At 38.9% G+C, this 72,089-nt stretch overlaps 1 protein-coding gene and 1 pseudogene across 1 annotated transcript; one reads left to right on the top strand and one right to left on the bottom strand.

Annotated features, from left to right (window-relative positions):
* Positions 1 to 2,161: 2,161 nt before the first annotated feature.
* LOC129357632 (meiosis inhibitor protein 1-like) lies at positions 2,162 to 44,839 on the bottom strand (the record flags this gene model as incomplete). Its single annotated transcript, XM_055026724.1, is given in 23 exon segments — positions 2,162 to 2,350; positions 2,511 to 2,645; positions 3,468 to 3,650; positions 5,525 to 5,675; positions 8,083 to 8,236; positions 12,898 to 12,992; positions 13,558 to 13,576; positions 13,579 to 13,614; positions 14,993 to 15,104; positions 16,100 to 16,247; positions 16,587 to 16,678; positions 18,335 to 18,449; positions 19,603 to 19,737; positions 29,023 to 29,122; positions 31,471 to 31,590; positions 32,583 to 32,697; positions 33,792 to 33,970; positions 35,918 to 36,127; positions 41,147 to 41,252; positions 42,046 to 42,119; positions 42,833 to 42,883; positions 43,701 to 43,824; positions 44,454 to 44,839. Coding segments are annotated over 23 exon segments (2,787 nt in total), but the record flags the coding sequence as incomplete, so codon positions are not given.
* Positions 44,840 to 55,716: 10,877 nt separating this feature from the next.
* Positions 55,717 to 72,089, top strand: part of LOC129357634 (ankyrin repeat and fibronectin type-III domain-containing protein 1-like) — a 19,205-nt pseudogene continuing 2,832 nt past the window's right edge.

The following is a 72,089-nucleotide window of genomic DNA, read 5'->3' on the forward strand; positions in this document are numbered from 1 at the left end:
ATTTGAAAATAATTAAACTAAGTGCTTTCCATTAAGCTTCGCAAAAACACGCCGTGCCAAACTAACCTATTAAACCTTCGAGATTACTTTACGGCTCTGCTGCTGTCTCGGCAGGGCTCAGTTGTGTGTGTGTGTGTGTGTGTGTGTGTGTTGTGTGTGTGTGTGCATGTGTGTGTGTGTGTTGTGTTTTTCTCTCCAGCAGCCGCCATTCAACTTTTCATCACACAGCTGCCATAATTTTAAAACTGCAGCTCAAGTTCATAGAATATCTGATAAGTCAAAGCTCAGTGGTGTCCTGAAGTCTGTGATCAGGAGTCGATGTTTTAGGTCTCTTTCTGACTCACCACCTGAATCCACTGATGGTTCATTAGCATTACTCTGCAGAGCTTGGACGTTTGACGTCACACCATTTGAGTCAGCTGTGTCGGAGCTGGAGTAAAGTTTTTATTTTCATTTCTGACCTTGCAGACACCTTTCCAGTTTTTATTCTCACATGAACTTCACGCCACCCTTATAATTATTTCAGAAAGTCTTCTGACCTTTGTGTCTTTGGTGTCACATTCCTGTATGGCAACCAGAATTCTGGTGTTGGGATGAAGTGTTTTTTTTTTTAGCAGTATTGAAATTATATTATTTCGTAAAGCTGCAATGGAGACACTTTTTTTTCCCCTTCACACGAGTCTCACGATCAACGACCTGGACTGAAAACGGCAAGAAAAAGACAGGAAGTGGTAGGAGGACGATGGTGCAGCATGTTCTTTTGAATCGCTTCTCACGTGTGATTTTAATTGCATTAAAAAAGAAATAAATATTAAAACACAAACATTGTTTTTTTTTTTCTTATTATCGGCCCACTTTTATATGTGGGGAAAAAAAAATGAACACAGATTTTAGTGTCGTCATGTATATTTCAAGATAAAATCGTAGCATGATTACTCAAGTTTACTACAGTGTGACAAAGCCTATGCTAATCCTAAGAGTTAGGACGGTTTAATGTCAAAATATGAAGTGGATTCAAAAAGTTTAACACTTCCCAATTAACCATTTTCATTATTACACATTTCTTTAAAATGTAATAGAGACACGAGGTAGAGTGTCATTAAGAACAAGATGTTTGAGACAAAAACGTACAATTCATCCAACAAATTAACTAAAGAAATCAATGTAAACAAACAACATACAAGACGCAAGACCTGACAAGGACCTGACGAGGAACTAGGAACACAGGCGAGTATAAATACATAAGGAGACATCAGGAGAAACAAGAGACAAACGTCACTAATCGAGGGGTACAACATAGAAACTCCACAAAACACAGAAACCAAAATAAACACGCAGAAAACCTCAAATTACTACAAGATGTCAGCTTTTTGTGACTTAAAATCAAGAACGAAACATTTCCAGAACTATTTCTACATGAAAATGTCACATTATATAAACATTGACTGGAAACCCAACAATCTGGTTGCATCAGTGCACAAACACTTAACCTAATAATTTGTCGTGTGTTATGCATGCTGCATAATCAGACCACAGTGAAAAAAAAAGCAAATCATTCAAGTCAATATTTAATATGACATTCTCGCTTACGAAGAGTGGATTTAAACCTCCCCCTGAAGCAATGAGTGAAATCCTTTAGTGTTTGTTGAGTGGTGCAGCGAAGAATACATTTTATCTACAGCAATAAATATCCCCTGTAGGAAGAAACACACTAATTAAACCTGACAGTGTGAGTATTACGCGTGTCAGTCCAGTCAGGAGCTGTTTATCTGATGCATATATGGAGATGAATTGCAGTTTGTCTGACTAAATATGAAATTATCTTGCAAACTTGAATCAGTGATGAAATTTAACCAAGATGTGTTCGTTCTAAAAGAAACATAAAAGACAGAATCTACAACTGAGGCGGATAAATTTTAAATGAACTAATCTATTGGTTTTATCAGTGCCCTACAAGGAAGGACAACTTTATTTCTGCAGGTATAATACAATTTCATTTGACGGCTGTGTTTTATAGATTTAATCTGATATATTTTACAATATTTTCTTCAATACGCTGAAGCAAGTAAATGGTCTTTTATTATGATGTAGCAGCTATCTTTCCATTTCTATAATGGCTGTGTAAATCTTTATGCTTGTGATTTTGGATTACATTTTGTACCTGCTGCAGCGTGACGTTGTCCCGGTCCATTAGCCACGTTGTCCACGCTGATCCACTGCAAAGCCTGCAGCAGGGCTGGCCTAAGACTTGTGCACAATCTGTTGCAAACTCTCTTTGTCCAAGCAAAACAACCTTTAGCACATGCAGGACATGTTCTGCAACAGGAGCTTCTCCGCGAACAACCATGTCCTGTACGAACACAGGCGAAACAGTAGAAGCATCACCTTTAAAAAATAACTACAGTAAAAAAAGAAGTTACAATAGAACCTCGGGAAAACAGGATAGATTTTAAATGCTAATTTTAAGGTTTACAAATTTCTAAATTGTAGCAATAATTTGTTGATCTCACCAAAAGGGTCAGCATCACATTTGGGTATTTCTCCATCAGAGCCAGCAGCTCTGAGGTTTCCCAGTCTGGTTCCTCATTCTGCTCCTGCTGATGTGTTTGGCTTCCTGTGTTTACATTACTCTCCTGCACACCTGCCTGCAGGCAGGAGTAACAGACAATAAAACTTTTCATTATTCTGATCGCAAGATCTGGAAAGAAATTAAGGTTAATAACTGTTAAGGTTATTTTATTATTAGTTACAATGCAGAGTATGACTGAAACGATTAATTGGATTAATCGTGATTAATCAGTAATTCAAAATAATCGTAAACTAATTTTACGATTAAACGTTAACTGAAGTATACATACTTAAAAACCCCCAACACTCTCAGACCAGTAATTCAGCCAAAACTGTACCAAAAATAAGTCACATTTTTCAATTCAAGGTGAAAATAAAACCTCTGTCTGTAAATACATTGTACCCAAAATTCAAAGTGGATGCAGTTTTAGCTTCACCCGGTACACATTCAGCAAAAATAAACACAAAACAGTTCTTTAAATGTCATGTGAGTTAATATATATTTTCCCATTTATCCATAACAAATAGAACTTTCAATATCTAACAAGTTATTTTCACAATTTACCATCTATTAAAAAAGTGCCTCTCAGATTAATTTCACTCCCTGCTAAGGCGGGAGTGAAATTACCGTAATTACCTGAAATTGGCTATAAAGTGCAAAGTCTCCCCTTTCAGAAACCGGTGAAATTTTTCAGAGTGTGAAATGTGTGACGGAGTTACGGTACTGAAAATTTGGCTGGACTGCCGTAGTACTTAAAGGTTTAAAAGCTTAAATGACAAATCTGCAGAATGTACAGATTTTTTTTTTCTAATTAATAAAAAAGCCATCGATAGATCAATCGCTAACTAAACAATCACTAATTAAATCGTGAGTTGCAGGTGTAAGATTGTGTATGTACCAGGTCCTGCCTTGCTCCTGTCTGCGATTTCTTGGCCAACCAGAGCTCTAAGACCAGGGCTCCAAACTTCTGCGCTAGCTCTGGATAGCGCCAGATGAAGTGGAGCAGTGCAGGGTGGTGGCTGTAGAGGGAGGCGAAGCTCTGGCAGGACGACAGCGCTTTGCTAACGCAGTTCAGATGAGCCTAAAAAAGACCAGCAAAAAGAAGCACGATGAAAGCGAAGGGCTTTCTTCTAGATAAATATACAAAGCAGGGAGATTGCTTTTAAACCGAGCTGAGTCAGAGCAACCTAATTTAATATCTACCCTGTTGATATGACATAATCTAATCTTTCAGAAAATATTTACCTCTGAGCACTTTCAGAAAAGCTGTTTAATGCTCTTTGAAATAAAGCAGCACACATTTCCAGATAATGTTATTTGTTCTGCTTAGCATTAGATAAAATATATTAAAGATTAAGACGGGTGCCGGATCATGGAAAGCACGAGGAGATTTTTGTGCATAAAGACGGATAACGCCCGTTAATCTTGGATTATAAGCGTCCCGTGACTTCCACTTTAATGATTTTTACATTAAATCTCAGAGAGAGAGAGAGAGAGAGAGAGAGAGAGCTTCTGCTGATCTTTGCCTCTGTGCGCAGAAAATCCATCAGTCTGGGTACTGTCGTACTGATAAAACCCGGACACAATAAGACAGCGCTGGCTGCCATTAAAGCTTTCACGAAGAAAGCAGAGTGATTAAATATTTTCCTTAGAATGTGAAAGCTGAGTCAGTGAAGAAAAAAAAAAAAAAAAAAGGAGTCTATTTATAGCTCAGACTATTTGACATGGCTAGAAAATGCAATTGTTAGGGTGGAATAAGTAGTATTCTGGAAATAATTGCTTTAGAGTCTGTAGTGCCTTAAAGAGAGCGCGTTATGAAATCTCTACTGCTTTGGTTGATATCACACATTTGAACGTCTGAATCAATTCAAGTTGACAGCTCTATCGTTCTACGTTTGAATGAACTGTTCATCATCTCTGGAGAAAAATCAATCATTCTCAAATTCACAACGAAGAAATCCAGCCTCTTCAGAAAATTTGCATTTACAGTGCCTTTAAAAAGTATTTACACCCTTGGGTGTTTTATCGTCGGATTTTAGCGGTGCTAGGATTTTTCTTTTTGGTAAAAAACCACAAGTTGGTGGTCAGAGGAGACGTGGCATCTTTTCAGTTATTGTAGTGACAAGTCTCTTGTACTTGGGAGCGAAGCATATAAACACAGAAATAGTGGTCAGTGATTTTAGAGAAGACTTTTGGATTCAATTCGAAGGACAAACTTAAATTTTTATTATCCGAGCAATACCGGTGAGGGCTCTGATACATGCAAACAAGCTCGTTAGTGCTGTTTGCAAACCGCCGCGTTGCCAGAGACGTGTTTTCCGTTTTGCGAAACACACAAATTTAAAAATGGCTGAAAAACAACCTCATCCTGACGCAAAAACCTTTTATCAAAAATATAACTTTGCTTTCTTTTTTTTAATTTGATTGTGTTTTGGGGCGCAGCAGTGGCAAATTTATTTTTACGATTCCAATTTGCGCAATTGTATCGTCACTGGCAACAAAAGTAGTGAGATATTTTTGACCCTCTGCACTCCGACTTCAGCTCAAGGACACAAATAAATTACTGTAACAAAAATTAAATAAAACAAAAAATCTTACCAGAACAGCTGAATTTGGTTTAATGCTATGCTGCTGATAGAAGGTGAGGACTGGAGATAAACGCTCAACTCAAAACTCAAACTTTGCATCTAAAAATCAGTAAAAATACATGCAATGTTTTCTTCTGAACACATTAAATGTATAAACATTAAATAATTCAGCAAATATAAATGTTTTTTCACATCTGAGGACCCGCACATTTGCGTTCGAGAGCCTGAAGCCTCGTTTCCTCAACATTGAGGGCATTATTAAACAGGGTGCAACAAAGCCAAACAGTAAAGTTGATGAAGTTGTGCATTGCAGCTGACACAGAGCAACGGTGTGTCCTTCTCTGTTTGGTGAGCTGATCAGAGTTACCCCGTCGAGACTCGGGCTCCTGTCTTGGGTCACTGCCAGCAAGTAGAGGGCAGAGCGGAGAACAGAGCGGGGAAGGACGCAGTCGCCTTGCTCCTGCACCGACTGCAGCAGCACCACCACACTGGAGAACACGGCCTGGTCTGGGAGCAGCCTGGGGGTCACAAACAAAGCAATGTCACGACCTACCAACTCACAGGATCACAAATACATCCTCTATTTGGACTTTTAGAAGATTACAGGTGTGTGAAAAGGCTACAAAAGTTCTTCTCTACTGGTTTCTATAAGACAGAAACACACAAAGACACATCCAGGTAGGAAGACTTTAGACACTCTAATCTGTAAGCAGAGACAGAATCAACTTTCAGCCTCCCGATAAAATGTAGATCTACTTGTAAATCTTGGTGAGATCACAAAAAAGGCAAGGAGAGGCTTTTATTGCTCTACCCTGGAGGGAAAGCTTACCCACGGATCAACAGAAAGGCAGATAAAACTTTTAAGTAGACAAACAAACATTTCTGAGAGCCATAAAATATCTATTTGAAAACACAGTGAGTGCGCCGTAGGAGCCTGGCAGAAATATAAACCTGAACAGACACATCGTGACGGACGGTTTTATTTCTCACCGTGCTCTGTTAAAACTCCACCTTGAGAATGTCAACCATGCAAATGACTTTTAAGAGAGTGCAGCCTGAAATACAGCAACACTGAATTACAATTGAAGCAAAGCTGATAAACAACATTTACGCTTTTTACACTGCCTTACAAACCTATGTCCACTCTGTGCCTTTTTAAAAATTTCATCACGTTAAGACAAATATTGTAAAGAAACCTGAGGTGACAAACCAACATGAAGCTGTTTACATATCTAATGTCATGCAAAACTTTGATACATCGCTCATGTTAAAAAAAATAAATTGCAATTTGTGGTGTTTCCATGAAATAAGAAACACAATTAAAATCATATGTGATTAAGTTTGTTCACGTGATAAGACATGCCGCGGCACGATAATCCAACAACTTCCTGTTGTCTTCTGCATAGTTTGGCAACATTCGGTTGTTGATCATGACTTGTGTGATGTGAATAAACTGTTTCCTTTGCACTTTTGTGAAATAAATCAATTTTGATTTAGCCAAAAAAAAAACAAAACAAAAAAATCACCTCATCCCAGCGCCAGAACCAAAAAAATAGTTTTTTTTTTTCAAAATTGGTTTTTCTCCATGAAGCGAATATGAAATCTCAATCTATGCAAATTTATGGTCATTTTGAAACGCAGCTTGTGAGGAAAATTAAAGTTTCTTGTTTTTTTCTTTAATAATTAAAATGTCTGAGATGTTCAGTGTCCAGTTGAACTCACCTCTCTTTTACTCTGGTACCTCAAAATTATTCATAGAATCAGTCAGGGCATAATTTAACTTCAATTTCCAAATATCTGCTCTGTGAAGCTATTTGCTAATGAATATTAGTCAACAAATAGCATCATGAAGATCAAAGAAACGCAGCAGACAGGTCGAGGAGAACGTGTTAAAGAAGTTAGGTAGGTTATAAAACATCATCCCAGACTTTGAACATCGCTCAATAGTGCGTTATCTCACAAACTGAGAAAAACATCTTGAACCAGAAGCAGCAGAGTTCCATGAAAAAATAAATAAATACACAGAAAAACTTGTAAAATAAAAACCATATCGAAGCTTCCCAAAAGGTATTCGTGGAGATAAATATTAAAGGCCTAAGTTTGAATTTATGGGGCACATTCAGCAACATTAAAGTTTCTGTAACTTAAAAGTTCTGACAATAAACTACAGCAAAGATGAATGTTTTTCCACTGGCACCGAGCAGAACAAAGTTTGGTGACACTGTACTTTTCCAATTGATTCCCGCAGCACAGTTAATATAGTTCTCCCCAGAGAAACTTGGCAGCCAGTAAATGACTTTCCTGATCAAAGACTCCTTTTGTAGCAGTGCAGATACACTGCATGCAGCTACAGGCGTCCAGTCCGGACTTCCATTGCGTTTCTTATTAAAGTACTCTCCACAAGCGACTCGATAAGAATGGCGGTTTTCACTGTACACTGAAATAATTATTTCTTCGTGACATTTAAATAAAACACAAGGCGCTTTGCGCTGCAGATTGTGTGTGGATTACGTTCTGGAGTGGAAACTGTATAGCAACCTGAAGAAACAGCTTGCAACATGTGGTAAGAATGTCTCAATCTTCTCCTTGGAGACAATTTTCAAGGAGAGAAAAGCTTTGTGACGCAAGAAGAAAGATTTTCTATTGAGAAAAAAAAAAACAACCTCTCCCACCATGTAAAAGAAGATATAGCTCAATAGATTCAAAAACAATGTGTTACAGCTTCAGTTTACAAGAAAACTTAATTTGTTTCTTTTATTCTGCACTCCGCAAGGACGGGGAAGAAGAAAGCGCTCCTGAATAAAATGCTATCACACATCCCCAAAGTGTTTCCAAAACACGATTAAAGCCATAAATGATTTAGTTTGTTTTACGGTTTCATTGCTTGCAGGTATTTGCTGTAGTCGATACCATAAATAATTTTACCTGTCTCCTTGCTTCAGAGCCAGGTAGAGCATCATCACCAGGCAGTACTGGGCGGCCGGTTCTTGATATTCACACAGCAGAGACGGCCAGTCTGACAGGTGACAGCACAGAGAGGAAAGGTTGCACTGCAGAAGAGTTTCCACCTCCTCAAAATCTGGGGATGAGGAATAAAAAAACCACAACAAATTCTCATGACCAAATAAAAACAAACAAAAAACTTTTTGTGAGTGTAAATAGAGGCCTATTCACTACAGATTCAGTGTCTTATTGCCACGACTGGCACTGCTAAAGTCCTGGGTAGGAAAACCTTGAGGGGTTGTGCTGATTTGTCACTTTTCCAATACCTTCTGGCAAAACCATAAATGAGGTCAATATCTGTCTCTTTAGAGAACAATGCTGTCATGGATGTGTGAAATCAATATCTGTATCGCAGAGGAACCGTAACGTGAGCCGTCAGCGTTGGTACCTGGAGAGACGGTTTGGCGAGAGCTGAAAGAGCAGTAAACAATAGGTGCTTTAATGAAGGCAACATACGGCGGAAAGAGGAAAATTTGGACATTTTAAAGCTTTTAAACTCTTTTAAACACTTTCACCCAGTGTTTGTTGTCAATCAAAATGGATTTCTGCAAGATTTGCTACGTTCAATTAAGATCATTAAGATTTAGGTCTTAAAGTGATTTAAAAAAATAAAGACATCAACTTCTGAGTAATGAGATGATCTGACATTTGATTCCAGTCACCCTACCCAACTTTTTGTTAGGCTTCAGTCAACTACTAAAGACAAAGGTGTAAATATTTGCTTTTTGTGACGAGTGAACATGTTTTGGGACGCTGACAGAAATGTTTTGAGTTTAATTCCTTAAATAAACTATAAAAAGATAGTTTTGCAACCAAAATTTCTCCAAGTTTTGCACTTTTCAACAAGCAGCAGAAGTCAGGTAGGCAGGTAGCAGCTTTTGACCAATACTTTACTAAAACAACCTTTGATTAAGAGTCTTACATCTTAACTCAACAATATTAATCTAGAATTTCTTCAACTCAGATTATGAGGACACTTCATAATCTGATCTGAAGCTGCCTTCAGATGACTTCAAAGATTTTCTGTCAGATTTAATCTCTGGCCATGTCATCCCAAAACATTCATTTTCTTCTGGTGATGTCAAAATGTTACTGGTTTTGACACGAGCTCAAATGATGATGAACATAAAAATCCCTCTTCATCTTCAGGAAGCGCCGATGAATTAAGTAAAATTGAATCGTTGCTGCTGTTTTTGTGCCAAACATATATTTTTTGGAAATATAGTAAAAGGCTCGAGGTCAGTTTCATCAGATTCTAGCCGGAGGTTTTTGCAAAGATTTCAGGCAGTCCTGGATCTTTTCTGCTGATGAAAATGCTTGGTGCACATTAAAGGAGAATGCAGGAGGATGTGGTCACATGTAAAACAGGATAGTTGGTAATCAGAAATTCCTGCTGCTACTTCTGCGCTTCTGCCGGTCTCTTAGCAGTCTCCCTTACCAGTTTCAGCCTTCTAGTTTTATTAGTTATGGAGAACGGTACTTCCATGCAGGCGAGGTAAAGGAGATGAATCTGAAGTGGCTCTTACAAGATATTACAATGCTGCATCTCTCTCACGCTCCATAAAATAGGAAAAATACATTACGCTTTGCACGGTGTTGCATTTTTAGATGTATCCTGCACACTGCTCAAACCAAATAGCTGCAAAACACGCAGGATTCACACAGTCTGTGGAAACCTCTATTTTCAGAGAAAACCGAGCTTCAACTCTAATAAATCAACAAAAGCAAAAACAGATCAGATGTGATAAACTTAAATACTGCAGCTTTAGCAAAATGATCTAAATGAGGGAATGTCATGAAAGTTAAACTAATAAAACTGTCACATGTGAGACCAAAAAGACAGAATTAAAGGGTGTGAACATCGATGCCACCAGTTTTGTGTTTGTGCTTTTTGTTTACTTTCACACTTTGAGCATAATAATTTCAGTCAGACTCAGAAATAGTTACCTCTAAGCCAAGTTTAATATCTTTACTGAACATCTTAATAGTTTGATATTGTTTTTGTTATTGCCTCTTGTATATACATAGCAAAATGTTACTTATGTATTTATAAAAGATTTTCCGTACCTACACCAGTAAAACTTGAACGTCCGTATACGTACATGCAGCCACACTTATGATCTTCTGTATTCTTTCTGTTTATGTGCAACGACTTTTCACTGCCAAAACAAATGTCACATTTCGTGTGAAAAAAGTGTTGAAAAGATTTACCAAGATCCACGATTATAATATTAATAAAAAGGAACTTTAATAATCCCGCTTGAATAAGATCCTTTTAGGTGATTATCGGGTATTTGCTACTTTAAAATAGAGACCAAATCCACACATATGACCATATTGTTATATTTAAAATATATTTATTATTCCTTCCTTGAAACATCTAAGAAGTGGAGGTTTTAAGGGACGGTAATAGAAGGGCTTTTTGTTATTTATAAACCAGGTTTGAAAAAAGAAACAAATCTAGAAAAAAAGATTTTGCTAACATATGTCTTCTGGAAACCTACTTTAAACTGTGGTCATGTGTAATGATTTAGGTTATTCATAGCAACAAATATTTTCCCTACAGGGGTTCAAGCTTTCATAACCAGAAGGATGCAGAACAAACCTGCAGAAATATATGAGTGAATAAACTGACTGGAACAGCCAGAGTTTAACAAAAAAGAAAATTCATGATTTAGGATCTTGAGAAAAAGCCAAGGACTAAAAGTGCTTCATAAAAAATAAGGTGAAAAAAAGACAGATTGAACTTTTTTTTTTTTAGCAGAAAACGAGTTTCAGATAAAGGAACACAGAAAACCGAAGAGTTTTGATAATTGCAGAGAGAATGGAGTGAGACAAGTGCAGGAAAGGACAGAAGAAGAACAAGAGGAAGACTAAAAATAATGACAAACATGAATGAATGGATTCTAAAACAAAGGCAAGGAGGAAAAAGAAATCTGAATCATGGAGACTGAAGATGGTGCAGATAGCAGTGATAAAAATGTGGCAAGGCAGAAAATGGAGCAAACAAAACTCCAGTTCTCACTGCTTACACACACATACACACACACACACACACACACACACACACAACTCCAGACGTACATAACAGTGATGCATGCTTACTGATACACATCTTACATCTTATTGCTTGGAAGAAATAATATTTTACTGAACAGCGTAACACGTCCCCTGGGAGCTGCTGCAGTCACTGAGATGCTTTTGTACATTTTACTTTTCATTTGGCAGCAATGTGGAAAGTGTGAGAGCAGAAACAGTGATGACTTTGATTCTGTTTTGGTTCTCATTCTTATAGTTTGGACTTATGCTGTACAAAAGTATACAGATGTTTCAGAGCATGCTCACACATTCAATACATCCGCAGTTTCTGAATGTGACCTTGCTAACTTTAGCTGAGAGCAGCACCGACAGTTGGTTTGTGTTGGGGTTTTTTGACCATGATGCTCTTAACACACTTTCACTTCTTTTATGTTATGTACAGTGCCTTGCAAAAGTATGCAAACCTTTTAACCTTCTCCACATTTTGTCACAGAAGGAAATGGATACATTGTTTTCAAAACAGAAAATAAATAACTCTGAAAAGTGTGGCATGGATTCAACTTTAATGTTCTGGGGCCAATTGTCTCAGTAAGCAACACATCATCTAATCGCATGATAAATTAAAGCAAGCTCAATCTCCATTTGCATGATTTGTTGTTCTTCTCTTTCTACCCAAAAAAATGGATGACCAAGGACGTTGGTCTTTTTTGAAGGACAAATTTCTTTACAGAGACTTTGTAATTAATTTTATTTGATGTTTAATTTATTTATTTGGGATATTTAAAATGTCTTCCAGTGCCAGTGTTAAATGTTTATTAGGATTGAAAGTTTATTTATCTTTGACAATGTGTTCTGGCATCATTATGTCAGGTTGTGTAACCCCAGTGTGTCTTTAGCTTGTCCATATCTCCTGCAGTAAACTTTAATAAAGAAAAAACATGCTTTTTTCAGCAGTGGAGTTTTGCGCAGTGAGCTTACATAGAGGTAACTGTGTTTGAGGCCATCACTTGTCATGTCATTGGAGAAACTGACCCAGTTCCACGTCTTTCAGAAGCGTCTCTTCATGAAACTGTCTGTGAAAGTGTCTTCAGTCAGAGGCTTCTTCTAAGTAGTTGTAATACAGACCGCTACAGGAGATTTTTCCTGCCCACAGCCATCACTAACTCTTTAATTAAACAAGATTTAATTTTCCTCTGAGATCAATAAAGTATGTTTTAATTTGAATATCAAAGTTCTGTTTCAAACTCAACACCACCAAAACTATTTGCAGCTGTATAGCAGTTAAAGATGGTTCTACAAACCACTGAACTGGTGGAGGTAAAATGCACACGTTTTAAAAAAATTTTATTTGTAAGAAAAAAAAAAGTTCTTTTCCTTTCACCTCAAAGTTAGGCCCCATTTTGGTTTGGTCTACCACAGAAAATCTCAATGAAACAGTTAAATTTGTGGTTGCAGGCTGGCACATCATGGCAAAGTTCAAACGGTGTGAATATTTTTGCAAGGCGTTGCACCCGATCAGCCGCTACATTAGTGACAGCATCTACATTTACTTCACACTTTTCTTAAAATCTAAAAAAAAAAAACTCTTGCCCAACAAGCTGTAACTCTAGGCAACACACAGTAAAATCACCTTATTCTCAGTGGTTCCTAATTGACTTTGTGCACTGTGGTGCAACCATGTATGCAAGCTGTGTATACCATGACTGGAGCCACAGGGAGGGTCTGACTGGAAGAGTAGACACATGCTTAGTTTCTGCAGAAAGCCACAGCAAGTTGCGTTCAGATTTGGGTTCCTGCAACAATTCACAAAAGGGAGAAACGTTGACAAAACTCAGAATATAACCATGAATGCGTAAGATCACAGCAGAAACATTATCTCCTCTTAGGGAAGCTAAGAAATACATGTGCTCCCCATGAAAGGCTGGTCTATGGACGACTGAACTGTCAAACACAGGACAGGATGTGCTTTCACAACATGAAAGACAGACCGAGTGCAGTTCACTTTCATTACAGCTCAGAGCAGGGGGGCCTGAAGCCTTCTTCAACCACAACCACCATCGCACACAGCAGCACAAACGTGCAGCCTCAAACACGTGCAAATAACAGTCAATATGCTTTCATATAAGACAGAGAATGTTACACCTGCAGGTGCAACACATTTCTGAAAAAGATATTTCAGAATCCTCAGTCATGTTTCACAGTCTTGGTTTTTTTTCTTTTCTTTTTTTTTTTTTTTGCAATTGTGTCACTGAGTTCTGAATGAAGACACAGAACATGAACACCTCCACGTCTAAACGGCGTCGTTTTGTTAATTGCTGTTTATGAGCGTCCTTGTCTTTGTGTATTCTGTAGGTGTACCTGTTTCCTGCACAGAGGCTTTGTGCTCCACTGCCAGCCGATAGAAACCAGAAGACACTGGAGGGGAGAGAAGGTGAGGAGGGGAGCAATTATCCGACACAACGGTAATTATTCCAGGGACTCCAGGATGTCTTCTAGGACAATCCACAGCTTGAGTCTTTATGTTTTACTTCCTGTGAGACAGAATGTCTTCTACCTCGTTGTGTTTAACTTGCAAGCAAGAAAACAAGTTCATCCACTAACGCTTGTTTTTAAAGTGGGATTTGAATAATTCCTTAATTCCAATAAACTCTCATGAGGGCTGTTGAGTTTTAGTCAATTGTAATTTGAAGCCAAACCTTGTTCAGTATATGTTTTTTCTGAAGTACTTAATCATAAATACCTTACAGGAATGTTTCAGTTTTATTTTCTTAACATAATTATTATTATAATTAAGGAATATAAGGAATTATTATTCCTTCTAATTAGGTTGTTTGCTGCCTGTAAGTGAAATAATGCGGCCAGCATACGGCATACGTAGATTTCAGAAATAAAAAAAAGCCAATGGAAGAAGCAATATTGAACTAAATTTGACATGTAATGAAATGTAATTTGAAAACTTGTGTGAGAAATCTGAGTTTATTTAAGATTAACTGATGCCTAAAATTGGGATGATTAAATTTGATGCTTTTGAAAGCCCAGAGGAGACCCGGAAGGATTTGGGTAAAACTGCTCTGGGTCTCATAATTGAAGTGCATCTTTATATTTATTGAGACATACCCAACAGACTCGCAATAACAAAATGAAAATGCTACAGAGTGGTTTCAACATGCTCTGTTAAGGGTTTTTTCCTTTTTCTTTCGTTTTATGGAAATGTTTTACATCAATCCTGCAGAACACGGTTGCTTTTTCTCTGCATTGTTTTATTCAAAGCTGGCTTTCTGGTGACCAACTTCTCCTTAATAATCAAGTCTGATTGTATTCATTGACAGCTTAGTTTGAATTTCTTTTTAGGTTTTGATGAAATCAGGTCAGCAGTAACTACTAAGGTTTCTGCCTTAACCTTAAAAACATACAGTAAGTATTCGCTTGATATTACGTTACTGTGTCTATTTTTATTTAATTACTATTTTGCAGAAATTAGTTTTCACCTTCAAATTATAGTGTTTTTGGTGTAATTTATTTTGTCAAAAAAGCCAAATTGAGTTTATCATGATTTGTTTGTAAAAGCAATAAAAAGAAAAAAATCCATGGTGGTGATTTTTTTTTAAAATAGGCACTAAATAAATCATGTTACATGTCAAAGGTCAGCACTACTTTAACATCCTTCACATTATAGTGATTTTTTTCTAACTTTTCATAAAGTTAAAACTACCTCAAAGCTACTTGAAAAGAAAATATTTGTCTGAAAAACAGCAACATTTCACATTTACTGCAGAGAGTTATTAAAGCTCACCCAGTTTTTTTGCAAACTGTGGCATCAGAGATGGAAGAAGGACAAACTGCGAGCAAAGGATGGAGTAGAGCGACTCCAGAATCTGGGCGCTCGGCGGACCATCGCATGTCCTCTGTGGGGTGAAACACAAAAAGGGTCCAAGAACACAATTAGTTACAACCCAGACATTGATAAACATTCACAAGCTTCCATGTTTTATAAATAAGGCTGAGATCTAGAAATGAACCAATTAGGCTGCTGCTGGTCAGCATGGATTTGCCGTGACCTTTAATATTTCACCTGCTGATTCCAATTCTGATTAGTTTTTATAAGAACTATAAAGCAGAAATGGAAGGCAGAGCAACACATTGCTTTGATTGTTTTTATTCAACAAAAAACAAGAGAGCTGCATTTAGACAGAAAGTAATGAGAGTAGCCCTGTCATAATGACAGACTGATAAATTGTCCAAGAAGTTACTGCAATAACCAATTGTCATTTTGAGACCATTTCAAAGTAATATAATGGTAATGAACTATAATGCAAATAAACTCTCTCAAAAATTAATATAAATTCTAATGAATATTTAACGCTGGAACAGGAAGACATTTTGAATATCAAAATAAACAAAACAGAAACAACTAATATAATGAGTTATGAAGTCTCCATAAACAAAATTCTTTTGACAAAAAAAAAAAAGGTTTTAGTTTAAATAAAAATAGAATATATTTTATTGTCTCTTAGAGGAAACCAATGCACCAGAGTGACGACTTTCGTCATCCAGTTTTTAGTAGAAAGAGAGAGAAAAACAATCATGCAAATGAAAATTAGAGCTCGTTTTAATTTATTATGCAATTAGCTGATTTATTGTTTATTGTGACAAGCCGGGATGAGAGTTTTTAGTGATGATGCATGGATGAACTGGGAAAAACCAGCTGATTATCAAACCCTAACAAGGGAAATCTCCTGCAGATAAACTGGTGCATGTGGTGTTGTGTTTTTGCCATGCCATTTTTCACAATTTCTGCACACATTTCCAAATCTATAATACTGCAAACATTTTTTTTACAAATTGTCACAAAGTTTGAGTTCCATCATTCAGACATCAGCTCTGTAACTTTGGGCCTTACCAGCACGGTTGGTATCCACACAGAGTCGCAGCAGCGCAGCAGACACTGGCAGACGGACTCCAGTGGATCCTGAGCGCCGCTGTGTTTATACGGGGCTGTGAACGGGTTCTTCGTCAGAGCCGGCTCTGACGCACACTCCTCTGCGAGCCTTCAATGTAAACAAGACTTTTGTTTAAACGAAGACACAAAGCACAGCTTGCACACAGGAACAAAGCAGAGGATGAGACTCAGAAAACGCAAATGATGCACAGAAAAATACCACATTGTTATATTTTCCTTTCCAATTTTACTAAAAAGAAAGAGACCTTTACGCTAAGAACTATTTGATCTAGTTCAATATAAACTCTAATAACACGTTTCACTCGTTATTTCTAAATTAGAAACATTCACTAGAGAGTTTCATTTGAACAAACTGATGCCTACTTGTTAAATTACTGGCAGAGATCTGCACTAATTATTTTACTGAGTTCATTGAGCCATTTGTTACCTGCAGGCTGCCTGGAAACAGATCAGAGCTTGGAGCAGAAATCCTTTGGACCGAAAGGTCTGGCTGCTGGAATCCGAACTTTGTTTGTTTCCCTGTAAGATAAAACAGAGCTGGGTTAAAACAAAAAATAGAGACTGTAAAACTCAAAAAGAAAGAGCTTTAACCAATATTAATTATTATTATGTCTGACCGTATTGCATAGAAAAAAGAAATATTGATATTCTGTGTTATTTAAGTCTGTATTAGTAAAAAAGAAAAACTTTTTTTTACAGAGTTCTGATTGAAAATCAGTTCATTTTTCACTTCCTAACCTGACACAAGCGTTCATCAGGTTTACGGAAAATGTTCTGGAGGAGAGAAAACACCTTGATGGCTCAGGGGTCAAAGGGCAAACTGGTTCAAGGTGGAGAGAAATGCAGCAGTAGCTTAAATATCCACTAATTACAACCAAAGAATGAAGAGTACAGTTTAATGAATACGCAGTAAGTCAAACCTCGAAGCAAAAGGGCTTATGCAGTTTGCACAAGTACAAACTGGAAAAACGTTGCTTTGTCCGCAGAGTTTTGGTGTCACGTTTACGATACTCAGATGCCAGAACGTTTTATTTATCTCTGCAGCGTAACTTGTCAGGCTCCTCACAACCACCAGACGTCCTCATTGCTTTTTCTGTGCCTGCCACACCCACCTCACCTGACGCCAGATCAGGTGAGGTGGGTTGAGGACTTTTTCACAACTTTCCTTTTTATTTCTGTCTCCTCGTTTCTGGATGTAGTCCAGCACATTCCTGCCTGACTGCATTTAGACATGTAAAATCTCTAAGTGCTAAAAAAAAATTTATTTGTATTTACGACAAACTCATATATATGCAGTGTGTTGTTTTTGTAGAGATTATTGCATCCTGAGTTCAGCTATTTTTACCCAGTCGAACAAACTATTGCTTGTGTGAGAAAACGTGATTTATCCTTTAGCATCCTCGAAAACAAGGCAATACCACAGCGAGACTTATTTTCAATAAAAAAGTGTGATATGTTGTGGGTTGGCAACGTAGCAATAAAACTATTTATTTAAACAGATGTTTTACTTCCCAATAAGATAAGTAACTAAGGCAACCAATACTTGCTGCATAACAAGCTTTGAGGCATGTCACTGCAGTTGGCAAAATTATATTTTATATTTTTTATTTAGTTTTTCTGATAAGCTAAAAAAATACATAAACCTTGTAGAGGCAAACACAGACGACTAGGCAACCAAAAACACCTGCTGTTGCATTTTTAAATGTGAATATAATGGATACAGTTTTATTTGATCAAGTACCTTTAAAAAAAAAACAAAAAAACATGTCTTGACAATTTTTTGTTGTATTTTTAATCTGTTTTGGGAATTAGCTGATTAATCTTTGTTGTTGAATCAATTACTATTATCGTTATTTTTGCTTTAATATTGTTTTATGTTGCAATGCTATGCATTTATTTTGATTGAAGAACAGAGATTAAAAAAAATACACCAGTAAGGAATTATTTAGCAGACTCTTTTAAAAGACTTACTTATTAAATTATTTTACACAATTATATATTCTTTCACATCTGTTGCCATTAGCGCGCACAAGGAGAGACTCAGAACATACTGACTTACCGAATTAATCATTACAGTACCTACAGCAACCTTAAAAAACATAATGATGTAGAGATTTATGAGCAGAACAGATTAATAGTTTGAACTGGCTTGTATAAAAACAATGTGTGACTTGCCATGCTGCGTCGATGAGAAGGGGAAGTCAGAATCAGCTCAGGGAACCTGCTGGTGATGGCCTCCACCAGTTCCTCCAGCTCTTGGTACTGGACTGGTCTGGACTGATGGTTGAGTCTAAAAGAGGCAGAGACATTCCTTTGATTAAGGAAGCACCTTCTGATATGTTAAGAAGATGGATTGCAAAGATAAAGCCACATAAAAACTAATGAACAGCTTCTTCACCGTGCGTTAGCTATGATTTATGTGGGCTGCAATGTAGATACAGGTTCTTGGCAGACTATAGAAAACGGATAACGCCACAATTTACTGTCCATTTTCTGCTTTGCTGTAAAACTTGAGTTGGTTTGATCTTAAGCTCACAAACCGATTTTTCTTCTTTCTTTTTTTTTGCCTGAAATGCCTTTTCAGATTTTCCTGAGGTCTTGGTGGATCAAAAAGATTTCTCCTTGGCAAAAGTGAGAAAGAATTACGAAAACAAAAAAGAAAAAAATACATTTCATTTTCAATGTAGTTTTGGATGTGCTGTAAAATGAGTCTAGATAAAATCTCAAAATCTGAAGTTTCTGAAAGCCGATTCTTTAGTGAGGTAATGTTTGCCTGTATCATAAGTCAAATTACGAAAAAAAAAAAAAAAACATGTCCAGGTCTTAGCAGAACATGCATATTCATACTCTGGAAATACAATTTAATTAGGTACAACATATTTTCCTTTATCTCCCTCTGAACTTGTCAAAAAAATACAAATTACAGCGCTCTCCACTGTTACTGGGAGAGATCCGAACAAAAACTTTAAAATAAATTATTACTGAGAATCCACGTCCCCAAGATGTCACTTTTTATTGCAGGTCTCTAAAGGTCAGATTTGGAGATATTTAACTTTCTCTCCATCACACTTATTTTGAGTGCAGACAAAATAAACTTTGGTCCTTCCTCCTTGTTTGTCCAAGTTTCTATTGTTTTGTCTCAGTCCTGAGTGTAGATATGTTGCAGCTGAGGGGAGACGCTAATTTGCAGCACTTTTATCAACTGGCTTTGATGAGATTTTAAGCACACCCATGTAAAGTCAGGACTTTCATTATTCATGCGTATCTTTACCATAAGCAAGTTGGAACTAAGTAAAAATAAAACTCATGCTCTGAAAAGGCAAGACAGAAAAGAAAGAAAAAGAAAAAATGTAACAGTATTTCAAGGATAGATGTAGCGATACGAACCTCCTCGACAAAATGCGTCTCATTTCTACGCATGTCTACATTTTGGGTGTTTATACCTGAACAAAGCGGTTGCAGCTTTGACAGCCTGTGCGGCGACCAGCAGGCAGGAGGAGGAGATGCCGGCTTTTACCGCCTCTGACACTGACACAAACCCTGAAGCACTGGGGAACAGATGTACGCCTGGAGGCTGTCTGTTCACACACATAAACACACGGGTACAGCTTGTGGTGCTGTATATGTTTAGAACATAAGCATAATAAGAGAATAAAGCAGAAGACAGTACATTTTGGTTAATATTTTTTTGGGGTTTGGACAATCTTCCAGTGCAGTCTACTTAAAGAAAAGGGAGGATGGATGTATTTGTCCAGGGTTTCTACAGGTATTACCAACTCAAACTGAAGGCTTCTTAAGCTTCTTATTACAAATAACATTTAATATCTATTACATGACTAAAAAATAATGCATGTTTTATAATCTAGTAGTGTTGAGCTTTTTTTGCGTAGAATGGACATGAGATAGTGAAAAAGACTAAGATAAAATTGCACTTTTCCATAATAGATGCAAAGAATTCCAGCTATGTAGCTAGCTAGGTTTTATCAGCAGCTAGTTAGCGGTAGCCTCAACTGCCTCGAGTTACAGAACAAAATTAATATATCTGCACACGACTTACACATTTCCTTTACAGAAAAATAATTTGAGAAAAACTAAATTATACAGAATATATGAGATTAAATACTCCTGCTACATCAAAAGTTAATACATGTGACAAACCTATTTAAGGCGAACTTATTGTTTTTAAATTAATGTAAGACATTTCAAGGCCTTAATTTTAGATACGTGAACTTAAGACTCTATGAGTGTTGGAGAAATTGTGATATTATTAATCAATTATTTGTTATTCTCATTGATCTTTATAATGTATCTTTAATTGATGCTTTCCTTAAAGTTAATCTCATTATAGAATTAAGAATGTTTCTTGTATTGTTGATTTGCTCTGATTCCTTTCTCAGAAGGCCTCACTGACAGAGAGCAGAAACAAAATCTTCCTGCAGGTTTACCTCTTGGTGAAGAGCTCTGCTTCGGTTGAGCTGCTGGCCTCCAATAAAACCATCATTGCTAAGATCACTACATATTTTATTAATCTTTGTGCCTGGAAGGACATTATCTAGTACAGAATGATTGTGTGTTAGTTAGTGAATAACATTTGACGCTGTAGCTGTTTGCCCCCTCCCTTTAGAGCTACAGCGTCCTTGTGATTAGGGATCCTAGAAACAATAAAATAGAGGAGCAGACAAAATGTGCTTCAGAGCGGTAGGAGATTGTAACTGAAGCACATCTCTGTCCGTTCTCCTCGCGAGTGAAAAAGAATCTAACTCTTTTGTCTTTTCTGTCTTTGTTAATGTATGTTTAACAGGTGTTAACCCTAACATTTTTGGTCCTTCGAGCCGGATGTCATATACTGGAAAGATTCCGGCAGGTGTGGCGGACCCCAGTAAGACCGTGCGCACGGCAAGAGAACCTGTTAAAGGACTGGGCTCGGCCTGCCTGCTGGGATCTGAAGGTTGACGACACTCCAGGGAAAGACAAGAGAGGGTGAGTGATTCTTCTTTAAAAAGTGGCGAATGACGTTTTAGAGAGTAAGTCATTCTTCTGTGTGAGAGAAGAGTGACTTCTTCTTTGACTGAAGGTTGTTGCGCGCACAAGTGAAAACCCTGTCAATTCTAGACTCTAACAGGTAAAAGTAATGCACAAAATCCGTGGATAGGCTAACGGAGCCTGGTGCTTCAAGGCTGGAGGCCTTGTCCTGTTCTGGGGAACCAACAATTGTACTATTGTGGGCAATGATAGCAGCCCAACTAATACTAGAAATGTTCTGGGTAATAGCAGCTCAAATAACTAATACCAGCACTGTTCTGGGTAATAACAGCAACTCAAATAACAATTGTACTATTGTGGGTAGTAACAGTAGCCCAACAAAATACCTGCACTGTTTTGGGCAGTAACAGCAGCCCAATTAGTAATTGTACTATTGTGAGCAGTAACAGTAGCTCAACTAGTACCTGCAGGCTAAACGGATTGCGGAGTCCGGCGAAAACAGGCGCTTAAGTTCCGTATCAGTATGTAAGAGATAAAAATAAAAAATGAAAGACAAAAAAAAAAAAAAATAATAAAATAAACTAGAAAATAAGGGTTGGTAAACCTTACCTCGCTGGAGGTCTTGTAAAACCCTACTGGGACGAGGACTTGCAAACCTCACCTGGTTCGGGGTTTTGCAACCTCACGTGGTTTGAGATCTTACGAACCCCACCTGTTGTGGGAACGGGGCCCGACGAATACCCGTGGTTAAATGGACGGCGATAACAGGCGCTTCAAATCCGTGAAACAAAAAAAAAAAAGGTGTGTATGTGAGCGTGATTGGAGGTATAAATACCACTTGGTATTTTATCTCATGTAAAACAGTAGGATTGTGAGCAGCAAACCTCTTGTGGATGCACAGGCAAGAACTCTCCACTCGAAAGAGTTGAAGTGAGAGTTACCACAACAGGTCTTTTCAATTGCTGGCCTACTGAATCAGATCTCCAGTTTCTAGGACTCCCTAGGAGTCGGCAAAACTGGTCCAAATTTAAATAAAAAAAAAAAATGGGGAAATGAATAAGTAAAACTAAGCCAACAGACAGTCTAAAATCAAATAACTGGAAAGTTATTTAAGATCAGGATAAAAAAAAAACAAATTCAAATAAAAATTGTACGAGGAAGGGTATGATGATGTACAATTAGTAGCGCAAAAACGAGAAAGTGGGGAGAAAGAAATTACAAAAGAAAAGGAAAAGGTTCCAGGAGCCTTTTTCCAGGATGAGGAACAAGTGTTTTATGAGGACAGGAGAGGAAGAGAAGGCTTTAGGGGCAGAGGTCAGAACCTTAGAGGTTTAAAAGGGAGACATGGGAGAGGAAACTACAGGCACAGTTACTCGGGGTGCTGGTGTTGTGGGCAGGAAGGACATTTAGCCAGAGATTGCCCGAGAAAAAGAAAACAAAAAAAAAAACACAGGACAGTCAGCATGATTAAGATCAGAGAAATTGGGGAGTGAAGAGGTCCAGTTAAATCTTCAGGATTTACTTTCTATGGACAGCATAAGACCTGAAATAACTCTCCTAATAAATGGCAAACCTGTAAATTTCCTCTGTGACACGGGTGCATGTAGAACAACATGTAGAGAAAACATTCTTGGGGTAAAAAATTTGTGGTGAAAATGTCAAGATCAGCTACAGGAATAAAAGAAGGGGATTTCTTTGTTGTCCAGGGACACAGGGAACTGTATTACTTTTATTCATTGGATGTGCCCAACAAACCCCCACACAACACTGCACAAACACTTCTGGCAGAGGGGCATAAAGCCATTTCTGCCCTACAGGATCAAAAGTCTCCTGATGATTTGCATGTCACACTTTGGTTCAAAACAGTTCCTGGGCCTGATAGGAACTATGAAGCGAGACTCAACAAGGTCACCCCAGCCAAGATAACTGTGACCTATCTGTACACAGACACAAAACATGTGACTGATCCACACACATTGTTGAATTCTCTTAGATCAGATGCAAAAGTATTCACGGTTGTAGACATCAGTAAATGCCTTTTTCTCAATACCAATTGAGAAAGAGAGCCAATTTTGGTTTGCTTTTACTTTTGAAGGGAAAAGATACACGTACACCAGACTACTTCAAGGCTACTGTGAAAGCCCTACAATTCTCTTTCAAGTAATGAGTGCAAGTATGTAAACTTTTCAACCCCCAGGAGGGAGCCAAGTTTTGTTGTACATAGTTGATGTTTTATTGGTTTCTCCAGACAGGGAAACCTGTAAGCAAAACACTTTAGCGCTTCTGCAACATTTAGCTAAAGAAGGTCATAAGGTTAACAAAATAAACTTTAACTGTGTAAACGAAAAGTAAAATATTTGGGTCATAATTTGAGTGAAGGAGGACGAACCATAGCGGAGGATAGAAAAACGACAATTCTCCAAGCTCCCAAACCACAAACAAAAAAAAACAGATGATGTCCTTTTTGGGGTTGACTAACTATTGTCGAAACTGGGTGCCTAATTATGCAGAAATTGTGGCAGCTCTGAATAAATTAATGTATAAAAGATTTTAAAATGTCTTCTTCTTTGTTGTGGGCAGATGAAGCAGAAGAAGTACTTTGCAAACTAAAACAGGCCCTCGTGTCAAGCGCTGCGTTAGCGTTACCAGATTATCAATACAAAACCTTTTGTTCAGATGGTGGATTGTAAAGGTCATGTCATGACCTCGGTGCTAGTCCAACAGCATGGTGATAAAATGAGACTAATAGCATATTTTTCTTCAAAACTTGATAGTGTAGCGTGTGCCTTACCACATTGTGTGAGAGCTGTAGTTGCTGCTTCTATGGCAGTAGAAGTTAGAGCTCCTATAGTTCTTTTTCACCCATTAACATCAAAAGTAACACATGCAGAATTATTAAAAGAATTATTACAAGTCGTGCACCTACCAAAACAACTAGCAATCTGTAAATGTGCGGCGCACACTGCAGGGACAGATAAGGTGTCCCTAGGGAATGCTTTCGAAGACAAAATAAAAAAAAGCTGAGGGAGAGATAAATGTATTACATGTGGATGAAAAAAAAATTAAATTTATGAAAGAAACTTTAAGAGACATGCAACAATTAAGTCCTCAAAATGAAAAGGATTTATGGATAAAAAAAATGGAGCAAAATTGGAAAATTATATGAAACTGAACCTATTTTACCAAGAAAAAGATGTGTATAAATGGGCTGCAATATTGAGCCATGGCGTTTTCGCATGTCTCAACAGGGGGGATGTTAGGATACATCGACATTAAACTACTTATGGATTTATTTCTTATTTAAAAAAAATTTCTGTAGGACCTGTTTGATATGTGCAAAACATTACTCTCAGGGCAATCTAAGATCACTTAGAGGAAAATTTCCTACTCTGCAATATCCATTTCAAGTAATGCATATGGACTTCATAGAATTGAATAACAGTGAAGGACAAAAGTATTGTTTAGAAATAATTGATGCTTTTCTAAATGGTTTGAACATTTCACTAAAAACCCAGATGCAGCGGAAAAGCCAACTTGGATACATTTAACACACTGCAAAAAGGAATTTAATTTCAAAAGTAATTGGGAAGCAAGCTCAGGACGCTCACCGACCTACAGGGCAAAGTCCAGGTTACAAGGGGGTTAAACCAAATAGTTTTTCCGTCTCAAAACTGGTGAAGATTGTCCACAACCCTGTAGTGTCTTTAGGAGCAGAACGGACTTGCACATTAATGAAAATAACAAGTGAATATATCTTTGTTTTTATTTTGTGTTTTTCATCTGGGAACAATTCATGTCATAAATGAAAATGTATTTCTTGTAGCACTGTTTACAGAATGAGGATGAGTATTCAGGTATGTTTTCCACCTAGTTCTGTTATCATTGTTTTAGTCTCCTGGGCAAGTATGACGTCGGCAAACTACAGAGATTAAACTTGATATATGACAAATGATGTTTTTAACATCTGACTGTTCTCTCTGTGAACAATGAATTTAACCCTGTCTTTCGTGCAGATGTCTGGTGGTGGTGCAGTGGTGACAAAATTTTTAATAGATTACCTAGGAAGGTAACAGGGATGTCTGCATTAATTTCTTTATTATTGCCTGTTTCTGTTTATCCATGACTGCTGATCATTTAATTCATGCTTTAACTGATGTTGTGCCTCAGCAGTGACGTCAGTTGCAGAAGCGAGACCTGACCTGGAGGAACAATGATCCTACATACATCGATGCCATTGGTGTTCCCCGTGGTGTACCAGATGAGTATAAATTGGCCGACCAAACTGCAGCAGGATTTGAGTCCACAATTTGTTGGTGGTGTACATTAAACAAAAACGTTGACAGAATCAACTACATCCATTACAATGTACAAAAACTGGGCAACTGGACACAGGCAGGCTTCGAGGCGGTGCATGAGCAGCTGGCCGCTACATCACTGATGGCTTTCCAGAACCGCATTGCACTTGACATGGTGCTGGCTGAACGAGGGGGAGTGTGTGCAATCTTTGGTGAAAGATGCTGCACTTTTCTACCCAACAACACAGCGGCTGATGGCAGCCTGACGAAGGCCATTGAGGGGTTCCGTACCCTTAATGGTAAGCTGAAGGAGTTCTCTGGAGTGAATACTTTCAGGTGGGACGACTGGATGAATGTTTTTGGAAAGAACCGAACCCTTGTGTCCTCTGCTTTAGTGTCAATGGCTGTCTTTGCTGCCATTCTAACCTTGTGTGGATGCTGTTGTATTCCTTGCCTGCGTTCTTTGTTTAATAGTCTCATCACTACAGCAATTTAGCCCATGGGGAACCAGATGATGCCGATGTATCCCTTATTGGCGAGAGAACCTGAGTCTGACAGAGAAAGCTCTGATGAGGACTCTTTTGATGTGTTTCCTGATTCTAAGTTTTGGACTGAGTATAAACCTTGAGTGTAAACATGTTTGCTTTCTTAAAAAATGAACTCCTAGTTGAAAATTGTTCGAAGTGGCTGTTTAGGAGAGATATGAGAATTAGAACAAATATTTGATAAACAGGGGGGAAATGTTGGAGAAATTGTGATATTATTAATCAATTATTTGTTATTCTCATTGATCTTTATAATGTATCTTTAATTGATGCTTTCCTTAAAGTTAATCTCATTATAGAATTAAGAATGTTTCTTGTATTGTTGATTTGCTCTGATTCCTTTCTCAGAAGGCCTCACTGACAGAGAGCAGAAACAAAATCTTCCTGCAGGTTTACCTCTTGGTGAAGAGCTCTGCTTCGGTTGAGTTGCTGGCCTCCAATAAAACCATCATTGCTAAGATCACTACATATTTTATTAATCTTTGTGCCTGGAAGGACATTATCTAGTACAGAATGATTGTGTGTTAGTTAGTGAATAACATTTGACGCTGTAGCTGTTTGCCCCCTCCCTTTAGAGCTACAGCGTCCTTGTGATTAGGGATCCTAGAAACAATAAAATAGAGGAGCAGACAAAATGTGCTTCAGAGCGGTAGGAGATTGTAACTGAAGCACATCTCTGTCCGTTCTCCTCGCGAGTGAAAAAGAATCTAACTCTTTTGTCTTTTCTGTCTTTGTTAATGTATGTTTAACAGGTGTTAACCCTAACAATGAGACATTTTAAAGGGGAAGTATTATGTGTTATTTAGAAATAGACTAAATAAACCTTTTGAGCTCCTCAGAGTTGCAGTTTTTAAATATGATGATTTCCTAAATCTGGAGTTTCAGAAAGAGCAGGAGTTTTTAAAGAGACAGAGACCCAATTTCTCTGCATTAAATTATGAAGTCAGATTTCTCTCAAGTCATATTTGAAATATATACAACATTTTTCGAACAAATTAAAGTAACATAATGGACTACTCTATAAAACAGCACCATGTGCCAGGAAAACACATGATACTGTCTCTTTAAGGATCCACAGACATGACATGTTGCTCAAAGGTTTGCTGTGTGGACATCAGCAGTATTTTTTCTATGTCACTAGCGCCCACGTATCCATGCACACTGTGTTTTCTTTCCTCCCGGCGAAGCAGAGCACACAAAATAAATAAACGGCACTGACCTCTTAGTGTGACAAATATCACCAAAGTTTGTCTGCCATAACATCTGTGAACTGTTGCCACAATAAGTGTCACATAGAACATTCTAAATAACACAGGCATGCTCGATGTCATGTGTACATCATGCCAAAAATTTCCCATCAAGTCGTTAAACTCTCAGAATCCTAAACAAACAAAACTCCAAACTCTGCTAAAAATCTCACACACACCTGATCCACCCATATATATATACACACTCGTTTTGGCTCACTCAGCACTTCAGTGCTTAAACGTAGCTCTTAAAGGACAAATTTCACTCTTGGATTATTAAATCTTTTATCTCCTCTATCATTACCATGTGACCGGTCACATTCCATTAAAATGATGTCAACCTTGCAAAAATAGGACGGTGTTTTATTAGTCAGTGATACATTTTCATCATGTGGACACCAGACAGTTCATTTAAATCCAATTAAACTCAACAGTGCACCGCACTTAACATGTTTTACAAGAAGTCACCTCACTATGCTGGTTGGTGCACCTTAGTGTTATGGCTTAGGGTCATTTTTTGGGCAAGTAATCCAAGAGTAATTCACATACTGTCAAAAGTGAAAAATATAATTAAGTCTGTAATAAATCACTCAAAACATAACATGATGCAAAGACATAAGAACACTGGAAAGTCATTAAACGTAAATAAAAGGATATTTTTATAAACCAGACCAATTAACATAAAGGACAAGACAGTTTTTTACGCAAATGTTAATAAAAGATGGAAATTAGTACTTGCTCATTGGCAAAATATGGGTCAATTTCATCAACCTAAAAGCAATTTGAACCAGATAGCATAAAATGCTATCTGGTTCAAATTGAATGCTGCTGCTTCGGATTCAATGCAAAGCAGCAGAGCTCCGGAGCTGTCGCCTGCCTGTGAGAAACTATATAATCAGTAGCAGAGGAAATGTTTAGTAATCTGGTTTAACTGGCAACTGGGCATATTTTGGGGGGGTGGTTATGGCCGACCTGTCGGGACGCTGCCAATCAACCCTGAGCTCAGCGATGCCAACTCTGTGGATGCAATTGTCTGGATATCATCCAGGCTCATCAAGCTCCAATTGTATGAAGCTGAAGAGTCCAAGAGCTGGTTTTCCAAATGAAACGGCAACTACTGACTGCACACACAGTGCAGGATGAACCTGTTTGTGTCAACAGGAATCTTTTTCCTTCAATAAATGCATAAACTATAAGTGATGCATAAATACAATAAACTGTTTTGGGAAGGCGGTCAGGCATTTCCTCATGAGAATTTATTCAGCTGAAATTGTGTTTATAAATGTCTGAGTTTAAACACACAATATTTGTACATGAAGCACTCGGTGTGCTGCACAATCAGTCGATTTAACCAAATTTTGTTTTGTACTGATATTTAAAGCAACAAGTTCATTTGAAGGGATAGAAATTCAATTTCAGACCAAATTTGCCTTTTATTCTTTTGATTTAACTTTACTTTATTCAACAGACTCATGGTCCACAAGATACACAAAAACACAACATAAAAAACAAGTCTCCAAGTCGCTACTTTTATTGTGAGGTGATTGAAAGTTTGTCTTTTGTTAATTTACTACCAAAGAAATCAAATAGCGTCCATACTTTACTATTTTTAGTAAAATGTTTTTGACCTAACTTGAATTGATTCAGGCAACAAAACACACCTAATTAAAATTAATAAAAATTGCTATGTCATAAAACATACTGATTTTACTACAGTTAAACACATCAATAACTTTTTAAACTGCATTGGTAACCAGAATCCAAAATTCATCTCACAATTTGTAAAGGCTCACCTTTGAAGTATTTCGGTGAGGAGCAGAAAACCTTGTTTTGGTGCTTCCAGATTGCTCAGCTGCAAAGCCTCCTTAAGACTGCGCACCAGGGACTCGATCCCTAGAACACAAACACAAACACAAATACAACGGGAGAAAAACAAACAACAAACAGCAGCATCTCGCTCAAGTGTTCTGAGAACGTACACGTTATACACCATCAACTACAATAACTTCCTGCATTAAAATATGTGACAAGGCCTTAAATAATAGCAGAAATTATGCACCAAGAAAGCGACCCTCATTTTCATTCGTTTTACACAGCAGCAATGAGCCGTGTTTCTAATTTACTGCTACATGGATGCTGCAGTAATGAGCTCATTTTCTCACTGATCTAGCAACAGAATCCAATATGAGTATAATATCAAGAAGTGGACAGGCAGATATTACACATGCGGGCATAATTTTTCGTGACTGGAGATGACACTTTGTTTGAAAAGGGTCACATGAAAAAAGTATCTTAAACAGCATCAGTATGTCCGCTAGATTTCCTACGCTCGATTCGCATCTCCCTTCAAAGCTCAGTTTGGCATTTCTCCCATTCACTCTGATTTTCTGGAAGAATTTCTACTGGGCAAACAGCAGACAGGAGAAGTATGATAGATGACTTTTGATTTTCTGCAGCATTTTAAAATTCTAGTCTGCCTGTAGTTTTAGCAAGGCCAGCAGAGAAATGAACAAAGCCGATCAGGTGAAGTTTGCCGCGCTTCCAAATACTGAATTAACATCAACAGCCATTTTGTTCAGCTTGCCACTTCTCTCTTTGCAGTAGAGGATGGTTGTTCACAGTCCAGGTCATTTTCATAGTATGTGATGTATAAGCATAACATGCGCCCTGGGCAGAGAGTCTTCCAGGAAGCAATTGTTTTTCAAAAGTAGAGAGCCCAGACCCTCTGTACAAAAAGTAGAGCTATAGGAACTGTTTGTCCTCTGCTTTCTTACTATCACACAATATAAAGAGGGCAAAAAAAAACATTATTAAAGAACCTCTCATCCTTGTAGCTTTATGGTATTTCGTAAACTGTTTAGATATAATGTATGTTTTAGTGTTTTGTGTTTTTATTAAGATGTCTTACCTTGCTTACATTTTAATTGAGTGTCGCTCTGCCCTGAAGGTTTACTTAAATTGCAACAGGTTGCATATTACAGTTGCAAGTGGCTGGTAAACTGTTCCTGTCAACTCAAAGAGCTCTAGGCAAGATAACAAAGGACCCACTGAAGGACGAACCTGTCAACTTCACAGTTCTGTCATGACTCTTTGAAGGGCAAAGCAAAGGCACTTGTGTTGATAAGGAAACATAAGAGATCATTTTAAGGAGCCACAGATCATACAATCTGATCAGAGGCTTAAAACTGAAATCACAATCAAAAAAGGAAAAAAACAAATACAAAAATCTGTATTTAAAGCCAATAATTAGAATAAACACTCCTTTTAAATGGGAATAAAACAGAATACATAAATTAAAATTTAAAATACAATTAAGTGAAACTACAGATGTTCTAAAATTACAGATGTAATTACCTGATGGCTAAAAAGGGAATAAGTGAGATTGAGGAGGAGTCTTGTTTATAAGATGAAAGCAGGTGTGGTAAAAATATGAGATAGAGAACATTAATGATTTGAAATCTTAAAAGTCATGTTTATAAATTAATAGAATAATTAAATCAATCAACTGTGTTAACATTTTAGCAACAGAGTCACTTAGTGACAGTTTCTTTTCATTTTTAAAACTGTGGAATTTAAAAAACACTGCAAATCTACATTTAAAATTAATTTAAAAAAAATATTTGAACAGTGACAGACTATATAAACACAAACCTCCACCACAATGGGAAATTTACTAAAACTTTTTATCAATCAAATAAAATTCACAAAGCAACATTATTCTGCATGAGCTTTTAATGGCCTGTATCCCCATCAGTGATCAATCATCAGTTATTTTTAGATATGCAAACTTGGTGATTAAATACAACACTGAAAACTGGTTTCTAATCCGTTTAAACTCTCTCATCCGACAGACAGAAGAACAATGATCAGAAGTGAAGCTAAAATATGAAAAAGCCCTGCCATCTCTTTTAATGAGGTCATGAATCAGTGCAATGAAAAGGGATCAAACTTCAAAGCTGTCTGAGCTTCACTTCTGTGGGAGAAATACTTTCATAGCAAATATGTACACAGTTGAAACCAGTAGTTTGCATACATGGAATAAAAAGATAGTTTTTCTTACAATTTGAAGTAAAATCAAACCAAACATCTTGTTTTAAGTCATTTAAAATGACCAAAATTATAAACAATAAGAAAAGTTTGTTCTGATTCAACTTCAGACATCAAGAAAAAAAGTAGATGTGTTTTTTTTATGCTGTGTATGTAAACTTGGGGTTTCAACAGGCCTGAGTCTGGGGTCTCACCATATACAGAGTGGCATTGGGAGAAGAAAAGCGGCTCCTCAGTCAGTAAGACCAAACAGCTGTAGATGGACCACAGCAGCATCTCACTGCTGCTGCTGGCCAGACGGTCAAAGAGAAAACCTGAGAGAGACGGAGGCACAATAAACGAAATGTACAGTCACTCTGCCACTAACTGAGTTCATAAAGACGTCTTCCAACAATCTTTGTATATGATGTATGCAAAAAAATTATAATAATTGCAATCTTAACCAGCCAGTGTAATTCAGGGAGAGAGGTAATATTTAGCTAAACTTACCTGGAAAAGCAAAAGAAAACAAGAAAGAATTGGGAGACAAATCAAAAAGCAAACAGCTATGTAAAAAAATGAATAAAAAATTTTAAAAGTCAAAACTTGCATGTTTGGACCTATGGATATTTAATATCAGTTTCAATATTACTAAACAATTAAAGCTGAATACTTTTCAAAACATTTTGCTAAATGTAACATAAAAAATATAATTTCTTTTGAGGAATAAACTAGAAACCTGCTTCATTTTTTCAGTCTAAAATGGCTAAAAGTAAGTGACAGGAAAAGCCTTACTCAGCGCTTTAACCGAGATCTCCTGCAGGTTTAACTCTGACATTTCGTTCTGTTTGCTCTTATCAGCTGAGGTGACGGAGAGCACCATGTGGAGATCAAAAGAGCTGCCTGAGGTCTTCGGAAAAGAAAACCTAGCAACTTTAGAGTCTGGTTTAAATTTTAATATAAACCAGACTTCATAAAATGATCAATTCCACTGTGTGGAAAACAGTTTATGGGGAAGTTTACGCTGAAAACTCATGCAAACTTGCACAAGTCGAGTCATCCAATCAAGTTTGTCCCAAAAGCAGATTATAAGATTCTGAAAATAGTCTTAAATGTCATCAATAGCAACCATATGATGTTTGGTTTTTTTTTTTTTTTTGCTTTTTCATAGATAAAACAAACAAGGTTTATTTTTCATAACCTTAAATTTGAGTTTCTTCATCTTTAATAAAATAAATACAAGATCAGTGTGAACTTTTCGCAAAAAGGACTGAAGAACTAAAACATTCGAATGGCTGATTTCTTGTCTAGTGTGTCTGTGTGTCACCTGGTAAATCAGCCTTGATGCAGAGAGCGCAGTACTGAGTGGGAGAATGAACCAAAATGGCAGCGATGCACTTCGCACTGGTCACTTGCAGCATCTCATCACCGCTCAGTAGCAACTGAAAAATTTAATGTTTTCATTGGGATCCATCAGATATGCAAGTATCACCAGAGTACAACGTTGGTCTGCATCAAATATATCTAGGCTGATTTCCATTCCAAAACAAGGACCATAAACTATACATATATATTTTTTACATATAGTTTGATTACTGTAGATTAAATAAATCAACATTAAATCAGATTCAGGGTTTTAATGCCAACCGTAAAACATTGAATAACTTTAAAAAACATGTCCAGCTAAGGAGGAAACAACCCCCTCCTTGCCTTATTCCATTTATTTAAAAAATAAGTTCTAAAGTAATAAGTATTTAGAAAGATCAACTGACTGAAGACGTCATTAATTACTTATAATTAGAGTGAAAATTACTCAGATCACTTAGAGAGTTTACCTTAAGGAATTTTATATCCTTCAGAAAATAGAATAAACTCTTATTTTTCTTTTTACATATTTATCCTGGAGAATCATCTGGAGAATAGTGAAAGCAAACTCCATTTATATATTTTGTAAAGCTGCACAGAAGCCCTGAGGCTCCTGGTAGTTTGAAAATGAATCAACAACTTAGCATAGCTGCAGAAAACATTCACTTCTGATGAATCAGCTTTTCATTTTGCAACTTTTGGGGATTTTTAGATTCATAAATGCTGAAATTAAGGTTTCCAAACAGCAGCGCACAAGTTGATTTGAAGGGGGAAATGACATGTAGGGTTCATCCCATCAGTTTTACACAGTTTATTATCTGACCACAGCTGACGTAGGCGTGGACGAATTAAATCACAGCATATTTCGTAGGATTACCTGTGCTGTTATATGAATATTGAGAGTAATATTTACACAAAACATACAAAACATTGGTGGTTGAAAGATATCGGCTGATGTCATGAACTGTGAGCAACCACTGAGAACATCCACCCAAATATAATCTACACATCGATTTCCCAGACATGAAGCACAAATATTTGTATAGGCTAAAGCCCAAACTGAACCCCTGCTCAAAGGAGCATTAATCCGGGATTAGAGCTTGTTGTTATGATGATAGTCAGTGTTAGAGTTCAGCTCTCGGGAGTGGGAGCAGGATGTTTAGACAGAGACCTTTTTCAACAGGAGAGGCAGTAGGCTGTGGTCAGCAGGCTGTTGCTCTTGGTCTTGCATGAGGGCCTGGCTGTTGTTGGTGAGGATGTCCTCATTCGCGTCGCACATGAGCGGACCGCCGGAGCTGCTCATCAGAACCGACACGGCTTCTTCATACTTGACCAGCTGCCAGAGCAGGCCTAGCAGACGTAGGGTACAAGGGACTCTGATAACATGCTTCAAAAGTATAAGAAATTTTCACTCAAAACAGATCCCAATGTCCGTAAACTATGATAAAATATTTAATCTACACATCATTTCTCAAACTCAAGTGGAAAACAGGCCATGTTAGACATTACATAAATTACTGATGACGAACACATTCCTAACCCTGAAACTAAAGAGTTAGCATTAGCACTTGAAACTAGAGGAATGCTAGTGTACTGCATCATCTCCTGTGACCAGATCCATAAATAGTTTTAATTTTAAGTTTAAATCCTGACTTTTCTATAAAACAAACAGGTGCATTGATTTGGATACAAGAATTGACTCCACTTTGGTTTTTTTGTCTTATGGGAACAAAACTTGGGTGCACTTACATTTGAATATGCACTTTCCATGTCGCTTAATTGTCAGATAAATAATAGCGTTTGAAAATAACGCTGAAGCCGGTATTAAATCTACTTTTTATTAAGCTCAAATTTCTGCTCATTTTTTACTGATCTGATGTATATTAAATGTCACGTTTTCATTAGGTATATGAGGGAAATCCTAACTAAGAGAAATAAAGGTTTGAAAACATCTCTCTGTGTGTAATAAATCTATATGTTTCACTGAGTGAACTGAGTTGCTGAAATAAATTAACATTTCAAAGATACTCTAATTTATTGAATATAAGCATATGCCTGGTTAAATATCCATTAGCAAGTTAGACCTTGACTTGAAGCTTTTTGTTGCCACCCAGAAGGGTTTTTTTTGTCTGGATATTTGATAGTTAATTAAATTGGATGATTTTCTTGCCATGAAATGGCTTTTAAGCAAAGCAATTTGTAATTGGATTGAAATTGTTGAATTTATGAAGTTCATTCCAGGCTGCTGTTACACATCCCTTCCCCTACCTAGCATTTCTATCATAGCAACTAAATTGCTCAATGTAAGTCTTGTCCAATCTTATAGCAATTTTTTCCCAAAAGGAAAAAAAAGGACCCAGATTTGAGTGGAGTTTGAAGATGTCGATTTTAAGCCAGCTGCTTATCATGATCTTGTGTTTTCTGTGCTCTCCTCTTTCTCGCTTCCTGGCTTCTGTTCCTGTGTTTCTAATTCTCTAGAAGGAACGGACTCCTCCTGCTGTGATTTTAACTCCCCTCTGTCTAATCATCTCATCAAGACCCCAGCAGGTCTCGCCTGGTGCCTGATTGTTAGCCTTTGTTGCGATAATCAAGCTCTCGTTGTGTAACGTCCTCAGATAATCCAGATTGCTTACCCAAGGTCTCGTTGGGTCCTGGAACAAACTTTTCTGGGTCTTACCTTGAGTCTTCGAACATTAAAATTCTTGTCCTTCAGCAGGTATCAGGCCGGATTTACAATACCTACCTCCCCACCATTGCACTTTGTCAAAGAGACTAATCCCTGAAAAACTCACCTGCATGTACTCTCTTAGTCAACTTTCTTGGAGATCGGTGCATGAATAAACAGCAGTAGTAATGGAGTGAAATCAAGTTCCCAGTATGGCTATGTGATGATGGTTTTCTTTTAAATGTAAGGATCACAGCGCAATAACAAGGTTAGGACAGACAATGAATCTCGTTTTGGAATGGAAAAAGAAGACTAGCATCAGTTTCTGCAATGAATCTCCTAAAGCTATACCTTTACCCTATAAACGTTTGTTAAATACGCTTAAAACCCATCCTGACACACAAACCAACTTAAATTACTCTACCAGGTCCTTTAAGCTTAGAAGGTTGTTGAAGGTAATAAAAAACAGAGAATTTACAATAACCTCAATGTAATGATTGTTTATGAATATTATTAAAACTGTTTAAGGAATAATCATCAGCATTTTACCCTAAAAATAATGTCCAAGGTGTGTGAACCTAAATGACAGAGAACTACTAACTTGTGTTCAAGAAATATGAATATTTTCTCACCTGCACAGTTTTTAATGAGCTGCGCTGAGCTAGCGTTGCTAAACGTCTGCAGCAGCAGGGTGCATAATCTGTCCCTAGTGGCAACGGGCAGGTACTGCATCCCGGCGTCTCCAGATGTCTGCATCAGCTGCAGCCAAACATGCACTACTGAAGTCTTCAGTGCTTCGTTTGGATATCCCAAAGCTGAGCACAGGTGATCCAGCAGGGGAACTGATGAACAACGGGAAAAAATTGTTAAAAGTAATTGACAAAACTGAAAAAAGAGTAAGTAAGTCAAATGAATATTTCCAAGCTTTCTCATTGGTAGCGCTAATCTGTAGAACAACCTGTCTTTGCTAATGACCTGTCCTGATGAAAGTCTACACCACACCACAGAGTTGTGCATTAGATTTGCATTTGTTGTGTTACAAATGTAACGAACAAGTTACATAATATTTTACATTATAAAACAAGCATTTTGAAGAGCAGTTCACAGATACAAATCAGAAAACAGAAACGCTTGTAAATATTATGTTTCAAAGTAGATTAGCTTGATGATCTTTGTGCTGTCCTACAGTTACCACAAGCCATCTGCTTTAGTGCTCCTTCCTTTGGCTATCTGCAGAAATCTCTTAGGAGATTAGTGATAGTGCTGACAGAGCATGTGGCTGTTACTGCATGCGCTGCCTCTCTAACAACATTTACAGCAAACTCTCAGACTGAGGATGCACCAGCCACAAAGCAGAGCTTACAATTGACCGTTTTTGCAGCCATTTGTTGTATGTAGGTCTTAATACCCAGTCTTGAACATGATGTATAGACTCCAGCATGATGGAGGAACTATAATAATACTTTTAATAGCACTACAAAAAGGCAAGGATCAAATACCAGAAATAAAACTTCTCTTAAAGACGAACTGAAAAAGCAGACAGGATAGAGAGAGAGGGTAGGACGGGCAAAGCCCCCCATGTCTACCAGACTGGGAGTCTTTTTGGATCACAACTTCCAGGTATGCAGGCTGCCAGAAAAGGCAGCCTTTCACATTGCCAGAAAGAACAAGCAAAGGCAGCGGACAGAGACATCATCTATGCAGTGCAGAGAGAGGTGGGAGACGTCAACACAGACTCTGCAAGTAGCAAACAAGAAAGAAAGATGACAGAGCCAAAGAGCGGAGCTGAAAGCCAGCTGCTTCTGTCAAGATCAAAATCCAAGTGAGCCTGGAGAGGACATGTTTGATTAAACTAAGAAATATGAGGCAGCAAAGATGAGAGCCAGGCATTAAGGCATTAAAAGGGAGGGAGAGGGAGAAGACAGAGCGGTGAAACCTTCAGAAAGGGGACAGTAATACACTGCTGTTCAAAAAGTACACTCCACAACAAATAAACACAGCTGTCGGCACAACATGAAAGGATAAACAAATGACTTTATTTTTCCTTTGTCAACAGAGGAAGCAAAGGTTTATTTCCATGCTTTGCTGCCAAGCTGTGATGCTGCATGCTCTGAAATATCACTCCATTACCCTCGCGAGCCATTTTCAAAGGTGTTGCTTGTTGTTGTGTACAAATCATTGCAGAATATTTAATTGGACCCTTCACAAGGCTTTTGAACTCTCAACTTCTAGTGTAAATACCAGCAATTCCCAAGCTGGGGGCTTGCTCTTTTAGAGTGTGCCTTAATGATCTTATCGTAGGGGAGGAGGGCTGATGACACAAGCGAAACTACAAAGTAAACTCATATTACCCCTCTGAATAAGCTGCATCAAACAGAGCTGCTAAGCGAATATTTATGGAGCAAAGAAAAAAGATTTAAGTGTATGTAGATTTGAAGTTTAGCGTTGTTACAGTGCTATATGTAGAAATTATTGAGGTTATGATATGTTTAAGGAAATTCAGAGAAATCCTCATTTAGCTAGAGCTCTATGAGCAATGCATTTTTTCTGGTCTTCACTGTTTAAAACACATTTTAATAATAATTTTGAACCCCCTTTCGTTGCTCTTCTCAATTAAAACCATATTTGATATTTGTGTGTCCCTTCACTGATGTTCTTGTCAAATTTAGAGTATTTCATCCACAAGCCTATGAAATTTGAATCTTTGATTATCTGTAACTCTGAAAAAAAAAAGAAGCTTTTTTTCATCTTGATCTCTTGTATCTCATTTTCCCTTCATCTTTTTCAGCTTTAATCAGTTTTTTTTTATTAATCTCCATTCATTACGTGCACTTCAATAGTCCAATTTTTTTTCAGTCCCTTTAGCTTATTTTTAGGATTATTGAAGACATTCTTAAGGAGGGCTGGCTTCTAAAGTGGCATCTGGAATAACAAGAGACTGTAGGAAAGGATGTACGTGCTTCCTATATTTGTGTGTCTGTATTAATATATCCTGAAATCAATTTTTATTCCTTTCTGTAGGATCTCTGTTTATTTTCCTCAATCTCAAACGACTCCACCAACTACAGAGAAGGGGAACGACATCAGAGCCAGAAGACAGAGTTAATTTTACAGGCTGGGAGGCAGACGCAGCGTCTGAAAAAGGATGAAATCCGCTGGGAGCGCTGGGCTTCTGTTGTCATTGCCTGGCTGCTGTCGTTAGTCCAAACAGGCCCACAGAGACGTGTCGAGTGACAGGCCACAGACAGATACACACAGTCAATAATGGCAGCCCACATCTTACATCAGCAACATAGCAAAGCATTCCTACCTGTGTCTGCTTAGGAATACAGACAGAAGGTGGTCACAAAACGGAAAACATAATGGCTCTAATGCCAGCGTTTTGGAATAGGTCTTACTTTTGTTCGTAAGTGTAAAGACGAGCAGTCGGCCATGACGAAACACCTCACAACATCCACAAGCCTGAATAGGCTAACAATGCCCCCTGACAGAGCGAGCAACTGATCCATTAGCAGACAGATGTGTAACTGGTTGAAAATGAGATTTAATCGCTGTTATGTCAGGGAAAGGTGGCCAGGTGCAATACTTTCTCTCTCAAAACTGTACCACACTATCTTCTAGCTCTAAATCCACCAATGTATTGAGTAGGGAAATTACATGAGTGAAATGTAGCTTCTTTTTTTTTACGTTTTGGCAGCAAAATGTTTCCGATTACCATGATAATGTTTCCAAGGGTTAGTAATAAAGTAATCACAGAAGAGCGGCTGTAATTCAGACTTTAACTTGTGGCTGCTTAGCAACAAATGGAAAATAAATTAACTTGTTTTGGTTCTTCAGTGTTGGCTTTTTCATTTTCTTGTTCTTTCGTAATCAGCCTTAGTTTCTCTCTTTACTATTTATGTTTTCTTAGTTGTTTATTCATTTAGGTTTAATCTGTTGTGCTTATTCTCTAAACACAACAAATTTATCTAACTCTTAAATTTATCTCCTAGCTTCTCTCTCCCTCAGTCTGCCTTCTGCTCTCTCCTCACAGCTGCACCCTCTTTCTAATTAGCACTGGCCCATTGTCTCATAATCTGTATCATAATCAGGCTCCTAGTATTTAATGTTTCTCTCCTTCGCTCCTTGCTGGATTCTTCAGCCTGGCTCTTGGTGCCCTGTTTATGTTCCACTGATCTTTGCCCTGCATTTCTTGCCTGCTGGCTTCAGTCTGAGTGAATGATTTCCACCTGTAATAACACTTTTGCATAATTTAAACACAATTGATATAATATTGATATCCATAGCAGATTTGTACACAGTTATTACAATACTAACTGTTTATACCATCACACTCCAAATAGCTGCAAAGGTCACTTTATGAGGTCATCGACACAAGAAATGATTTAATTGTGTATCCTGTTGAATAAACCTGGAGTCATCAAATCCACTGTGTTGTGTTATTATTGTTGGTGGATACTCTACACATCCCTGATAGGAGAAATTTCTCAATGCCACAGCAGGCGGTCAGTGGCCAAAATCAGGTGCAAGGCACAGAGTTAGATAAATTTAGTTTTCAACTTTCATTTAGTTTTTGTTTTGAAAGAAAAGAGGGGCTAATTATAATTATCACTAGAAAGAAAAAATAGATTATCTTCAGGATATTTCCTACTTTTGCACACCATAAACACGTCTAACCAATTCATAACTTCATCTAATTTCTAGTTTGAACCAGACAGAGACACTGAAGAAAGACCAGTATTTTTTTTAATTATAACAGTAAAAAGAACATCACCAATGAGACCAAGATGCTTTATCATCTCCTGCGATTACTTAGAGCCAGACAATATATTGAGCAATATTGCAACTGGAGAGCTCGGGATCAATATTGGGTAGGCCACATATATTTCAGGTGTTATGCATTCACATTATGCTTGCCAATACTATATTTGACCAGTTTTTTTACACCTGATTCACAGCAGTGGTCAGGATGCTAAAGCTCCAGGACAGTGGAGGGTCATCATGATGATAAGAAAGATAAAGAAAGAGAGAGATGGGCTTCAAGTATATTCTGGTATAATTATGTAAATTGTTTTCATTATACCATATGATTCCTAATAGTAAATAGTAATGTGAACCAGCAGCATTATTTGATTTTCCTGAAGCAAATATTAGAATATCACAATATCATCAGGAAAGCATGTATTCTTTGATACATTATGTCTGTTTTCAACTAAAATAAAGTATCTAAGAAGGATTAAGGGTGATTAAGTAAAGGTGAAATGGTAAAACATAAACTCATAAAAACAGTGGAGTAGTATCTAAATCAGCACAACATGCATGCATTTTTAAAGACAGAAAGTAAATCTCACAGAGAAGAAAATCATCAGCCTACTGCAGGAGACATTTGTCCAAAGGATTAAAGTTTTACTGCTGGCACAGAAATACAAACAAACAATCCAACAATGGTTGAATATTAAACAAACAAATATAAAACTGCTATTGGTCTGCTGAGCGTCACTCATGATGCATGTCGGGAACTTGTGTTGTGGCAATGCCTACCTATTTCTATATAAAAGCTACTTTATCTGGTCGTCTACTTTATCTTACCGTACTTTCTATAGCAGCTTTTAGAGTGTAGCTTGTAGAGTAAAGCTAGTTTTAGCTTTTACCATTAAGTAAACACATTATGTATGATTAGACAGATCTTTAACACATTCTTACTCCACAATCTGACAACATATCGCCAAACAACATATTATATAATATATTGATTCTGGAGTCTTGAGTATTAACAAAAAATCTTACTAAAACTAATTTCTCATCTGCAACCCTCTGCCTTTTTTTTAAATGAACAATCTAATTGAGCTGCAGGGTCTTACCGTACTGAGTAATAAAGCTGTGAGCCACGTTGGGCACCGTCTTCACAAGGTTCCCCAGGAAGTTGAACGTCGGCAGGAGACGCTTCACACTGACCTGGCCGTTCAGCTGCGTAAGATAATAAAGAGAAAAACTTAAATTAAATGTATAGTGATTTTAAGCTGGCCTTAAAGAATCTCGTCCTGCTAAAAACATTAATGTGGCTGGATAAAACAAGGGGAGGAACAATCATGCAGAAAGTGACACAAGCAATTTGGTGGAAATTTATCTGTTTCACATATGGTCACGTTGGCGTGGATAGATTTTTCCTTAAACAAAAAAATTAAAATTATCATCTCTCTTTTACATTTTAATTAAATCTCTATATCTCCTCAAGGAAATTAGCATTTTTTCTATTCCCTCAACACTACAGTAGAAAAGTATGTTCTTTTTAAGCATTTGTTTTACTGAAAGTGCTACTAAGTTGCCTCTAATCTTCAAACACAGAGGCAGGACATTAACATTTAGTGCAGATAAGATAGAAAGGAGACAACTGTCTAATTCCTAGTCCAAGCAGGGAGTTCTTTCCGTGAAACATTTTTCCATTTTTCCGAGTTAAGATCCAAGATTTATGAGGCCTGTCAAGGCTCCCAGGTGTTAAACCTTCCTGTCCTCAGCAGCACAGTCAACTTAACTCCGTCAACTGATTTCACAATGATGCTGCTCGACTATCTCCTCAACCCTGAGGTGACACAACAGCAGTGAGACGAAGACAAGAACCCTGCTTCCGAAGCAGCCTGGTGTGGATGTGACATCGGTTCCAGAATTGTTGTGTAAAACTTTAGGACGCGTGTTCCTGTCCCGGCAATTTTACACTCACTGTGCAAGCATTGTTGGAAGAATATAAATGGGTTTGGATTACCTGTTTGTGGACCTCATCCAGAACAAAGTGAAATGGCAGCTCATTCTGAAACTCGAGGAGCAGCTGAACCAGCACTGATTGGCACACACACACACACACACACGGACATGAATCAGAGAGAAATTCATTCAATAAACAGCAGTGAAGAGACTGTTGTACAATTTAACACGTTTCTAGCTGTCAAGCAAGATGTTTGATCTGCTTGAAGCATTTCATTAACAATACATCTAATGTTACATTCATGGCTATGTCTTCAGTTAAATGAGTTTAAAAATGTCAGAGGAAAGAAGGAATGAACATCCAGTCATTACGGTTTTACCAGCTTTTATAATAAAGCGGTCCCTGAGGCATTCAGGGACAGCAGCCATAAAATTATTTATGCATTAGTTCTTACAAAAACATTTTCATACTGCAAAAATCTGTTGGTTTAATACTATATGTTCATTAAAAGACAAAAGGGTTTATGGGTATGGAGAAGTGTGAACACTGATGACAGCATAGATCACAAAATTAGAAAAGAAAAAAAAATACTTCAACTCTCCAGTAAGCTAAAATGTACAAATATCTACCTGCAGATTGTTCTAACAAATGTGTAAAAATAGAGACAAGTCACCTTATTTACTGCCGGTGACCCTGCATGGTTGAACATAAAGTCTGTCCTTATGTTTATAGGAGTTCAGATGTGGGTACAACGTGTATATCCACAAGCAATATTGATGCATTTGTATGCGAGTACATATGGAGAAACACACAAACATAACCAAAGCATAAACAGGAATCCCTTCACCTTGGTCAACCTTTTCCACCGTGACTGGGTTCTCCTCAGTTTGAAGCATACCTGAGAAACAGGAAGGGCATAAACTCCACAAGTATTGAAAAGAGAATCTGAATAATTTGCCATCATTGCAATCTTGTGCACAATGAAGCAGGCTTGCTTTTAACCTTGGCTAGCAATTTATAATTATTTTTAGAGTACTATTTGGAGATAATAATTTAAACTGCACATGGACTGAGTGGCTGTCAACAAATTTCTGAATCTTATTTTAACAAAATGTTGCACATTTTAGCCGTTCAATTATGATTCATAATTTTTTTTTTCAACTTGATATATCTCAGTGATTTTAGTTTTGCCATACTTTACTGTAGCAACTGTATTCATAATGAGATTGCCCAGGTAGACTATATTTAAGAAGTCGAATATCAACCTTTCAAAATATATGTGCTGAAAACTTTCACAATACATTTCCACCACTTTCACAGTTACGTACTTCTCTGTCACAATAAAACATAAAAACCAATTGAGATGTGTGGGCTGTAGTGTGATGAAAATGTTCAAGAGGCATAAACACTTTTGCGAGGCGCTGTATTGTTCTGTAGCTTAAAAATACTCAAAACTAAAAGCACCAAAGGTGGATAAACAACTTGTCCTTCAGAGAGATGACAAATATGTTTTTTTTTTATCTACATGGTGCAGTTTTATTTTTTCCTGCTGTTTCATTTCTGCTATTCTTGTTATGTAGAGTGCTTAAATTAACTGAGACAATAAACTGGGTTATATCATCGTATCTCCTTTGAAAACATAAATTCTAAGTTTCTTGAACAATCTTCCAATACCTTCCTTTGCCCTCTTGTGTGCTGGTGCATATTTTCCTCACCTAATAATGTGGTAATAAAATGCAGAGTGACTCTGTGGTCCTGTCGAAACAGCTCTCTCAAGGCCCCTGCAGAGCTCTTCAGGATGCCACTTATACTCGACAAGGCAAAACATTTCCTCACCGACTGCAACAAACACGTAGAGTGCATTAAATGACCTGAGTGAAGTTGGCCCCCCCACCTTCTTCAAATCAGACAAAATTGGTGTCAAAGGTTTGTGCAGCAAAGAACTCTTGTTTGTGCCGCTATCATGTCAAAGATATAAAGAAATGTTACTGTTTGTGCAAACGTTTGATACCAATTTTGTCTGATTTCATAAAAGTGTGTGTGTGTGTGTGTGTGTGTTGGGGGGAGGAGGGAGGGACCTGGTTGACCTTTAACCTTTCATTAATATCTTCAAATCCAAAGCAGCACAAAAGAAAATGTTTGCTGCACAAACATAGTCGAGTTAATTGACACCAATTTCATTTGATTTGAAGGTGGGGGGCTGGTTGACCTTTAATGACCTCCAGAAACATTTCTTTACATCTTTAAAATGATAGCAGCACAAACGAAAGATTTTGGTGCACAAACGCAGCACAAACGTTTGACACCAACTTTGTCAGACTTGAAGAAGGTGGGGCGGGGCAACTTCACTCAGGGCATTAACCTGACAGCTACGGAGGTGGAAATGCTCAGGCTTGAATACAAAGTCATAATATCGCTACTGTAAGTTGGGGAGGGGTAGCCATTGACATAAACAGCGCGATACTTACGGCCATTTCTTCCGTCTCCATCATTTCAATAGCACAGGCCACACAGAGCAGCAGCCCGCCGCCCTCAGCAGCCCGCAGGCGGACGCTCCACTTTGGGTCATGTCTGAAGTGAACCTGCTCATAAACAATATCCGTGCTCGCCATTGTTGTTGTTTCACCTACCAACTTACATGACTCGGGCAGGTCGACGGAACAAACAGGAGACTAGTTTGTTCTCTCCTCCGCAGACTATAATGCTAACACCACGTAACATTCATGTTAATTAAGCCTCTCGAACACAAAATGACTCCCGCTCACTTTTCTTTGCAGTCGGTTTTATTAACGAGTCGCTACAAACCACCAACCCCTGTCAAACTAGTGAATGACGCAGCAATTAATAAACTAGCTTAAACTAACGTGCCGCTCGCGCGCAAGCTTACGCTGTCATCACAATGGCGGGAAAATTCAAACTTTATTGACAGCAGGAGACAATGACACAGACGCTGCCAAAAGACAAAGGATCATTTCTTTATTTTCTTTACCTGACAGTAACTCAGACTAAACCTTTCCTGTTTTAGGTGAGTTAAGATCATAAACTTTATTTTCATCCTTTAAATGCCAGGATAAGAAGTGAGGTATCTCTTTTTATCTCTAAAATCAGAAGTGCATACACTGCATTGAATGCCCACATGATTTTAATTAATTTGAGTTGATAAACTAGGTACACCTTATATGTCTTTTAAGGCTTTTATGACACAATGGACCTTTAATTACAGCAGTCACATATAAAGTCATAGGTTATGTAGAAAATGACCTAATAAACTCCATTCCATGTAGAGGAAACACTGTTGGTTAACCACTTGGCAGCCAACACAATCCATTTTAATGCACACAAACACATGGCTTATATTGGCCAGCATGTCCGGAAGACAACATTTGAAAAATGTTTCTGAGAAACGCAGCCTATGCGCCTACGCACCTGATTCATTTACTCTTTTTCTGTCAGGAGCACACACACACATATATATATATATATATATATATATATATATATATATATATATATATATATATATATATATATATATATATATATATATATATATATATATATATATATATATATATATATATATATATATATACATATATATACATATACATATGTATGTACATATATATATACATATATATATATATATATATATATATATATATATATATATATATATATATATATATATATATATATATATATATATATATATATATATATATCTATATATATATATATATATATATATATATATATATATATATATATATATATATACATATATATATATATATATATATACATATATATACATATATATACATATATATATATATATATAAACATATATAAACAAGAAAAGGAAATGTTTATTCTAATTCAGTGTCATATAGCGAGAAAATATAGGTTATATTCACTGAATACAAATCCAACTTGATCATCTTCCAGTTCAACTTTCCAAACTATGCGATTTGTTAATGATTATGTTCACTTACCAGACTAACTGTCAGCAATACAAGTTGTTAGCATGGCATGTTTCTTCATCTTGGACGTTCAAATAGTCTAGCAAAATCTCTGCTAAATGAGATCTTTAATAATGTGTCTGTGAAAGATTGAAATAATTTGACATGCAAATATAATACTTTTCACAGGACCTATCAATATATATATATATATATATATATATATATATTATATATATATATATATATATATATATATATATATATAAAATTAAAAAAAAAAAAAAAAAATCCCTTCTGACCCACCGCGGTGGTTCTTATCCTCTGAGTTCGGGTTCTCTACCAGAGGCCTGGGAGCTTGAGGGTTCTGCGCAGTATCTTGGCTGTGCCAAGGACTGCACATTTCTGGACTGAGATGTCTGATGTTGTTCCTGGGATCTGTTGTAGCCACTGCTCCAGTTTGGGGGTTACTGCCCCGAGGGCCCCGATGACCACAGGCACCACTGTGGTCTTCACCTTCCAGGCCCTCTCCAGTTCTTCCCTGGTATATATATATATATATATATATATATATATATATATATATATATATATATATATATATATATATCTCACCACTTGTTAACCTGGTATTTAGCAAATGGGTTTAGGTGAACCGATATGACCTAAAACAGGAAATGTTTATTCTAATTCAGTGTCATATAGCGAGAAAATATAGGTTATATTCACTGAATACAAGTATTTGTTTTTAGCTGTAAAAAAAGCAATTTGCTAATTTATTTTTATCTTCTCGTTTCACTTTATGTGGTGGAAGAATTATTATTTTGAGTAAAAATAACAATTTGGAAACACCAAAGTAAAAGACTGTAAGCTGGAGAAAAAAAGGCGGTCTATTTTGTTTGAGTTTCCTTTTCACTCTGTTTTTATCTATTGCACTTTTTATTGCCCACAAGAAATGAACTGGTGTTTCAAAGCATAAGACAATTGCTGAAAGAAGAAATGTTTAAGGCCACCGTTCTGTCATACAACTTCCACTAGTGGAGCAAAAAAGACATTTTGTGTTTGCAAATAACATAGTTAGCCCAGTTGAGATATTTTCATCAAAACATAAAAAGAGTTTGTATGAACTGAGGTGGACAAGAGCAAACCACAGACAAATGCTTGCGTCTAAACATGCTGTTCTGCTAAGTTGGAACTTAAATATTCAGGATGATGTCAAATCCAACTTGATCATCTTCCAGTTCAACTTTCCAAACTATGCGATTTGTTAATGATTATGTTCACTTACCAGACTAACTGTCAGCAATACAAGTTGTTAGCATGGCATGTTTCTTCATCTTGGACGTTCAAATAGTCTAGCAAAATCTCTGCTAAATGAGATCTTTAAATAATGTGTCTGTGAAAGATTGAAATAATTTGACATGCAAATATAATACTTTTCACAGGACCTATCGCAATTTACGAGGTATCCATATTGGACATTTCCGTCAAGAATAATGGTAAACCTTTAGAATTTTCCACTTTGAATTCCAACTTCTACAAACTCTTTTTAATCGAACATTTTTTCAATGGAGGCTAATAATTTTTCATGACATTGCCCAGGCCCTGTGGTACTACTGCTTTAAAATGCTTACTACAATGGTAGCAATGAAAAAACAAGCAGTAAAGTGGGTCTTATTCAATAAAGTTTAGGAAACGCTTGTATAAATAGTTTCCACTCCTTTTCTTGTAGCATCAGCAGGATACTTTCAGTTTTGACAATCACTTGTGATATCTTAAACCCTATTTAAACGTATAAACTTTAACTATATGACAACGTAGTGTCATAAATCGTTAAGTAATCCAACATAATGCTTAAAAACATAGTAGAGAACAATGGAAACAAACCGTGTACCCCATCTTGTTTGCAACAGTTGTCCACAGGGTAACAGACGACATCAGCCGGGAGAAACCATGGATTATGTTGTTTGCAAATGATTTTGTTACATACATTGAGAGTAAGGGTCATGTGCAGGAAAGCCTTGAGTAGAGAATGAAAGCAAGACAGATTAATTTGGTTTGGATGAGAGGAAGACAGGTGGAATACTCAAGCTATAAAGTGGATAAATTCACTTTATAGTTTGAAATCAGCAGTCAGATATCCAAAACAATTGGCTTTGGACAAGTAAGGAGCATCAGATAAAGTTAGAGTGGTTGGATACATTTTGACAAAAGAGAGAAAGAGAAGGTTTAGAAGTTGCTAGTGAGCCATGCTATGATGTATTGTTTGGCTTAAAGATGGTGGTTGTAAAAACAATTTATAAGGCAGAACTTGGCAGGTAAGTTTTTTAAGCAGCTCCCCCACTGGCCCCCCACGTACTAGCATTCAACTTGTCATTATTCCATCAAAGAAATAAATTGACTAAAGAACCAAGGAGGTAAAATACAAGCAGTGGTTTGATGTCATAATTAGACAACCTGGCAACGCTCATGAGGCCTGCTGGTCCTATTTGGCTGCTTTCACACAGGAAGCAACAGGCGCTGTGCTTGCTGCTGATCCAGAGCCAAAACCAGGAGAGAGGAGTGCTGAGCGAGCAGCACAAAGGTTGCAAAAATATTGCAAAAGTTGTTTTCCAAAAGTATCTTCTCTCACCACATGAGAGACCCTGTTACCAGAGAGAATTAATTATGAGGGAAGATAACTGTGTCAGCCAACAGTTTTTGTAACCTAATACGACACATCTCTTTCTTCTCATGGGATCATCAAGGAGGACCATGTGCCATAGCTTGTCGTTTTCTCCTCTGGTCAACAATGCTTGACCAGAGGGCGAAGGCAAATAGTTGTTAATTTCATGCTAATTTTGCTCATGTTCGTGCTTAAAGTGTATTAAATTAAATTCTACTTACATTATATAGTTTGAGAATTCTAGACTTTAGAAGATTTTCTGATTTGAAAACAGACTCCTTTTTATAGTTCTGTCAGTGGTTTTCTCTTAATTTTCACATCTTCACCTGTCTACTTAAAGAAGTAGCTGACATACTGGATGTCTGCTGGACAACTCGGAGCTTTGAGAAGGTCTAAAATCTGGTTATCTCTACAGCATCCCAGGAATGTGAAGTTCATTTTTCTTCAAGTCTCCTCCATCCAACACTCCGATCAGCACTGCAAGTAAGACCTGGAAAAGCCAGTTTAGTTTTCACCAGCATCACCTGTTTTGCCCGCCTGCAGATTTCTCAAGCCCCCTTTCTTTCCCCTCTGCGAACATTGTTGGGAGAAAGCCTAAAGAAACGGTTCTATTATCCTCCCCTGGAGAGCCCGATTGAACCTGGCAAGCAACATCTTCCTTTTATGTGCTGTTACACTGAGATGTAGCCTGGGCCGGGATCCAGACGGCTCCAGAGCCCAAATATCCAAGTTTGTTTGACAGAGTCCTGCTATCTCCTCTCCGTCCTCAGAGTAACGACAGGCTGAGACTCCTTTGGACAGAGAGAAAAAAAGAGGGAGATGGAAAGCTAGATTTGTGTCTTTTCAGCTACACAAGAATCAGGGATGCAGGAGGCAAGTAATGTTTTCATTCCAACAGAGAGAAAAGTGGGGGAAATACTGTGTTGCCATCCTGTTATGGAACGGGACACAACACAAAAAACACAAAAAGGGTTAAATCTTTTTATCCCTTTTATTTTTCCAATGAGGTAAGAAGGTCAAAGAAAGTGAATGTCTTTGGTTCCAGGATTTCATAAAAGTCTTATATGGTCCGGAATGCATTTAAAACATATTAGAAATATATTATTAACATATTAAAAAATGGTATCTACGCTTTGATTTTATCTGAAGCTCATAGTGATTTTCTGTGTTTTTGGATGACATGCGCTTATCTTTGATTAAAAACAGAAAACCTTCTACTGAGCATTAACTGGGCCGGCTGATCTTTTTAAATGTGTGATATTCATTTTCCTCTGGGAAAAAACAAACTCACGACTGATTTTCAAGTACATATTTGCCATTTGGCTTAATCTGTGCATTGCAAAAAGCACAAACGGCGCCTTTTGCATATTTTTGCTCTAACTTTTAAGGTAAATGAGGATTGGCACAAAACAAATAGCAGTACCTTCAACTTCTGACATCATTTCTGATTTATTTTGGTCTTTTTGGTCATCTGTTGTTGAAATATCAGCCTTTGAGTTTCAGGTAGTGAGGTGTGAGGGTTTTTTTTGTTGTTTTTTTTTTTTGCATTACCCATGAAGGCCACCGTTTGGTCATCGCCATGACAACAGTCCTCTCAGCAGCAAACTGCTGATGGGTGTGAGGCGGCGAGAATGAGCAGGACCGGTTCTGTCCATCTGTCCATCCCCCCCTCCGTGAGCAGACTGCCCGGCACGTCGGTGTGGGGAGACACGTCGCCCAGTGTGTGTGTGTGTGTGTGTGTGTGCGCGTAGCAAATGAGCGCACACACAAATGGTCTTCCTAATTGTTTTTCAGTCTGTTAAATTCAGCAAATGTGATGTGCTCCAGTAAACATATTGGAGGCAAAAAAAAAAAAAAAAGTGGGCTGTGTTGGGACTTAAATTAAATTAGGAGGTCAAAGAAGTCCATGACTGAGAGGAGTATTAAACTCCTGACAAGAAGTTGGAAGGTAATTGGTTTTAAAGCCTCCATTTTTAGCAAGGACCAGAGCGACGAGTCGGGCCGGCTATCGACTCTGGAGGGAGACAATCAGCCCCCGAGAATGAGGCAGCGTGAGTTACGTCCATCAGCATTCGGGGGGAAAAAAACAAAAGAAAAAAAAATCTCACTTAAAATGGAAACAGTTTCCACGTCACTCATTAACCTTTGTCTCCAGTGTCACTTATTTTCAACCGCTTCCTTTGAGGCCCCGGACGCCCACACGTGTCTCAGTCTGCAGTGTGAAACAGTCAGAAAGCAGCGATGCTCTTTTTTGGTTTTTGCAACTGATGTTATTCCACCAACTATGCAGAAGACAGATGTAGGGGCTCTGTGAGAAATCCTAAAATAGCTCCTTTACCGTTTCCCAGTAATACGGTCATGTCACACATTTATCGAGCTCATGAAATAACATCCAGTTTTCTGACAGTCGCTATAAGAGTCATTGAAGAAACACTGGAGCAGGATTCTCAAACTCTTGATACATAAAAATCTTAAAGAATGTTATGTTTTGTTTTTTTATTCAGCCCACTTTGTTCACCCAAATTCAAATGCAGCCAAATAAATTAAACAGCTTGCCTTCAGAAATCACATAACCGGTACATGTAGTACACCTGTGTGTAAGTTGGCTTCACTGAAAATGCAGCTGTTCCGCCTCAGGTGGTCGGTGCTGAACATTAGTAAACAAGGAGCATCACGATTTTATGTGTTTGGTGGGAAACAGACATCCTATATTTCGCTGAAATGAGTATCCAACGGTAAACATTTAGTGGTGTGGCTGGCATATGCGTGGTTTTTTCTTCATCTGGAGCAGAGAAGCTGGTCAAGGATGATTCAAAGACTGGGGTCAGTAATCTCCACAACCAGAAGAGCCATTTTGCCTTTGGACTGGCTGAACACAATCTGCTTATTTCCACACAAGAGACTTTACTCTTAATTTGTTGACACCTTCTAGAAGAAATTGGTTTAAATGAAAGAACTGCTTTACTTTTGTTTCTATGATTAATACATTCTCTTCAGTGGGACTTTAATTAATTATTATTTTTTTAAATAGAAAATGGCATCAACAAGAGTGTATGCACTCTTGTTGATGCCATTTGCCAAAATTGCAACCAACTCACACAAACAACAACAACAGAAAAGACTGTTTCTTACACTATAAGTGTCATTCTTCATATAATTTTTGGCATACATTTTAATGAAAATGCCTTGTAAAAACTGCAAACACTGGCATTTTTGAAGCAACATATGCATTTTTACAATTATTATTATAATTTGTTTTTTTTTTGTTTGTTTTGTTTTGATAAACCATTTGGTCTTCACCAAGTAAAGTCAGGTCTTACAATGGTCCAGTCAAAAGTTCATAACTAGAATTGAGAATCTCCGGCAAGATAAATGAATTGCTCACAGAAGTCATCCTTCCGACTAACTTTACAGGTTTAAGGCATTATAACACAACTTTATTTGGCCTTTTCACGGTTTCTCCTCTGGGACTTCACGCGTACCGTGGGAAGACGTAGGCTGCCTTCTTTGTCGTTGCAGATTTGGGTCTATAAATAAAGGGGATTCAGACATGCCGCCCACGCCCAAGGGGAGCGCTGCGTGATCATCAACGCAGCGTCTCGACAGAAGCCGCACCAACTTACCAGGTATCACAAAGTAACGCTCACGGGCCGCAAAATCAGGTAACAAGAGACTAAGAAGACCTCAAAGTATTTGTTTTGGACAAAAACAAACTCCTAGGGTATGTCTCGAGGAAGTGGGCGGGGGCGAGGAAAGACGTGCGCGCGTGAGCGTCGCGTCATGTTCAGTCTCGCGCGCGCGCGGGTGTCGAGTCAGGTGCGCCTCTCAGTCCGCGGGGCGAAAAACTCAGAGAAACGATGGATTTTGTCGGACCTTTCTGAACAAACGGCGAGAACTATGTCGTAGCGTCGCTGCGGCGTCGGACGGAAGACGGAGCGAAGAGGAGATATTCGCTTAGGGTAAGAGACGCGTTTGGAGAGGCGAACAGGATATCATGCGGGGGCTCAGAGTCTCTCACAGGCAGACTCCTCTGACCTTGTTGGCTCGAGAGGTTCAGGAAAGTTTCTGAAACAGCGACAGGATTTCATTCAAGCACCACAATACATCATTTGTCTGTTCGAAAAGTGATTTATTAAAGTAAACATTAATTAAATGTAATTCTTAATCAGCGAGATATCCATTTGCTTTGTCCTGAAAGAAAGTTAAGAGCTCTTGTAAGTGTGTATGATTTAAAATAATAATAATTCTAAGAGACTTGACAAAGTAATCCAAAACTTTATTTGTGTTTAAGTGGCTCATTATTACCCAGTCCTGAACAAGTGGGTTAAATTACACTTCCAAGACATTTTGTCAGGTTTTAATGTGATATCCAAGGCAACTTCTAGGCATTTAAATCCTCATCATGGACAAGGTGCTGGAACAATGAAGCACAGTGTTCACGAGGAAGCGGCAGCGATGCAAAGAACTCAATTCCTTTCTGAGAAAACTATGACTGCAGAGATGTGGCTTGCTAAAGATGACCTACAAACCAGAGGGCTGATCTAAAAAAAAAAATGTTTTGATGTGTGTCATCTAGAGCACCTCGCTCTCGTTCATGGAATAATGAATTAAGGACTTCATTGTGTCCTAAAGTAAAAAAAATATAGCATGGTGCTTGCCTGTGAGATGAAGCTTATTGTCACAATTCACCAGTGTTTGTTTGACAAATATCTTCCAGCTTGCAAAATATTCAATTTCAGCAGCAAGGCATTTCAAAGTGCTTTACATAACAAACACAAATTCAATCAACAATCAAAACATTACATTGAGTCAATGCCGTCTTTAAATTCATAATATGATGTTTTGAATATTGTTGCATGCAGAGTAGTGGACTAACATTCAGCTTGACCGACCTCTGACCCTTTGATACCAACGCATTACCTTTTTATAACCTTCTAAATCCATTTCGTAGCTGTAAACAAACCATTTCTTTTGGAGTATTTAGCTGCACTTCAGTAAGTCAGTAACTTTCTACTATTGATGAAAACATAATTCTGTTTCGTTGACGGATTATTTCAGTTATGGGAGAAATATCTTGTCATTAGTGAAATAATCTTCCAGTGAATGAACTCATTATCAATGCCACAATTTTGGAGTTGATAATAGAATTAAGACCTGATGAGATGTGACTTGTCTGTGAAAACCTTTAATTTAATAACCTGCAGAGTATTGTGTCTTAAGCTGACATTTTAACAGGAACTCACTTAAATGTCAAGATTTAATGTTTTGGCTGTTCTTTCTTGAATGACTGCCTCCCATATGCCAGCTTATCCTTTTGTCCAATGAAAAATCCACCATATTTGGTTCACAAGATGAAATTTAAATTATTTTAGGCAAAGTTAAGAATATTAATTTCTTTTTTTGTTTTCGCACATAGATTTCACAAATTCAAACTGCACAAGAATCACTGTAGAGTAAATAACTTAATCTTGGACTGCTACATGTATTTTTCAGTACTGCATCAGTCTAATGCATCTAGTCAGAAATTGATGCATTAGAAAATGACAATTTATGTGAAATCAAACAGTCCATATCACTTGCATGTTGGCCATATTTCCTAGTTTGTACACAACACAGTTGATGCTCACACCCCACCGACTGGAAATCACAAAAACCAACTACAAACTTGATTAGCTCTTGCAGTATATTTATTTATAGATTTTTTTTCTAGCACCCAAACCAGCCTTAACACCCTGCAGCCCTGGGTTTACCGCTCTGTAGATTGGTGTTGTTTTATTTTCTATTGTTTCGTGCCCTTTTTCGACATCTGAGACAGACATGCCACTGATTCTGAAAGCTCACTTTCAGGCCTCGATAAGTCAATTACATCCTGACGCTTTGACGTTGTTGAAGTCTTGCCTGTGGTTTATTCAGACGGTCGACTGCGCAGCATCACGTCCTGCTGGACGAGGAGCATTATTCGTCACGTTTCCACTCATCGCTGAACTCGAGTGCCACTGCATTTTGCAGTCTGACAAACCAGAAAGGCCGCTTACAAACACGTCGCTCTCCCAGGTCTGCGTCAGAAAGCTGTGAGAGGTTAAAGAGAAAAGCAAAGCAAAAAAAAAAACCAAACACATCCCCTCAAGTTGAGAAGTTGACAAGAAAAACCCCCCACAGTGAATCGGTGACCTTGCATTCTCTAAAAGTGAAGCTTCCAGCTTCTAAGAGCCCTACTTTGTCTTGTTTTATCTAGGGAGACAAACCCTAAACACGAGCTTATCTCCTCTCACAAACATCTCATCAGCACTTTTGGTGAGTTCTGCAGGGCACAATAAAGAAAGAGAGGAAGAGTCTTCCAGTAACACCCGATAACGGCCTCACACTCCTGCGCGGAGACATGTTGACAGTCCGTGCGCCGTTCAGGAATCACTTAGCGGGTTAACGGGCCTGACGATGACGTGGTGTAATTATAGCACATCACAGGAGTATTTGATTCCTCCCAAGGACTGTTCACCACTTGGTGCATAAAGACTTGGTTCATCAGGGAGATGAAAGATGGCGACGGTGACTGGATCCACTTATTCATGTCTGACATCCCGTGAATGTCTCGCCGTCAGAGAGACGCTTTTCCAGTCAGCGTGCTTTTGAAACAGAAAATGATTCCTAACTGGAGAGAGGATGAAGGTAGGAACGGCGTCACAAAAGGAGACTGAAAAAGAGAGACTGAAAAAGAGAGGGGTCAGGGAGGTGGAGGGAAAACGGCACCAGAACGCGATGATAATAACATGGTTCGCAGACTCGCACTGTCATTAACGTGTCACATTTTGTCACGTAAAAACTTCAGCGTGTTTCATAAGGATTCAAAGCCGCAGATCAAAACAGAAGTCGGCATGTGATAGTTAACATGCTGCTTTCAGGAAGTTTTGCAAACAAAATAAAAATTCCAGGTGGAAGTTTAATAAAAGCTGAAGTTCAGTCGGATTTACGACACATTAAATTGTTGCGTCTTAAATCTTAAAAATTAAATCTCGATTTAATATGAGTTTCAGCAACATTTCATTTCCTTTGGGAGTAATGAAGTATTATTGAATTGAACTGGATTTAAAGAAAAGCATCTAAGAAAAGAATAGGAAATTTCAAGAACTTTGCTCTGGACTTTGACTAGGCCAATATAAAACATTGACTCTAAACCATTTCATTGTTGTTTTAGCTGTCTCAAGCCTTTATTTAGCCTCATCCATCTTTGCCTCCATTTTAACCAGATTCCTTCACTTAGGATGATGCTGCCACCACTTTGTTTCACTGCTGAGATTTTTTTTCTTCCTCTTTTTGCGAATAGATTAAAAAGAAAACTTGTGTTCCTTAATAAGAATTGCAAGGACACCGCCTGCAAAAGAGACTTTGAATTTAACTGAGTCTTTTCTGGTGAAATAAAGTGTAAAAGAAAACTGCTTCCGAAGCCTTCAGAGAGCTTCAAACTGAGATTAAAACACACAGAAGTTGACTATTAATTAGACTCTGAAGGCATTTAGTTATATCTGGAGATCAGAATAAAGGGGAGTGAAAACCAAAACCTCTTTGAAACCATGCACAATGTTCCTTCCACTTCGATTTGATTCGTCTCATCAATTCCTTAAGGTTTGCAACAGTACTGTGACAAAACATGGACAAGTTTAAGAAAGTTTTTGCACCGCATGATTTGCTGAGACGCCTCGGAGATGAGAGAGATTTAAAGTCGTAGTAACAAGAGGGAATTATGTGTTTATGGGAGTTTGCAAATCTTTGCTAATTAAAACGATGAGCCTGTTGCTTTGTTTTGAGGGGAAGATTTCCTCCGGAGAAACAAAACAAGAAAAGCCCTGTCACATAACAGCGAGTAAGAGGAGAACAAACGACTGAACAGGCAGAGAGGCTGAATCCTTCAAGCTATTTTCATCTGCTTTGAACAGGCATTACTCGCGCCCATTTATCCCGCTCGGATAACAGCTCTCAGCCGATACTCGGCACTCACGTTAGCAGAAAATTGTCTTTATTGAGAAAAGAATCAGTTGGCCTTACTGAGTGCTCTGTTTTATTTTCTTCTCTGTGTGTTTTCCATCTTTTTCACTCCTGCGTTTCACCATTTTCCTCTCAGGAGTTTCTAATCCTCCTGGCAATTTCCCAACAATTCCCGTCTTTATTTTCCTACATTCTCAACAACTGAGTCACTTTTCTTCCGCTTGTATCTTTTCCTGCAACCTCCTCCCCTCCCCCCCGGCTCCTCTTATCTCTCGGTCTCCTCTGTCATGTCCGTATCCATGAGGAACCCACCTCAACGCCGGCGCTCCCTGGGTCCCGTCTCACCCAAGCGAATCTACAGGAACCTCTCTGTCAGACTGAGGGGAGGAGAGTCGTCCGTCGCCGCCGAGGTGGATGCACCCAAACACACCAGCAAGCCTGCAGAAGCTGTAAGATGCTAGCACTCTCTTCTACCCCACCAACCATATTTAGCTTCGGCACAGAGCTGAAACTGTTTTGTATCTTTTGTAGGAGAATATGCTATAAAAGGTATAGCAACCAATTCAACCTGCATTTGGCGACACAAAATTTTACCTCCTTTAATCTCCTGTGGCAACCATTCAGCCATGCAAAAAGCTCAGGTGGCTCTACCTTCAAGGATAAAGCTCCTCCTTGAAGCTTCTTTCTCACAGAGCAGTTCTGCCCCGCCCCACTCAGTTCCTTCAGACTAGCCAGCAGCAATTAGCAAACAGCTAATGGATGAGCTCATTACGGGAGCTACTTCTCAGTACAATGCTGCTAAAAACATTGCTAAAGGGTTATTAAAGTAACCATGTTGTGGTGACTTCCTGAAGGCGGAGTTTCACACAGGGCCGGTGTTTTAAAAGAGTCAGAGACCCATTTTCGAAGTATTGAATTACAAAGTTGATGTTCTTGCAAGTCATATCTGGTGTAGCATTTTATAATAAATTAGGGTAACATTCCAACCTGATTGTGCTATAGAATGGTACTACTTTGCCTGGAAAACTCAACACTGCCCCTTTAATGAATGAACTCCTCACTAGACTGTGTATTTGCCAGGAGGAGTGTTATGCTAGAACTGTCAGGATTATGCTAGAACCGTGTTAATGAGTCTTTCCACCCCTACACCTCAAATTAAAATGACACCGTGAACCTCTCACTGCAACGCTATAATCAAGGTGCTTTCAGGTGGAATAGCTGATTGGAGATTTGTTTTGAAGCACAAAGCTAATCCTCCTGTCGCTCACATGAGACAAACGGCGGCTGCACTTTGACTAAGCTGACTGTGCAGAGGAGCTCGCAGGAGGCATTGTGGTTTCCACCAGTTGTATGGTGAAGAGCTATGACTGCGTCTGCTGCATTTGTGTCTTTCGGCTGCGTTATGGATTGCGTTTCAGTTTGTTTTCGGTAAGCAGTTGCTTAGGAACGTGCAGTCGGTGTATTCCCTGCACGAACGCAAAGTCTTACCAAGTGTTTTTGGTCTAAGTTTCTAGTGCAAATATACTGCAAGAAGACAAAACTAACAAGTACCAGCAAGATATAGGAGATTTTATTTGTGTAAATAAATCCTTAATACTTATGAACAAGTACTTGTTATCAGTGGACATTTTAGATTGTGTATAAGACATAAGCTTCTATATTGTGCTGAAAAGTTTCCTTTAAGTTAATTTTGTCTTACTTCAAATCCATTAAGATGTTTAAGGTTGAAACCCGACCAAAAAAATCCTTGGTAAGATTTTGCATTTTTGTAGAGCTGTTCTCTCTCTGTAAACAGAGAAAGAGAGAAATATTCCCAAACAAATCACCACCACTTTTTCTTTCATCCACAGCTCAAGCTTTTATTCGGTAATAACTCAAATTCCCTGGCTTTCTTTATCTCATGAGGCTGGGGTATGAGTTTGTCGTCCTTGGCCGCTTTGATTTATGGATCTTGTTCTTTTTCCTCTTTCTTTGCAACTCCCCTTCCTCGCCCTCGCCAAATAAACCTCCTTTGACATATGAACCCTCTTTCTTTTTCTCTTTCGCGCGCCTTCTTCCGTGGTGCACCCTTCTTCCCTCTGCCCATTAGTACAAGACCCTGTGGGAGGCAGTGGAAAACGAGGACACTCTGGCTGTGCAGAGCCTCTTGTCCAAAGATCATGCCAGCTGTGGAGGAGGAGGATCGAGCTTGTGGGAGCGAGGAGAGAAGAAAGAGAAGGACTGGGAGAGAGATAAAGAAAAAGGGGTGAACCGAGTCAGCGAGCAGGGGTTGGTTCCTCTGGATGTGGCCGCGCTTACCCACAACTCCCCTCTTCTTCACGTGCTGACAAAGGCAGGCGCCAGGCATAACCCTATTTGTAAGTTTCACTCTTTGACTGATCAAAACATGCACAGAAAAAAACCTCTGCTGATTTTTCACCCTAACGAATGATGCGCGGCGTCTGGATTAACGGCTGCGTTACTTCTCAGTGTGCCGGCCAGCAGACTGGGGGCTCAAGCTGGACGCCCTGGTGGATATGGCGAGCAGATGGACGGAGGAGAGGAAGTCGGAGTTGGCCAGGAAAACAGGAGCAGGCCCCCAGGCGCAGGCGGAGGTCCAGAGACAGAGCCGCCTCTGGAGACTGCGGCTGCAGCTGTACTGCCGGATGAGAGAGAACTTCCAGAACACGGGTCAGTGCTGTGAAGTTCTCCCAACCCCTTGAACTTTTTGACATTTTTGTGTTTTTATAGGATTCCTTTTATGGAATGGACAAACATCAGTTTAGATTCACCATATAATTGTGAAATTTGACATTTTGAAAATAAATTTGCTCAATAGAACCCCAAAAAATGTCTTGTTTTTCAATAAAACGCTGTGGCACTGGGATGAGGTTGCTGATGGCACAAACCACGAAGAAGAAGAGGACAGGAAGTAAATGAAGGGGTGGCGTGTTTTATAAAAACTTATCGTGTCCACAAGCTTAAACGTGTGATTTTATTTGCATTTCTTACTTCTTACTTTGTAATTGCAAAAATTCTTCAAGTTATATTCAAGAAAGCAATGTTTAAATAGTATTTTATCAATTTAATCAGTTTTCTTCTGTATGCTGTCAAAAGACATCAGAGTGAAAACATGTTCAATATTTATTTTAGGAAGTGCTTATTGAATGCAGAGACAGCTGTTTATTAATATTTTAACAGTTTGATAATTGATTTTATTCATATATTCTGTCACTACTGGCCCTTTGAGAGCATCCATAATTTTGACACGGCCCAAAGTGAAAATGAGTCAAATGAGTTTGACAACTTCTGCTTCACGCTGCCTCACTTTCAGGATTTACATCCATAAGAAGTTGTCGTGTTTTTTTCCACAATTTGTTGATTTCAAACACTCCATGCAGCAAAGGTCGCCAGGCAGGGAATCGAACCTGCGACAGCCGAGTCGAGGACTAAGACCTCCATTTGTGGGTTGCGCCACCACAGCACATCCCAGATCTGTGTAGCTTAATCTCAATTTAGACGCAGCTTTCTCTTGTTAAGGCCTCAGAGGTTTGTTGGAAAACATCAGTGAACAAACACAAACTCAGTGCTGTATCTGTCAGAATAACAACGGTGGTGAAGATTGAAACAGGTTGGGCTATAAAACAACATCCTAAGCTTTGAACATCTCATCTTGTTCTAATAATAGAGTACGGAACTACTGCACTGCAAAAACACATTTTATTGAGTATTTTTTGCCTGTTTATTCTAGTTTATATTGGATTTGAAATGAGAGAAAACTATGAACTTTTCAGCAACATATAGGAGGTCATTTAAAGTAAATAGTTCCTTAATATTGGTAAAGAAGTGGCTCCACTGGAACATTGTTTCACTTATAGTTAAAATAATCTGCTATAAATCTGACTTTTATTTTATTAGAGAGTAACAAAGAGTGAAGCTCCTGAAAAATACATTTTTAGAAGTTTTATTTATTAATTTTTTTCTGCTGTTTGTAGCAAACATGTGGAAGAAAATGCTCTGGTCAGATAACCCGAACTTGAACATCATGACAAATGTTTATTGTGGCCAAAAAAAAACAAACAAACAAACAAAAATCCCTCTCAATACATACCAACATCTTAGCAAAACACAGAGGTGGCAGCATCATGATATGGGAATTGTAAACTTAAAAACAACAAACCCATCTATAAATGGAGCTGGTGGAGGCGCGCTGCAATTTTTAAATTTTGATTCCCAAAAAGAGCTATTTCTCCAGTCTACTTTACAGCTGCTCTCTACTTTGTGATGATCGATCATATAGAATAAAAACCCAATAAATTAAACTCCGGTTTGTTGTTGCTGCGCAACAAAACGTGAAACAGTCGGAGCGTCTCGATATCTTGCTGTAATTATTAAACAAGGTGATGGGACCGCCTTCGCTAAAGAGGACAACCTTTAACTCGCCAGCCTTTCATTTAAGGCGACGCTAATGTGCCTCCATTTCCGTCAGTCTTTCCGCCGAGGCACTGAGACAGAAGGAAGGAAGAACCTCCAAAACAGCCATAAATGGCCTCCCTCTGAACGGTGGAGAAGCGGGGATATAAATTGTGCAGCGCTGCATTAGTTCTGCATGACTCTCCTTTAAAAGGGATGGATGCGAAGTTTTAAATATGCATCGTATAAAATCTCCCACCAGATATTTTGACGAGGCTTGAAATCTTTATATTGAATTGTCTTTTTACTCCAGTTCTAATCTACAAAAACCTCCACGACTGCTGAGATCAATTAGCCAGCCCACACTATCTTGCTAAAGTTTTATAAATATTATATATATATTTTTCCTTTCCCTCAGCTCTTTTGCTAAGTTTTTTTCTAAAAGTCTCCCATCTTAATCTCATCTGAACTTCCAAGCGAGTCCCTGGCCATCAGTCTGTCCAGATTCTCATTGCCATGCCCCTGCTTTCCCCACCGGCTCTGTGGATCAAATAAAACCTTGATGATGGCGGATTTATGAGCGAGGATTCTGCAAAGAGAAGTTTCTCAAGGCTGCTGCGCTTTTTGCTTCTCACACAAACCCATTTATGTCTTAATTCTGTTTCCCCTTCAGCGGCGCGAATGGTTGCAGGGGTTGTTATGTTATTATGTCTATTTATTACCGACTCTAATGCTTTTAGTTAGAACTCGATTCGTTTCTCTTTTAAGGATCTTCAGATCTCTTTATTACCGCACTTGTGAGGAGAACAGGGCCTCGGGTCTTATTTCTGTGCGCGGTGAAGCCAAGCGAGCTCCCATTGCAAATCTCCGGGGAAGAGAACGTTGGCTGAATGTTTAAAATCTAAAATATACATGAAATGTGGCCCAAGGTGTTTGACATAGTGGGAATCCATTCAATTCCAGGTCTCCGCCGAGTGAGAGCGAAATATAAATCTCTTTGTCTAGACTCGGCAGAGGAGAGTGGCTACGTTTGATCACAAAGCAGAAAGTCTGAGCCACTGCTACAGGTGAGACGATAACAAACGGCTCCCACTGTGTTTCAGAACCGCGGGGAGCCTCAGGAAGATTTGTTTTTGCTTTCATTGGAGGTAATAATGTGAAATTATTCATTTAGATTTGAGACGGATTTATGCGGCAGAGCGTTAGGCTGTAGCGAGAGGAAAAAAACGTAGAATAAATTCTTAAAATCCAAAGAAAAACATCGAAATAGAATAATTCTGACTTTATTCTCATAATATTTCAACTTTATTATCTTAAATTTATTGTGTTTACTGAATTTAGCACAGATTTAGACACATAGTGGCCCCTGAGCTGGAGAATTCGATGCCCTTCCACGCCCCTGCAAAGAAAAATCTTTTACTCTTGAAAATTGCAGAACATTTACATTAGGTATATTAGGAAGCTGTATAATTCACCTACACATCTGCAGAGGAATTGATGGATGGCTGGCGTCAAACATATAGCAGGTGGCTCCATGTTGCTCCCAACAATATGATAATTTCCACTTGACTATAGATTCAGTTAATAAAACTCCAACAATGTGTTACTAAAACACCACATGCGAAATGAGCTTGACTTTAATATGAACACACAGTGGGGCGTGTCGGTTCCCATCACAGTCCATGCTCCGGCTTTGGACCGAGAAGGACACAGAAAGGACACGCAACTCAGTTGTCATAGCTATGTTTTATGTTTTCCATGCATGTTGTTTGACCTTGTGTAATCTTGTCCCACCCAGAGCTCCCAGGCCCTCCCAGTCATGTGTCCTTACTGGTAACCAGCAATTCCTCTCTGTGCGTGGTGATCAAGGAGCCGGACGGTAACAGCATGGGGCTCATCACCCGCTACAAAGGTAGGCGGCGATACCTGTGGGAGTTTATCGAAGCAAATTAAGTTGTTTTAACTCAAAATGTTCATAAACACTAGGGGTGCACCAATTTATCGGCCAGCCGATTTATCCTGATGAGCCTCCAAAACAGGCCCCCCATTATCACCACTCTACCACCATGCACTGAGCTGAAAATCTGATTCACAACACCTACATCTTTACTTCTTGTTTGTTCCAATGCAGAATGGCAAATCGAGGTTGTGCCGCCATATCCTTTAGAGAGAAGAGACGTTCTCCTTCAGTCGTTCCAAAAAGAAAAAAAAAGAAGTTATTTTTAGAACTGTGATGTCTTGAACTTTTAACATTTAAGATGCTAACAGAGGCTCTCATATTTCCCCCGGGCTTTTCGCAGCTTCTCTAAGCTCGCTGTGTCCGACCTTGAGGTGAATTTGCTGGTGATGTGAAGTCCTGGGAAACTTGCCAACGGTCTTAAATGTTTTTTCCTCTCTTGAATAAACGTTTTTCACTGGAGAAAGATGGACTTCAAATTGTCTGGGAACAGCCTCACAACTTCTTTCAGGAGTAGCTTTTCTTAAACCTCTTGACGTCTCTCCACCTGAGCAGCGTGCTCCACAACAGCAAACTGCCAGAGGCGGTCACCGTGGCAACAGGCCGTTCATCCATCTTAAATCTGCTGGTGACAATAGTTTTCTACGCTGCGGTAGACTCGGTGACCTCGAGGTACCCAGAACACAAGCCCACATCCTCACTCTGCCACTGCCGTGCTTGACAACTGGCAGGACATGTGTGAACAGATACTTTGCACATAATTATGCTGCAATGCTTGGTCAGGGTCAGTTGCGGGCATTTATTATATCTTTGATCAATTATTGCGATGAGTTTCTTATCATGATAAGAATTTAGATGTATTGTTTGTCACAATAAATTCCAATTAATGATGTTTAAAACCCCTCAAACTCGTCCTTATTGTCAATATTGATGTATTTGTTTTCCCCACCATTCATTCACTGAAAGCATCAATAAGTAAAAAAATACAGATGCCGTGTCCAGCAGTTTGATGGTACAAATCAAAGCATGGGAATGTTTTCAAGAGCACGATTTGTGTTTCTGAGGCTGTAATTGTGGTTCACTTCTGGTGTGAATACCAACTACAGGAAGTGTGCGTCTTTTTGGACGCTACTACTGCTAATGCTACTACTGCATGTAGCTGTTGCAACAAAGTCGTACCTCATCATCCGTTTCCTGCTTGTTGCTGGTCAAAACATGCAGATTAAACTTTGCCACCCTACATTTAGCTGAAATTTTGAAACACAAGCATTTAGTATTTTATAATACATGTTAAGATCTAAAATATTGACTGAAGTGTGTGGAGTTAGTTGGTCTTTTTTTTATTTCTCTTGCTAATTTTTGAACAGTGCTACTTTGGGGTGAATTTGCTCAGATTTTTCAACTCCTGGGAATATTTGCAAAATTTTTGAATGCTTTCTGCTTGTAGTTCAAACACATTGGAAAACGTATATCCATCAATCTTCCTAGATTGATGGATAACAGCACTTGGATAATTCCTGATGTCTTTCTGCCTTGGCATTGATTTAGAAAAACACTGCTATCTTTTCTTCTAAATTCTTGTTCACAACAAGGGTGGGATTAGTGGCGCCATCCTTTTAATTAACATAAATAATAATATTGTGAAATCTGTTAATAACCCAGGTTTGTTTTCAATCATTTTGGACCAGAGCGGAAGTGTTACGTCCTGTCTTTCCACCACTATTGGATACAGACGGATGATTGCGAGAGGGACAGTAAATTATCTGGAATGGGACAGAAAAGAAACAAAAAGGCGTTTCATGGAGTCTTATATCAGTTCAACAAAACCAGAATCCCACACACTGCCAAGCTGGTGTGGAGGAAAGAAAGAAGAAAAAAAACCTTTTTACTCGTTCTTCTGGAGTAGGCGTTGCTTTTGCAGCTGCTTTATATCCTCCTGCCAAGAGTAGATTAAGCTCATGTTCTTTGAACTGTAAATACTCAAATCCTTTGTTCTCACTTATTGGAGCTCTGAGCAAAGCCAGGGAGAATTTTGTTAGTGAGACTGTTTCTTTATTTCTTGATTTTTATATTTTTTTCTCCCTCCACAGTGGAGTGGAGCACCTCGGTCAGCTTCAAACGCGTCCTCGGAACGGCCCTGGTCACAGAAACGAGGAACCCGTCCTATATCATCAACGGACTGACAGCAGTGAGTTAAGCAGCACACACACACACACACACGCACACACACACACACACACACACACGCACACACACGCACACACACGCACACACACAAACACAAACCACACTGATAAAAATGTGCAGCGACTCGAGAGTTTATTGGTTATATTTCTGCTCATTGAACCCGGTTTCACATGGAGAACGTTTTCCCCACAGCCTCACATTTGATCGATGAGATGAATTAATAACAAAGAGCTTTCCCACTCCTTTGTCCTGATTCGCGAGGTTAATGCACAGTGATAATTTGGCACTCTGCTGCTTCTCCCAACGCAGGGAACACACTACTACGTGAGAGCGAGCGCCTACAACGTGAAGGGATGGGGCCCACCTCAGAGCTCGGCTCCGGTCAGCGCCGCCCCCTCCAGTGAGTACGCCGCACTGCAGGACGAGACCGAAGGACCGTCAGCTAAATTTAGCTGACTTCGAGCTCCGTGTGAAGCAAGTGAAGTTTGGCAGATGGCGTGAATTATTAAAACACGGAGAATCAGGGATGTCACTGTGAATCAATGGGCCCTGTAGCCGCGCTCCCTTGAGTTCGAGTTAATCTTTTCCTCCCCTCTCTCGAACCTTCCTGTTCTCTTTACTCGCTTTTTCTTTCCAATTTACGCCTCCAGTAACGCTGCGCACTTTTTTTTTCCAAAATTGAGTTGAAAAGTTTAAAGTGTTTAACAGCGCCAAGCTTTTCATTAGATAAGTTTCATTCTCATCCAACTTACAGAGATGTTCAGAATTTAAAAAAAAAAAAAAGCGTAGAAACTTTCAGAGCATGCAGGTGTTTTGTCATGCAAGCGCTAACACTTCCTTATCTTTGGGAGAAAAGCGGCACTCAGGACTTGGCAGCAAATTAATTCTTGCCTTTTAAATGATTTTTTTTCGCTCCCAGCTGCATGAAAGAGATGATTTGGTTTTTTTTTTGCCCATGCAGGCTGGAGAGAGTGTGTTGGTGTGAAGACGCCGCTCAGGAACCACGAGGGCTTTGTGAGGAAACTGCTGGAAGATGCCAAAGAATCCCAGTACAGAGGATATTATATAGGTAACAATGGGCACTCAATCATGCAGATTGTTAAAGCTGGCAAAAACACATAACCAGTAGATGGCCAGGCTTTTCAAAAGTTTTTATATCCCTTTAGTTTTCACATTTTTTTCCATGTTAGGACCACAAACGTTATTGTGTTTAATGTGATCAACCATTGCAAAGTGGAAAAAGATGCTCTAAAGGCCTGCATGAAAAGCATCGTGTGGTGGAAAACTATCGTTGCACATTGGCCTGAACACACCATTCTCACAGGAACATACGTCGGCGGCAGCATCATCCTGTGGGCCGGTTTTTCTTCAGTAGGAGGGAGAAACAGGTCAAAGTGGATATGGAGAATAACTTTGGCAAAAAGTAGTAAAGAGCCAACTAATGTTTTTAAAAATAGGGCTTCCTCAGGTTTGAGGGATTTTTCAGTGTTTTGACAGAGTAATTGCAGTAAATTTTCACAATAAAATGACTATGAAAATATTTTAGATATTTCTTTGTGTTTTTAGGTTGGGAAGGATGCATGACTTCAGAATCGGGTTCGACTTTAAAGAGGAATAACAGAAAATTTGACTTTGATTTCAAGCAATTTCTTTGAATAAATTTAGAGTAATTTTTTAAAAAAAGAAAAATTTTTGTGTTTTACACAAATGTCAACATCTCACTCTAGGAAATGTATCCACCCACTTTCTTGCAAAATTGTTGTCTCTCTTTATTTTAAAATCTAAAAATAGAAATGAAACTAAGGCTATTTAAATGTGAGAACACTTTTTTTAATAGACTTTCATCTAAAATGAGAACATTTGCGGCTCTAAACACTTTCTATTTAGCCGGACCGAGGTCTGTTTGGATTATAAGGGCTTCAGCTCTTGTTGCAGGCAAAGACACCGGCTGTTGCCATGGAGCACACACACATAAAGATTAGTAATGAACTGTTGTTGCCTGTCCTCCAGCTAAGGGTCAATGACATTGGCTCCGATCCGTATAACCTGGTTATTTTCTATTTAACAACCATCACCGGCTGCGTTTAGTCGGCAGCCGACTTCCCAAGGCGCAGCCGTCACTCGTCCTTTTCATAAACACTGTTGTATTTAGCGCAACGCGTCTCAGAAATAACTGGCTAAACATCCCTCTCCCTCCTCTTGTTATTTTCGACAGACAGCTCGAAGTCGGCGAGTCCCAGCAAGCGCCTGTTGATGTCTCGGGGCATCAAGCAGCTTTTCCACTCTGCCACCAAGTTTGTTCGTCTCCTGCAAAGGTGGGCCCCGTCCGTCTGGCCTGCCCCAGCTCACCTGGAGAGTAGCGAGACGCAGCGGTTAAAGGGGATGTAATTAGAGCCATGCAGCCATCAAACACTTGAGAAGAGCAATTGTCACATGTTCTAAGCTCGGGGCGCAGACATTCATCCAGCCGGCCACCGAGTTTTTTGAGATAAAAAACGTTGACAAGAAATGTGAAATTATCACTAAACACCTACTATAAAGTCTTAAAAAAGTCAATAAAAAATTGAAAATAAAATAAATAAACAATGCTAAGCCTGGTGGCCCGCCAGGCTTATATTACACTGTGGGAAACCCTGTCACATTAAGGCTTCTGCAGCTCACAAATGATCTTATTTTTACCCCTAAAAAAACCAGAAGACCATCTAAATCAACACTCACTTTCTATGTGAAATTACTGCAATTTATTTCCATTCTATGTGAGTAATATGTGAAAGTCTTAACAATGGTCCTCTACGTTAGCAGGGGTGTGTACTTGGCGACTGTTTTCTACCACAAGGACAACATCCTGGGTGGCCGCTGAGGATCAGATCCCGCTGGTGGAGATCCAGTGCTGCTCCACCTCCATCACCCAGGACTTCCTGTGGTTTGCCAAGGTGAGTGAATCGCAAACACAAGCGTGCAAAAGACTGAATTCATAACATTTTTTGCAACTTGAGTGCCTAAAAAACCTGCTTATCCCTCCATTTTCTATTGTAGCTGTCCTGCGCGTGGCAGCAGGTGCCCTGGCTTCAGCAGGGCCTGTCGTCTGCTCACTCTCCCTCCTCCCTCCTTCAGAACCGGCACACAACATCTTAAAAGCTGTTGTCAGCTGCAGGTAGGAAGTTAAGCCTCTTATTCTCCAGATGAACGCAGTCATGTTGGCTTAATTGCTATTTTAATTACCTCCTTTAAATCTCGTCCTTCCCCCTTTTTTCTCCGTGTCGCCTTTTTGCCGAGCTCATCCAATCTGCATGAGCACCGAGGCTGTGTTTTAACGCGCACTAATCCTTCCAATCCTCAGTTTTACCTTTTGCTCTTGTGTCTGCTCTCAGTCTTCTTTAGGAACGATGGATTTGGGTCAGGTGTACTACGAACCGCTGAAAGACAGGCAGGGCAATGTGCTAATAGTGACGCTGAGGGAGTTCCCAAATCCTCCTTCAAGGTGAGATGGAGTCTTTTTATCCAGCCTGTAGGATATGTGTGCCAAACTGAAGGCGCGCGGGCCAAATCCAGACCGCTATAAGTTTTCACGTGGCCCTCTACACTCTTCAAGGACACAAGATTATAACTGAGTGCAAATCAAACCATTTTTGTTATCTGTATATACTGCCACATTATGTTGATGTGAAAATATGTTAAATGTTATAAAGTTTGAAGAAGTACTCTTCGAATAAAGTGATGAGTTTTTTTTATTTTTATGGCAGTTTGTTATTGGGTAGTTTTATCGCTACTTCCACAGCCAGAACTTTGAAGACATTCAAAGTTTAAGGCCCAAAAATGGAAAAGTATTTGACACTGCAGTGTAGGACATTTGTTGATTGCAAGATATTTGACTCTGCAACAATGTCTGATTTTATTCTCACACCGCTTGCCGTACTGTTGTTGTTCCTGGAAGAAAATGACAGAGTTTCGCTGAAACATCAAAGTTTTGCTCCATTTCTCTGCGTTAGCCCTCCTGACCCTCCATTCCACTGGATTGCTCTGGACCGGCTGGAGCGGAACCGCAGCAGAACCCCTCTGCTGCCCGAGCCCACGGCCATGGATATGCTCTTTGAGCAACTGAAGGTGAGTTTGTGTCTGGGTGAAACGGAGACGAACGGTGTTAAATTACTGGAAATCAAACATGTCCTGCTCTCCAGGACAAGCTGTCCTTCCACAGGCACAGCATCCAGTGGGCCCAGCCCGGCCTGTATGTGGGCATCCTAAAACTGTGCAGCTCGGTGGACCAGATGGGTCCTGGTGCCGCAGCGGCTGCCAAACCTCCTCTGCCACGCGGGTCCGACACAATCCCCACGTGACCAGGTAACGCCGTTGAAGTTCACCGAAAAAACAATACTCAGAAGTTACTTAATCACTGTTCTTCTTCTTCTGTCGCCGGGCCACAGAGAGGAGTGGGCCTGGCTCCAGAGTCATGTTTACACCGCACACAGCGGCAGCGCTCAGAGCCCGCCGAGCGGCGAGGACGAGAGCAGCGGAGTGGAGGAGTTTGTCAGGTCTCTGAGAGCCGCAGTCACACATCTCCTGACGAAGCTCAACATCCCCTCTACAGGGTAACGCCAGCAGACCAAAACGCCCGTCTAAAAATGACTTTCTTAAAGCCTTGCACTGCCTTGACAGCATTCACTCTACTCTACATGCTACGATTAGCCAGGTGGATGTAGGTATGTGTGAGGGGCGTCGTTTATGTGATGGCTCCTTCCAGCTTCACACACCGAGAAATTTACTTTATTTATTATTTTTAATTTCTCATTACAAACGGATCAAACTCGAGATCAAACGGACGGATCAAACATGAAATGTTAAATCTTGCCACAGATTATCAGTTGGATTTAAATCTGAACTTTGACTAGGCCATTATTAAGCATTACATTACAGCTGTAGCTCTGAACGTTTGTCCTGCATTGCTCAGCCCGTCCAACTCTTATCAAAGTCGCCGTCCGTGTTTGGGAAATGCATCACCATAGCATGATACTGCCGCCACCGTGTGCTAACAGCGTTAGTTTTCTCTCAAGCCTTGTAGGCCTTCACAGAAAATCTGTATTTGTATCAACAACCACTGAACTCTGCAACTTATGTCATCTTTGAAGAGAGACAGTTGCATTATATTTATTTAGGGGTAACAGAAAAGGGGGGGCTGTAAAGAACATTTTAGATCTTTATTTGTGAAAGTTAGATTGTCCTGTCGCTTCATAGTTACGCACATATATTAGGGTTCTTGTCTATCCCATTGTAGTAATATATACTTTTAATCCAGGATTCAATATGTTTCCTTTCTAATTTGTCAAAATAAGGCACATTCCTCATTTTTCCTCATGCAACCGTGGTCCTCACAGGCCTACCAGTACGGCGTGTACACGCGGGAGCTGCTACAGTTTGGTGGGAAGGTCTCCATGCTTCTGCTCCTGCCTCCCAGTGAGGACTTCAGCTCCAGCTACTGGCCTCTGGTGGGAACCAAAGAGCCTGGCTTCACACTGCCCCTGCAGATCTTTGAACTGGGTAAGAGGAAAACACATTTGGCTTGGAGCTGTTTTAGTGAGTCGCTTCTTGATTAAAGCTGCGGTGTGTAACTTTTTTTTTTTTTAATCTTTTTATACATATTTGTTGACATTGTCACTGTGCAGTATGGGACAAGAACAAGCTGACAACAAATGAAGCTCACCGGCTTTCCCCCAGTGCAACTTTTTGCAAATGCAGAAATGCATCACTTCCAGTGAAAAACAACCAATCGGAGCTGGGAGTTGGGTTTTAGCGCTGTCAATCAACCCCAATGTACTTGCTGCTCAATGTGTTAAAGGTGGAGAAACATCATAATGTTCCAGGAAAACTATTTGTCAGCCATCAATTGTGGCCATGCTAACTAGCCTTAGCAATCATAATGCGCTAAGACCCTCCTCCTGGCTCTGATTGGTTGTTTTTGACTAAGTTGTATATTTCTGCAGATGGCTGTAAAACTACAGAGAGAGTACACAGAAGCTTCTTTTTTTTTTAAAAAATAGAAAAAAAATAACATCACTTTAAAGAGGGACTTCTATGGACCTACAAGGGAAGTCTTGCTAGAAAAGCGTTGCGTCCTCTGCATTAGAGACGTGTGTTGTTGTGTTTGATAAAACATAAGGCAGTCATTAGTTTTATGAAAATGCCACTGAAGAACAGTTTGTGTCATATCCAAACAAACTAAAAAACAGAAATAAAAAATATTTGCAGTAAACAAACAAACACAAAAAGTCAAATTACCTTATTTTCCGGACTATGAGTCGCTCTGGAGTATAAGTCGCACCCCCGGCCAAAATATGAAAAAAAAACTGCGACTTATGGTCCGGGAAATACGGTACTGTGGGGAAGAATCTGACTGTTCAAGCTTTCAGGCAAGTTTAATTTAAAATCTTCTGTTTGCTCTGTGACTCATCATCCAGTTCACTTCTGGACCTACGAACGGGACTTCCTGAGTCAGTACTGCCAGGCCTGGGTGAGGCTGGAGCTGGACACTCACCTGGCCCAGCAGGCCCTGCGTGAAGCGCTGGACACCAACGAGGTGCAGGAAGCCCGGGAGCGCCTCAATAACCTCACTGACCTTTCTCGTGTAAGAGCATAAAAACGACCTTTTTATGTGGACTCGCTGGATGAAAGCTGAAATTGATTATTGTCTTAAATATCGTTGTTGTCTGATTGATGAGCATTTACCGAAGGAAACTGACTCCCTGGATGTGGGCCAACGGTAAAATTGATTGAAATATTTTTCCTGCAGCGTTTGGAGATGGTGTGGAGGGACGCCCGTTGGATAATGGACTGTCTGCAGTGTGTCCGCTCCAAGCAGTGGGTGGGGGCAGTGCCTTTGGGACTGGTGATGGGGGGGGACCCACCGCCTCGTCCTGATGGTGAAGAAGAGGAAGACAGCTTGACTGCAAGGTTGAAGTGGCCG

Source organism: Poeciliopsis prolifica, unplaced genomic scaffold, assembly GCF_027474105.1.
Source record: "Poeciliopsis prolifica strain line A6 unplaced genomic scaffold, Auburn_PproV2 SCAFFOLD269, whole genome shotgun sequence".
NCBI classification, from domain to species: domain Eukaryota; kingdom Metazoa; phylum Chordata; class Actinopteri; order Cyprinodontiformes; family Poeciliidae; genus Poeciliopsis; species Poeciliopsis prolifica.